This window comes from Borostomias antarcticus, assembly GCF_949987555.1.
Source record: "Borostomias antarcticus genome assembly, chromosome: 4".
Taxonomy (NCBI): domain Eukaryota; kingdom Metazoa; phylum Chordata; class Actinopteri; order Stomiiformes; family Stomiidae; genus Borostomias; species Borostomias antarcticus.
Genome location: NC_140237.1, coordinates 26247235 through 26319323, shown reverse-complemented (window position 1 = coordinate 26319323; position 72089 = coordinate 26247235). Strand labels below are relative to the sequence as shown.

At 45.0% G+C, this 72089-nt stretch overlaps 2 protein-coding genes across 2 annotated transcripts in view; one reads left to right on the top strand and one right to left on the bottom strand.

The window, feature by feature from the left end:
- Positions 1 to 420, top strand: part of LOC311307934 (ferritin, heavy subunit) — a 3355-nt gene extending 2935 nt beyond the window's left edge. The window contains exon 5 of the mRNA XM_084436827.1: positions 1 to 420. This exon is cut by the window's left edge and continues 95 nt beyond it. Coding sequence (XP_084292953.1) covers positions 1 to 64 — 64 coding nt within the window. The 3' untranslated portion in view covers positions 65 to 420.
- Positions 421 to 12524: 12104 nt separating this feature from the next.
- On the bottom strand, positions 12525 to 53807 carry LOC311307672 (monoacylglycerol lipase ABHD2). The gene is made up of 11 exons (XM_084436521.1): positions 53667 to 53807; positions 51846 to 51939; positions 30530 to 30753; positions 23759 to 23934; positions 22568 to 22735; positions 22287 to 22470; positions 19232 to 19324; positions 18820 to 18921; positions 14017 to 14086; positions 13795 to 13879; positions 12525 to 12772 (listed from the first exon to the last, which is right to left on the bottom strand). The coding sequence occupies exons 3-11, from the start codon at positions 30736 to 30738 to the stop codon at positions 12564 to 12566; spliced, it is 1296 nt and encodes a 431-aa protein (XP_084292647.1). The 5' UTR covers positions 30739 to 30753; positions 51846 to 51939; positions 53667 to 53807; the 3' UTR covers positions 12525 to 12563.
- Between the last annotated feature and the right edge of the window lie 18282 nt (positions 53808 to 72089).

Below are 72089 nucleotides of genomic sequence, written 5' to 3'. Positions count from 1 at the left end.
CCCCCAGAACGGCTTGGCCGAATACCTGTTTGACAAACACACATTGGGCAAGGAGAGCAGCTAGACCCTCCATCTACCAATCCATGTTCATGCTTAATGATATATCTATATGAAGTACTGCTTCTTCTTATAATCCTTAAAAGAGGCTGTTTTCTCTCTGTGTGGTTAGTGAATCTCCTTGAATTACTGTGTGCACCTCTCTCTGTGAACTGCTGTTCATACAACAGATCACATAAGCCATTGCAGCCCAAACCTAAAATAAGCCATTGCTCTGTGCCCTATTAGTTATTTCTGCCCATGCTCCACTGCTGTCCCTCTGTCCCAGCCAACCATCCAGTCCTGCCACCGCCCTGCGTTTGCCGAGTTTTATGACAACACCGTTGTACTCAAACGAAATAAATGGAACCCTCTGGATTCTGACTGGTCTCTGTGTGCCTGATGTGCATAAGTTAAACAGTTGAATGAAAATGTAGCAGTCAAGCTGTCATTTGGCACTTAAAAACAAAAACTCCATTGCTTCACCCCCTATTAAGCTAATATTCAACACGATGTCACCATCTGGTTAGTCACAATGGCTGGAGTCAAAACCACACACACTCTGCTCTTGGACTTGGTCCCTGGGCACCGCTGACGGGGCTGCCCACTGCTCCTGGCTGCCCCTGGAGGAGGACACTGACAAGGCTGCCCACTGCTCCTGGCTGCCCCTGGAGGAGGACACTAACAAGGCTGCCCACTGCTCCTGGCTGCCCCTGGAGGAGGACACTGACCAGGCTGCCCACTGCTCCTGGCTGCCCCTGGAGGAGGACAGCTTGAATGGGATGAATGCAGAGGACAAATTCCACCGGCAACCGCTGATGAGTGTGCTGTGCTGATGTGTGCAAATGTGTGTGCTGTGCTGATGTGTGTGTGTGCTGATGTGTGTGCTTATGTGTGTGTGAGCTGTGTGTGTGCTGATGTGTGTGCTGCGCTGATGTGTGTGCTGATGTGTGTGCTGTGTGTGCTGATGTGTGTGTGTGCTGTGCTGATGTGTGTGTGTGGGCTGTTGTGTGTGTGTGCTGTGCTGATGTGTGTGCTGTGCTGATGTTTGTGCTGTGCTGATGTGTGCTGTGTGTGTGCTGTGTTACGAGTAGCCGATAAAGGTCCTCGAGGTTCAGAAATTGTGACCTACAGAGGTACATATAAATAGGCCTACATTATTCACCCAACAGAGTACATATAGATAAATAAATAGGCCTACATCATTCACCCAACAGAGTACATATTGATAATAAATAGGCCTACATTATTCACCTGATCAAGTGAACCTCCATTGTCTTGATAAATTCTACTTGCATTAGCAGAGAAAGAAATTCACTCCAGTGATACTAAGCAACCGTCTTGCAATGTTAACAGAGGAGATGACAAAGTCTTAACCCTAACAAAACTAACATTTATAGAAATTCCAGAATGTATTGCATAAGGGGCTAAAGGAAAGTCATCACTTATGTGACTGTCAGTGTCTTCTCCTGTTCTTACTACTGGTGACAATAAAATATTAAAATCACATGAACAAAAATAAATAAATGGTGTTTAGAAAGAAAAAGGTACAAGTGGCAAGCAGTGGTGAATGGATGGATGTGCTGTTAGAAAACTCACTATTGGCAGTCAGTAGGCTACTCACTTCCTGTAATTGGTCTGTGTTCACAACACAAAATTAGTCCCCACAACACACCGACTGTCATCAATGGGAGTGAGTTATATTCTAGACTCTGACCATCATCCTAATAGACAATTCTTTGGCTCCTTTGAAGTATGGGACCTCAACCATGTCCTCTTGGTGGCTCATTCAAATTTGACAAATGAAAGGCCTCTCAAAATATAAACTAGGTCCAGTAGTGGTGCATTTGACCTTCAGTAGCCTATGTGAGTTTCCAAAATGTTTGTTTTGTTCTGTGAGCAGTAGTATTTTGTAACCTGCGGATTTTCCTGCACAGCTAACAGTAAAAAGTTTGATTGACTTTCTCTTCCTGGATCTCTGAGCTTCTGTTCCGGTGTCAGTGCACGATCTTCTCGGGTGGAGGATTGGCACAGAGCATTGAGCAGCGTCCACTCAGCGCCGAAGACCAGGAGCCTGGCTGTTCACACCAGAAGACCAGGAGCCTGGCTGTTCACACCAGAAGACCAGGAGCCTGGCTGTTCACACCAGAAGACCAGGAGCCTGGCTGTTCACACCAGAAGAGCAGGAGCCAGAGACCAGGAGCCTGGCTGTTCACACCAGAAGACCAGGAGCCTGGCTGTTCACACCAGAAGACCAGGAGCCTGGCTGTTCACACCAGAAGACCAGGAGCCTCGCTGTTCACACCAGAAGACCAGGAGCCTCGCTGTTCACACAAGAAGACCAGGAGCCTGGCTGTTCACACCAGAAGAGCAGGAGCCTGGCTGTTCACACCAGAAGACCAGGAGCCTCGCTGTTCACACAAGAAGACCAGGAGCCTGGCTGTTCACACCAGAAGAGCAGTGGCCTGGCTGACCAAGCGATTCTGCTCCTCTGCACTTGATACACATCCGGTGGCACATTCGGCTCACAGATTAAATAGACCAAACAAGTCAATATCACCATGAAGTGCCTTTGAGACATGCCACACATGGCGTCATAGAGCATACTGAGAGACACCTTCCCTGGTTGTTAAAACATTTTCTCAATAGTGAATATCTCAGGTTGATCTATAAGAGTTGTGTTCTTAGTAATGTTGGGCCTTATTTGTAAAAAAATAAATAAAATAAAGCCTTGTTTTGGGAGCTGGGACGGTAATTCTGTTTCATTTGTTCAAAAGACATTAGACTAGTATTTTAAATTAAGTCTCCCAATTAGATTTTATTTTTGTTAATCCATTGCCCAAAACCAGTTAGTAACATTCCAGGCATGAATTCAGAGTTGTTAATTATTGGGGTAAACATGGAAGTTAATTTGGACCTCCCCTCTAGTCGGTGGACTGTTCTCCATGCCATCAGAGTAGTGATTGTTATCGGATTGGCACAATTCTCTCAGGTCAGTGACTTAATGTGAGGATCAAAGTGCATTGCCTGATCAAAAACAACACCAAAATTTCTGATCTTAGAATAGTTGTTGACAGAGGTCCCATACATTGAGCAACTTTATTGACATTCTCTGAACCAATAATAAGAACCTCGGCCCAAGTGGTGGGACACACTCACGAACGCATGCACACAGTCACTAACTTGAGGCTCATTTATGCTCGCCATTAAAGGACAATGCTCGTTTTTGACAACCTGGACCTTATTTACGACATATTATAAGACGTTTGACTCACCGAGATCACTTTGGTGTAGTTCGGAGGCATGTAGAATAAATTTAAAATCCTAGCGCGAGCCAGTAACGGAAGCTAGAGGTCAAAGGCCATGTTAAAGAGGTGAGTTTCTTGAAGCAGTCCAGAGTTGGGGAGTTGCGGAGTTCTACAGGGAGGGAGTTCCAGAGGGTGGGAGCTGCTATGCTGAAAGCTCTGTCCCCAAAGGTCCGCAGTATGGTTGGGGGGATGGAGAGCTGACCGGTGTCTGAGGATCGCAGGGACCGTGACTGAGTGTAGGGGTGGAGGAGGTCGGTGAGGTACTGAGGTGCGAGAGCATGGAGGGACTTGTAAGTGATGAGGGTTTTGTAGGTGATGCGGGATTTGATGGGGAGCCAGTGAAGGTGGATGAGGGTGGGTGATGTGCTGGTGTCCTATTATGCTAATTTTCTACAATTAAATATAAGTCAATGGGGTCCCCAAAACTTGTCTTTGAGTATTTATGCTGAAAATAACACTCAGAATAAGCATGCCTCTACACCCCTCCGTTGACCACGAGATCAGATTGAGCGCTTTTTCATATGCAAAGGCTAACTAGAACTGTTGATGGCGCTATGCTTCCTCAAATATAGCTGGCTAGCCTGGACCATCCACACTCAATGCCACTGTGACAAATGCTATTGTCCTCTCTCCCTGATTAAACATGATAGTGGCCATGTTATTATCTCTACGGTTGCATGTGTTACAGGTCCCAGGTCAGGGGGGGGGGGGTCGTGGGGCCCTGTAACATGTATGTGGTCTGTTTTATACAGAAGGAAGAATAAGACAGGAGACGTTAGATGTTCGTTTTAACAGACTGTCAGTCGTCTTTAATAAATAAAACTGGAAATGAATCCTTTCTGTATTCATCGTTCTTTTCATTTGTTCTTTCTCTTTTATGTCAACAAATATCTTTCACAGATACACAAGTTACAACAAACATTCCACTTGCACTAATGCAATAACAATTGACTCGATAGACAAATTAATAGCTACAGTAGCTACCTTAAAGTTATCCTGGTAACACTAAATGCTACAGTACTGTCTTATACAGTTCACACTACTAGTCGTTAATACTAGTCATTAAAAGTATCATTACTGCTAAAATTCAATCTATATTATATATGTATATTCAGAATAAACCAGCCTACTGTATGCCAAAGAAACAAACCTTTATATACTAAACAGTTAACACAAGCAAAACCTGACACATGTAACTGGGTAGACTAGAAGCCACCGTCGTAACTAACAGAAACGTTCAATAAAACCGTATCCAACTTTAACCTTATAGACATTCATACCTTCTTACTGGAGCCACAAAATAAACCCAATGAGTCCAGGAGCCAAAATGAAACAAAAGAAATACTTAATAATGGTGTGAGTAACCATTCCCCCTCAACTGGGATACAGTACAATGGCCAGTAGCTGCCGTTACGCGAGGGAAGCCAGCTAGGCTATCTGGCTAGTTAGCTACGAAGCTAAAGAAGCTAGCGATCTTTTCCGTTGAACAAACGAATGATTATGCTAGACTTAATGACACAGAACTCTGTAGTTCACAAGCTAAATACATACATTCATGGTTCCTACTTAGTTCTGACATGCTTGGTGACTTTACATACCTGTTTTATACAGAAGGAAGAATAAGACAGGAGACGTTAGATGTTCGTTTTAACCATGGATGTATTATATAAACTGGATACAGCCACTCCATTCACTGGCCGCTATCAACAATGAAGCCCTATTGAACCGCGCCATCTTGGCAAAATTTGTAGTCATTTGACTATTTCCGGTTACTTTTGACTTGCGCAGTTGTGCTTTTCTGGCCTTCCGGTTACTTTTGACTTGCGCAGTTGAGCTTCTCTGGCCGACGCGCGTCCACGAAAAAGTTCACATTTTTTAATGAAAATGACCACAAGACAACCTCCTGTGCATAGTTGAAATGGTAGTGGGATACGGTGATAAACTGGAGTGATCATTTGACAGCAATTATTAGCCTTTTCCAGGAATGGACAGAAATGGGATATTTTTAGAATAACAGGAATTTATTCACATACAATGTAAAGGAGTTGATGTGTAGCATGAAGATGAAACGATACACTGAGTTTGGGTGTTTTCAGTCAACGTTGGCGTTGACCGCTTCCAGCTATCGAATGGCCGACTGGTGTAAGATGGATAGCCTAACGTTAGAGAGATAAATGTAGGCTATGGTTATGTTAATAAAGCTAACAATGATGTTGTAACATGCATGCAGCACTGCCGATCTGATCTGAACGATTGATTCATTATTACCATGGATCGGTATTGGGATTGATCAAGGGCGAGTGTGAAATAGCAGCCACGAACTCAGCGGGTTTTCCGAGATGCGGTAGCCGCGGCCAGAGCTCCTGCTGGCGGGGAGTGAAGCTCTTCAACTCGCCTGTCACTGGCTCCCTGGAGGAATTTAGCCTGGCTGCAATAACGTTATCGCGAACGGAATGAATACCATCTACTAGCAAACAAAACATGTTAAATTATATTTAACTTGTTAAAACTAAGATGCCAGGATCAAAAAATAATTTCTCCAATTGATATATTTGACAAAAACAGGTTAATATGCAAGCCGGTTTTCATTGCTAAATCAAAGCGGGGAGAGCCGGGAACGCGCGTCTACATTTCAGAGAAATGTGAACTTTTTCGTGGACGCGCGTCGGCCAGAGAAGCTCAACTGCGCAAGTCAAAAGTAACCGGAAATAGCCAAGTGACTACAAATCAAGCCCCCAGGAATCGAAATCTAAAGTGAAGGCCTATTGAACCGCGCCATCTTGGCTAGATTTGTAGTCACTTGGCTATTTCCGGTTACTTTTGACTTGCGCAGTTGAGCTTCTCTGGCCGACGCGCGTCCACGAAAAAGTTCACATTTCTCTGAAATGTAGACGCGCGTTCCCGGCTCTCCCCGCTTTGATTTAGCAATGAAAACCGGCTTGCATATTAACCTGTTTTTGTCAAATATATCAATTGGAGAAATTATTTTTTGATCCTGGCATCTTAGTTTTAACAGGTTAAATATAATTGAACATGTTTTGTTTGCTAGTAGATGGTATTCATTCCGTTCGCGATAACGTTATTGCAGCCAGGCTAAATTCCTCCAGGGAGCCAGTGACCGGCGAGTTGAAGAGCTTCACTCCCCGCCAGCAGGAGCTCTGGCCGCGGCTACCGCATCTCGGAAAACCCGCTGAGTTCGTGGCTGCTATTTCACATTCGCCCTTGATCAATCCCAATACCGATCCATGGTAATAATGAATCAATCGTTCAGATCAGATCGGCAGTGCTGCATGCATGTTACAACATCATTGTTAGCTTTATTAACATAACCATAGCCTACATTTATCTCTCTAACGTTAGGCTATCCATCTTACACCAGTCGGCCATTCGATAGCTGGAAGCGGTCAACGCCAACGTTGACTGAAAACACCCAAACTCAGTGTATCGTTTCATCTTCATGCTACACATCAACTCCTTTACATTGTATGTGAATAAATTCCTGTTATTCTAAAAATATCCCATTTCTGTCCATTCCTGGAAAAGGCTAATAATTGCTGTCAAATGATCACTCCAGTTTATCACCGTATCCCACTACCATTTCAACTATGCACAGGAGGTTGTCTTGTGGTCATTTTCATTAAAAAATGTGAACTTTTTCGTGGACGCGCGTCGGCCAGAGAAGCTCAACTGCGCAAGTCAAAAGTAACCGGAAATAGTCAAATGACTACAAATTTTGCCAAGATGGCGCGGTTCAATAGGGCTTCATTGTTGATAGCGGCCAGTGAATGGAGTGGCTGTATCCAGTTTATATAATACATCCATGCTACAAATCTAGCCAAGATGGCGCGGTTCAATAGGCCTTCACTTTAGATTTCGATTCCTGGGGGCTTGGTTTTAACAGGCTGTCAGTCGTCTGAGGAAACAGCCTCGCGCCTCTCTAATAGGGAACCATAGCGCTCTCTGGTGGCGCAGGGTACAAACTACAGCATTCATTAAAAACAACCCCAAATAAATATGGCTCTTCAAAACAACTAATCAAACACATTAAACCCTAAATTGTGACCACACAATTGTGAGTGTCACACATGCTGTACCTATAGCTACAGTACATTCACTAGCTAGACACCACCAGGCTATATGACACCATTCGACTACAAACAATAAAAACTAGATTCTGTAGAGGGGAATCCAATGATGTCCACTTCTTAACATTTGATCATTTTTAATGACCGCTTGACGAACTAGAAGTCTACCAATTTCATTCCACTAACGTACTCTAACATGAGACGAGCATCCGGGTTGAGGCAAAAGGGGAGTTTTAACAAAGTATAATTTATGTACCTAAACTTTACCAACAAACTCTTAGAAGATCCTATGCTCTCTCAATCAAAAATATATTTAAAAAGTATAGTATGTTATATGGTAAGATGAAAGTACATCTTTAATGTCATTTATTTTAAACAGTTTTCCTTAGAATTCGTCTCAGCCATTTCATAACACTCATCAGTGCCCTTCTGTGGTGCCTTATTACGTGTTCTAGAAACCACAAACATAGCTTGCTTAGTGATACCAGCTGCACACATCCAGGTAAAAGTCATAACCAAACAACAACACAACACTTTTCTTACAATAAAATAATTTATTTTTGGAACACAGCCATATTTTTTTTTATCAATACATCACACATACCATTGGTTTCTTTAACAAAAGCACACGTGATCTGAATTCATGTCATACAGTATGATTGCACTAAAATTGCATCCACACCAACACAGTTACCATCTTCATACCATACACTGAAATGGATTGTAAACAAAAGAAGACTCTAGAATGTTAAAGTGAGTGCCGTGTTGATGATGCCATTGACCTCTGTTCTGGCTTCTGTCTCGGTTGTGGAATGAGTGTGAAAAGAATGGAGATTACTTCATCTGGTGGAATATGACAGATGTTACCTCTGCTTTCCACACTCATTTCAACCCAACAAGGAAGCCTATGATCTCAGTGTGGCATACCTTCCAGACTTGCATAATGTTCAACTCAAGACCTTATCAGTGAGGATATAGTTTCATGGTAAGGCTGTTAAATTAATACACTTTCATATGACTGTGGATTAAGATGGGAACATTTTAGACCCCATACTCAGCGTGTAAATATACACTGGAGGTTTTGACATAAAAAGTTATGTCTCTTACATTTGCATTGAAGAAGCATTCAGAGAAAGAACCCCCCATAAATGATTGCTTGTATTCATTATAAATTCCCATACATTATTGCTGGTATCCATTATAAATTGCCCCTTGTCCCCATCATACAAATGTAATATATCGCTTTCTAGACATGTCACTTGTGTTTATTAATGTCATGTTTTGGTTTTGTGATATGACTCAGCATACATGTTCATTCATAAACACTTACCCTCTGATGCATTTGCACATTCAGTACAATAAAATAACACTAATCAACAGTAAAAGTCACCATTATATAAAATACAAAAAAGAAACTTACAAAAAATTCTATATGAACTAAATGTTGTACTCTAATGATAAGATGCATTTAAAACTGCATTTCAGCACAGTTCTGTAAAGAAAGAGCCATCTGTTGGTGTGGATGTTTGTGCTGGTGTATTAAGGTGCAGCAAAGCATACTCTGGGAAACTAGAAAATCAAATGTACTGTGTGTGCAGTGTTCTGATGACTGGAACACCGACGGGGCCTACAGGCCTGGCTGAGAACCACACGGTTACAGCAGCTCACCTAGCGGGAAGATGGCACCACTACTTTGTATTGAGGAAACGCTGGACGCCAGCATCCAGTCCAAGAGGTCAGTCCTCTGAAGCAAGGGAATGGAGCGATGGTTTTACCTACACAACCCCCGTTTAACACCAGCCACAAACACATAGGCTGAAACACAGCCTCACCCATAAGACAGGTCCATTAGTCAGAGTACTAGCTGGGACAAATTCGTTCAAAACTAAATGTCTCTTTACAACAGTCCCCCACCCCTCCACCCCTCAAGAATAATGTTTTGTTATTACAAGTGTTCTTTCAGAGAGAAGAAAAGTCCTCACATAATCTCACTGCACCTGGCATACTGTAACTAGGGGAGGTGGCAGCGCTTAACATAACATAACATCAGCCATCCAGATAACCTACTGTACATGTGAGTGACGACTGAAAACACTACCACACAGTAGGCCTGTATGGGCTGTGCTGGGTTGGGATTGCAACGCCTGATGCAGGGCGAGTGTCCATAATTATTTCTCTCTACCATTCACTCGTTGACTGGCCATGTCACCAAACACCAACCGCTTGTTCCTTTGTAGATTTCTTAGTGGGTTCACCTACATATATACTCCCTCTGACAGAACAATGCCACTAGTCCATTGGCGGACCATTACCCTAACTCAGGCATTCCCAAACTGTGAGGCGGGCCTCCCCTGGGGGGCCCCAAAGAAATTCAGGGAAGGCACGGAGGGATGGTTAGAAAAAAAAAGAAAGAAAAAAAAGGATAAACATGCTTTTTGTTTATGAATGAATTTAAAGGTCAGAAGATCGAAATAAATAATGGGATAGATGTATACTACTGTAAATGTGTGGATAGTGCAGAGAGAGCTTCCCCCCGCAGGCATGAATGTATTATGCGAAAACTTCATAACGTTAACTAGCAACAGGTGCCACCGAGTTAACTTAGCTGTGTAACGTTATGGGCTAGCTAACACTGCCTTGCAAAATGGACAAATTAGGGGGTTTGGGGAGGCGCGGGTGTGTCACTGTTTTCAGAGGGGAGGCCCACATTGATGGAGTTTGGGAACCCATGCCCTAACTGGTCAACTACACAACCTTATCTGGGACTAGTAATGGGTCAGCACCATGGTATATTGAACATCACAAACATAATCACAGCCATCCACTCAGCACACCTCACACCACTTCTACCCATGTTTCCTGCACCTCTGCAAAGTGCCCTTGCCAATGATGTCAAAGTCTGACATTACAGGAATGCCAGGAGTAAACTGGTTACTACCAAAAGCAATGTGACCATGACTTTATTTGGTTATATTTGGGTACAATAGGTGGCAAAAAACACACTACAAAATGGTCCTTGTTTGACACACTGGTGTATCTGTCTGTGTCTTGGCAGTGGGGATATCATCATCTCAGTCATGTGTGAGAGCTGGAGACCACAACCAGGGACGAGCCACAGATAGACACCAGGTGGCACTAGAGCACCTGCACTTTGCCCTCTGGACAAGGCAAGTGCCCTTTTGAATGTTGGTGACATCGATCAATTCTGGATAAAAAGTGTAATAATAATAATAATAATAATGCCCCAAAATGGGTTGTAATTTTGCCAGACATCCCCCTCTAGACGCTAGTCAATCAATTAATGGATTTAACGTAATGATGACCACAACACGACCAATGTTGGTAGAATTTGTTGTTGGTACAGCATGTGAAGCTATCAGTATACTTTAGCTGAATATTTAGTATTTTGTAGTAGCCTTAGGTTTACATTAGGCTACATAATTAACACTTGCAGTAATCTGCCAAATGACAAATAGGCAATTTCAAATTGCCTGCAGAAAAAGTAGCCGCCTGGCTTGTTGCAATGTCAACTACGTACAACATGTGCCTGTAATGTTCAAAAAATAATAATCTCACTCTAATGAAGCAGCCGGTGGTTCCGTGCACCACACAAGGTGCCCTTATTTTTCACTGAGCACCTGCCCCCCAAATGTCTGTGCACGCCACTGACCACAAGTCCCAACCCTAACCCTAACCCTAACCACTGACCACAAGGCCTAACCCTAACCCACAGGCAGAACCTGAGGGGTCAGGGACTTCTCTCCTCCCAGCTCATCTTCTAGTCTCCAATGCTAAGCTAATGCTAAGCTATTGCTAAGCTAATGCTAAGCTATTGCTGATGCAAATAAGGTTCACAAAGGAAACCTGTGGCATACAATGTATAAAGTGCCTTAAAATAAAATAACAGCGCCAACAAGACAGTGGGAATGTGCATGGTCCACTGGTATGCTCTGGTAGGCAAATATCTACCACCACTAGGGTCACTAGGGATTGACACCTTGACTACTATGGTAACTACCAAAGGGATACTTTTATCAAAGGGGTTCATGAACAAGAAATGATTCTGTTGTAATTCCTCCATAAAAAATCCCATCACAAATAAAGGGTAGATATTCAAAAAAAGAAAAACATTTTGGGATCAACAGAACATGAGTACGGGTCGGCTGTAGCTCAGTTGGTAGAGCGGGTCGTTCAATGATCTAAGGGCCAGTGGTTCGAATCCCAGCTCCGACTGTCCACATGTCGAAGTGTCCTTGAGCAAGACACCTAACCCCAAATTGTTCCCAATGAGCAGGTTAGCACCTTGCATGGCAGCTACCGTGAATGTGTGGGTGAATGAGAGGCCATTGTAAAGCGCTTTGAGTGCCGCTAAGGTGGAAAAGCGCTATATAAGTGTAGTCCATTTACCATCTACCATGAGTAGAATCAGATTAACCAAACAGAAACATCACGTTTCTCACTCACTCACTCACACACACACACACACACACACACACACACACACACACACACACACACACACACACACACACACACACACACACACACACACACACACACACACACACACACACACACACACACACACACAGTCTGTCAACTGAACTGACTTATTGTAGAGGATCTGTGGGTTACATCTATTGTAGGATTAGGTTACTGGTTCAGACAGCAGACGACTCAAGTCTTGGCGGTGGTAAACTGCAACATAGTCTTGGCATATTAGGAGGCCTTTTCACTGCTCTTGGGTTTTTTAGGACTTAACACCTGCATTAGCTTTATGTCTGTTTGAGCCTATGTGGAACTTTCATCCCTTCTTGTATTTGGTCAGTGAGTCCATGTCTCTTTGCCAGGGACGTCTCTTGGTCATGTAAACGGCAGGAAATAAACAGCGGCTCCTCTCCACAACAGGAAGAAGCACAAAGGCAGTTAGTTGTTTTAGTTCCCTCACAGATACGGTGGTGGTATGGGGACGGTGTGTGGGTGTGTGTGTGTGTGTGTGTGTGGGGGGGGGGGGGTGTTACAGGAGGGGTGTGACAGTATCTTAGTGCAGCAGAGAAGTGAGAGGACAGACTGAGTAGTTAAGGTTTGGCTCAGGTCTTTCCTCTGTGTTGAATAGGTTGGCAGGGGTCAGAGGTCAAGCTGTCTCCTCTAGGCAGGGTCTCTCATTCATGTGTCTGCTTTGGCATGGCGGCTTCTGTTTCTCCCACTGGCATATGGCGTTGGCATAGTCCACAATGACCTTGTCCATCCAGGTGAGGGGCTGGGGGAACAGCACTGCGCCCTCGAAGAAGCCCAGGTGGCCCCCGTGCAGCGTCAGGGTGAAGATCACATTCTGCTTCTTCTCTGTAGGACAGAGGGACAAAGGGTCAGTTGAGCCGTTGGGGGTAGTAATCTCATCCACGGGATCTCAATGCACTAACTGCATCATTCCGCAGTACCGCTCGCATGCCCATAGAGGGAGTAATAATACGGGCACATTAGATGGGTAGGCTTACCTTGTTCTCAAACTCCTTTTTCTCTCTCTAATTGTAATTTCATTATTACGAACATATCCTATCTATCTACAGTATCCATCTCTGTAAATGACGTTGGGTCTATGTCTGTTAACTCATATGGAACAAGGTATCGGGATGAGTAGAGGTTTAGCACAGTAGGCTAGCTAACGGAGCTCACTAGCTAGCTAGCAGAGCTACCAGATAGCTAGACTAGCTATGCACTGTACACAGACACCATCCACATGACACAGGGGTCAGAAGTCAGGGGTCAGCTAGCTAGCTACCAGTTAGCTAGCTACCTGCTACATGGACACAGGCTGATCTACTGTACGAAATTGGACCCAGGACTGCAGAGTAAGACTTGCTGTATCAGTAATGTCTATTTCTCATCTTTGACAGTCATCTACCTCAGTCTTTGCCAGTGGGTGAACGCCAACCCCACATTCACTCTTGTTTTTGAATGAGCTTTGGCAGCTTAGTGTTTTGCCTTACTATATTTTGGTATTTGAGGTTCTGCCTGCGCAATTATCTTAAGAGTCTCACTTTGTTTCAGTCGAATTGTGCTCTCCACGGATATAGCAACTTGTGTATTGGTTGAGGGGTAACCCCCCCCCACCCCCACAGCCCAAAGGTTCACACCCAGAAACGTCCCGAAGAATGAAGAACAAAATACAGCCAGACGGAGGGGCCTCTGCAGATAAACACACCATCACACATTCTAGTGAGACCTAAGTGATCATTGAGAGGGATTATTTTTGTATGATTGTATACTTAAATTTTTTGATCTAAGTATACCTTTAAGTAATAAGCTAGGCTGCTTAAAGTGACTGTTGATGAATGTTGGGGTTATTATGGGATGCCGGTAGCTACCTGCTAGTGTGCGAGGAATTGTGAGCAGCGAGTCGTGCACCAGCGGGTCGTCTGCAGAATTCACCAACAACAGTGGCACGTTCACCTACAAAATTAAGCCCACATTAGACCCATTTGCCTTCAAAATAAAAGTCCCATCATACAGTAGATTGCACAGTTTAGATTCCAGTCAGACAATCATAAGATGTGCATAACGGTTAGAGGAGGTTGATATTCACTTACATTGTGAATATAATGTACACAGCTCTCCTTCTCGTAGTATTCTTTTAAAGAGCTGTGCCCGTGGAACTTCCTGCAGCAACAAGAGTGACAGTTCATCAAACAGAGGAATCTAGTGGGGCACATAAGGAGCAGGAGGGGGTCATTCCTCACAGCATCTGAACCTGTTCAACTACATGGACACTGAGGATTATATTGTTTCATAGCCAGCATTGACAGGAGGGGATGTAGTCGTAGTGGCATCAGGTGCTTGGTGATTGTGGGGTAGCACTGAGGAGAAAAGCAGAGGCTGCAACCATAGATTAGATCTCAGTGCCTACTCTAAAACACTGATGCTAACTCATGAGCTGGCTCTTTGTGAGGAGAATCCAGGGTGGAATAACATTATGACTAGGGATGCACCGATACTGGTATCGGGGCTGATACTGCGCTCATGTACTCGTACTCATAAAAATGTCCCGATAATCCAAACTGACCAAAGTTACACTGCGTGACTCAAGAAAGTGCAACTAAACAGAAGCGGATTTCAGCAATAGAATCAGCCTGATTGAAAACATCGCTTGTGTTTCATCCCTCACATGAAAAAATGTTCATTCTCTCCACTCTGAGCAGGTCTCCTTGTGGCGCGTGCATGTGGCTGTGTTGTGCAACATTGGCTCCGAATTGGAGTGAGAGACAGAGATGTCTCTTCTGATAATTAGGAATAGCGAAAATGCTTCTTAGACGAATATCTTCTTGCAAGTTAGAAACGTGGTTGGAGAGATAAAAGGTGCAAGATAACGTTTATGGGCCATTCTACCGAATTAGTTCAAACTGCGGTCCCACAACAAAATAAACTACTATACTTCAAAGCTGCAATTGATTTTTTTCACATTTTGTCAGAACTAATTAAAACCCCCTGATATCAGATTGTTTCATTGAGCCATCGCAACAATGTAACCCTCAGTGTCCATGGAGTTGAACAGGTTCAGACAAAGCTGAGAGGGTGATTGGCTGTAGACTGCCATTCCTACAGAGCCTGCACTCCTCCAGGATCCAAAAACGGGCGAGAAAGATCGTGGCCGACCCCTCCCATCCCAGTCACGGTCTCTTTGACCCACTCTCCTTTGGCAGGAGACTGCAGTCAACTGGGACGGGGTCCACACTCCACAAAAACAGCTTCTTTCCCACAGCCATTAGACTCATTAACAAGGCTTGTGCCCCCCTACGACACCCCCCACCCCCTCACTGACTCTATACCCTTTGCACCACATGCACATGACGTCTGATTAATGACTCACCCCGACCAGTCGCCACTGTAATAGAGAAATTCAAATAACATACAAGGCCCTGTTTCAACACCAGAACAGTTGCTCCTATCTTTTATCTCCCATTTGCTTTGATCTCAAGAGAACATCCTCTGTGGCCCTCTCCCACCTAGATGAGATCAGGTCTCCGGCAGGAGAACCCACATGGGGTAGAAGAGATTAATCCCCCACCTCAGCTCTGTCGTCTGCTTGTTTATTCAACTGTTGTTGCTTTTGTTCACTGAATTGTTAGATGTCTCCATTTGTTCGAATCACATGATTTGTTGGAACTCATTAGTCTAACGCACATTCCATGATGTTGAACAGTGTTTTAGCCCATCAGCTTCAATGACTGGTTTCTGGTCCGAGTGTCTAAATAAAATGGTGTGTACACGATATCCATGCTGTCCTTTTGCTAGAAACCTGCATGTTTCTCTCGAAAGAGAAATCACATTGGAAATATAGTAGCCAGCTTTGGACTTGCAAAGGTGAACCTCAGCATTTTGACTACAAATTTTTAATGATTAGATACATTTTGGTAACAGTGTACAACTCTTCAAATACTACATGTTTGCTAGCCATGTGCTTGCTAGCATTCATTACATTACATTAGTCATTTAGCTGACACTTTTATCCAAAGCGACTTACAATAACTGCATTTAACGTAGGAAAAGCCGATGTAATACTACTTGCCAGAACTCACAAGTGCATCTCCTTTCTAAAACAAGTGACTAAGAGCATAATCTAGTGCTGAAGACAAAGTGCAAGAATAGCAATCTAAAATACAATAGGTGCTTAAGAGGGAGAATCGTGGTAGTACTTCTTGAAGAGATGAGTTTTGAGCCTGCCGCGAAAGATGGGCAGCGACTCTGCTGTCCTAACGTCAGTGAGCAGTTCATTCCATCATTGCGGGGCCAGGACAGAGAAGAGCCGTGACCGTGTCGATCGACCACAGGGGCCTCAGAGTGACGGGGCAACCAGCCCAGAGGTGGCACAGCGTAGCTGTCAGGGGGGTATAGGGTTTGACCATTGCCTAGAGGTAGGAGGGGGCTGTTCCTTTCATTGCCCTGTAGGCTAGTACCAGGGTTTTAAACTGGATGCGAGCTGTTACAGGGAGCCAGTGTAGGGAACGGAGAAGGGAAGGTGTGTGGGAGAACTTGGGGTGGTTGAACACCAGGCGAGCAGCAGCTTTCTGGACAAGTTCCAGGGGTTTAATGGCTGACGCTGGGGCCCCAGCAAGGAGGGAGTTGCAGTAGTCCAGGTGGGAGATGACAAGGGCCTGGATGAGCACCTGTGCCATTTCATCAAATCCTCCTCATGTTGATGAGCAAAGGGCAAAGGGCCGGCGCGACTGGTCTGTGTGGCGATGGCATGGTCTACTTCAGCCTGCGCCTTCCATTTGCGGCCGGTGCGGACGACGACTTTCACACTATGAGCGGGTGCGCTGAGTCCTTCAGCTCCAGTACAAGCCGGGCCTTTTCTTGTTTGCACTGTTGTTGGCAAGAATGTCCATCCTGCTGACGTCTGTGATGGCAATCTCGCAGATCTTTAGAGGCCACATCACCCGTTGGTACAGAATGTGCTGGTAGCACCACACTTTGTGCTTCCCAGGCAGCTGGCTCTGCTCCATCTTCGCCAGTCCCTCCGCAAGTTGTTGCTTGGCTAGCCTCCCCATCTGCCTGTCAGACAAGTCCACTGTGTACTGCCTTCCCAGGCTTCTCAAAGGCTTCTCGTCCAGCCGTGGAATGGGCTCCCCTCCAGCGACAAATGTGGTCCCCGATTGTGGCCAGCCTTTCCTCATCGAGAGACTTCTTGATTTTTCAGCCTTGATCTCCATTCATGCCCATGTGAGCAGCTCATCAAGGCGCTTGAGGAGCCTGGTCGTGCATGGAGCGGTCTGAAGGATGCTCATCACGTCGTCCATGTAGCTCCTCAGCGGTGGAAGCCTCTCACCTGAAGGTAGCTTGATACCCCTGACTACCTGCCTGGTTCCTCTGAGGATTATTTCGAAGGCTACCACAAATAGGATGGGGGAGATGGCACATCCCATTGCAATTCCACATTCCAGCTGTTGCCATCCTGTAGTGTATCCCTCCAGAGTGAAGCACATGTGCAGGCTGCTGAAGTATCTGGTGATGATGTTCTGCACACAACTCGGGACATGGAAGAATTCCAGCGCAAAGTCTACCAACTTGTGCGGCACTGAGCCGTATGCATTGGCAAGTTCCAACCACACCACATACACGTCGCTCTTCTCTCTCTCCACATGCTGGATCTGATCCCAGATCATAGAAGAGTGCTCAATGCATCGGGGGAAGGCTGGAATTCCAGCCTTCTGTCAGCTTGTGTCAATGTATCCATTGATCGTGAGGAAGTTGGTCATTCTCCTTGCCAGAATAGAGAAGAAAATCTTGCCCTCCATGTTCAACAAGGCAATGCCTCTGAACTGGCTGATGGTATGGGAGTTCTGCTCTTTGGGAATGAACACACCAACGGCTTGCTGCCACTCTGCTCGGACTTGCTGTTTCTTCCAGGCTGTTTTCATGAGCTTCCACAGCACCTTGGTAATCAGGGGGCAGTTCTTGTACAGCTTGTAGGGAAGCCCATTCGGCCCGGGGGCTGAAACAGACCTTGCTTTCTTGATGACCTCCTCCACTTCTTGCAGCTTGGGTGGGAAGGTATCAAAAGGCAGCGTCGGTGGGGATGGCCGTGGTACATACCCTGGGGAGCCGAGTGAAGCAGCTCGTCTGCTGTCACTGTACTGGCTCTTGAGGTGTTGATATAGCTTCTCCTTACTGATCTCCAGCCTCCCACTCCTCTTCTCATCCAGCAACTGTCAGGCGTACTTGTAGGGGTCTCTGAAGAAGTTTGTTCTTTCCTTCTCTCTTTTCTTCCTCCTCCTTCTGATCCTCTCCACTCTCCGCAGCTTGGCAAGGCTTTGTTTGGTTTCGTCCCACAGCTCCTTCAAGCCGACTTTCTCTTCAGGTGCAGCTTTCCTCCAGTTCCGGCAGAGCTGGCGCCTGGCTCTGACTAGCTGCTCAATCTCTCTCTCTCTCCTTCCTTTTCTTGGGGCTGTAGGCTCTTTCCTACTGGCCTTGCCAAACTTCTCTCTGCATTCCTCAAAGATGATCTCCCCAAAGATGTTAAGCTTGTTTTCAACACTTCCTCGCAACGTCAGCTCCAGCAGTTGGCTCAGGTCGGAGTCGAGATTCTGCCACACCACCCCATCATTTGCTTTAGGCCACTTGATCTTCTTGCGCCTACCTGGCTGCTTCACCATTGGCTTCGTGGCTATTAGCATGCAGTTAGAATCCGATATTACACTTGGCTGGTTTGTAGCTACTTAGCTATTGATATTCCAGGCCTGACTGAGGTCATTGAAAATTGCAGCATTATTAAAGGTACTTGTATCAGTACTTGGTATCGGCAAGTATTCAAAAGTGAGTACTCGTACTCAGGCTGAAAAAAATGGTATCGTCCCAACCCTACTTATGACCTTAGATGCTGTTGTGTCCCTTACCTCATGATGTTGTCGTCGATCTGCATGAGGGAGGTGGCCGTGTACAATCGGCTCAGATCTGCATCCTTCATTTTAGTCGAACTTCCCCCAAACAGACTGCCCCTGGCAAAGACACATGTGGACGTGCACACACACACACACACACACACAAATATGAGATTTTGAGGCACTGTGTTAAAATGCATGTGATATCCCCCATGGGCACTCAATCACAGTACAGCTGCAGCACTATGCTCTTTACACCAGAACCAGGAATGTCAATGCCTCTGTTCGTTCTCATGTCATTACATGTTAAGCAGTGTGCATCTGCATGGTGACGTGAAGGTAAGACAACCAGCATGGCTTGCTTGGGAGAAGACCTATGATCAGATGTGACTAGTTAGTGGGGTAGGATGTAGTTTGAGGCCGGTACCTGTGTGAGAGGATGATCTTCTTCATGTTGTCGGCCATGAGGAAGTTATAGAAGCGTCTGCATTGGTCCCACTGTAGGAACGTCTCTTGGGCCCTGAGTGAAAAAGAGGGCACGCATGCACACGCACACACACACAGGAAGTCAGCTGTGTGCAGTCGCTGCATAATCCACTGGACAAAGACACATGCTGGTATGTAGCTCACAGAGGGGCACAGGGCCACTCTGCATTCAAATAGACCAGAAACCTTTATAAACACAGCTGAGCATTCATTCACTTAATACACCACATTCAAATAGACATACACCACATTCAAATAGACCAGACACCTTTATAAACACAGTTGAGCATTTATTCACGTAATTCTCCACATTCAAATAGACTAGATACCTTTATAAGCACACTCCATATAAGACCAATCCAGATAACACTGGCAAACTTTCAGAACACCTTGGTAATGGTGGTTAAAGGCGACCTGTGCATAAATAACACGCGAGAAATTCTTTTTACATTTTCTTAAGTAGGATGGGGATGAGTGAAGTTAGAATAACTTCAGTCATGAGGTAAACTGTGAGTCATGCAGAACAGCAGCCCCATTTAATAAAGAACATTTATACCATAGATGGGAAAGGAAAATAGACTGAGGGAATAAAATCTATAATCCCTTTCCACAAAAGGCCAGTCTGTCTTTCCCTGTCCCTAAAGCAAGTACGCATACAGATATTGCATGCGTGCATACATACGCACACCTAGTTTAGTCTACCCATTGAATGGGTTGGGTCAAGAGACGCTGGCCTTTCAAACTCTAAAGGCGTGGTTCAGTTCACACTTACTACAAACACATCCCATCTAGCCCTACCAGGACTTCTAATATCAAACATACACTCACATTTTGTGTTGTCCCTCAACACTGAGGTGTGGAATAATAATAATACACTTTATTTTTCATTGTGAGACAATCTCAAATCCATAACACTTCCTGTGTTCTCAGATATCAAAAAACGGATTTTAAACATTTTAGTGTCCAGAACAGTCAGAGCTCTGTATTCTCTCTGCAGGTCCAACTCCTGGGGTGCGTTCAAATTCAGCGAACATAGCGAACGTTAGCGAACTATTTTCCGTTAGCTTTGTGTTCGCCGCAAACGTTTGCTAACAGAAGCTAACAGTCTGGAGAGGTAGTTCGCCAGTAACGGAACGAGGATCACAATGGACCCAGGCTTACTGGAGATGTGCTAAGAAGAAAAATTAACCAGCACTCACGGTGAAGAATCTAGGGAGAAATGTCTGTCTATCAATCAATCAATCAATCAAAGCTTTATTTGTATAGCGCATTTCATACCCAGAGGCAACACAATGCGCTTTACAGAGAACAAGGGAGGTGGGCATACGACCCACCTCTACATATTCCAGAGGGAAGCAAAAAAACTGTAATCACCCGGGGGCCAGATAAGTGAGCTGTAAAAATTCTTCCCTGACCCCTCTCAACAAGGCGATCGAGCAAGCTCCTGGAATATCCATCTAAGAATTTATAAAGCAATACATTACATTAAATAACATTTCAGAGTAAGAGAGGCTAAAAAAAGCATCGTAGGAGAGACATGGCAAATACTGGTGTGTGTTTGCTATGGCCCAGGCCTAAAGCCGGAAGTGGGCTGGTGTATGTATGCATGTTAACTAAATGCTACGACATCCACAGCAGACACAGGGATATCTATCGGACTCCGGGAGGTCTGCTGGTGACAGTGGGGCATCCACTGGACCTGGTTAGAAGATAGGAGGGAGTCTTACTGCTATGTATTTGATTTAATGTGTTTGTTTGTTTTCACGTGGACACTGTGTAGTCGATAGAGTGAGGGAGACAGCTGATGCTGCTGCTGCTGTGGCCGTTCGGGGTAGTGGGTGTCAAGAGGTCACACTTAGGCCACAGGGGGGGCCTCTCCTCTGGGGTATCAATGGCACATCTCTATGGGACACCATAAACAGACACAACCCAGACTGACAACCAATGGTGATTAAGATATCATGTTAGGGTGACAGGCGACAGATCTGTATGGTCACTCCTCCACCAATCTAGCTTCAATAGGCCCTAAACGGGCAGGCCTAGGCGTGGGGGGTGGGCCGAGAGAGCACTATTTAACGTCTCAACCAAACCTTGAGACTTTGATTTGGAAACGGTAGGCAACTCGGCAGGACAGATTCGCTGCTCCCAGCAGGCAGACATGCTGATAACACCATGCGGGGAGGGAAGTCTAAGTTCTTGACTTCGCGCCACAGCCGCAGCCAGCAGAGAAACAGGGAGAGAGAGAGACTAGGGAAACATCCAAGTGTTCCATGTGATTGTATCCTTGGCAATAAATCTGTCATCTGTCGCCGCTTCCAATCCCGTGTTGGGTGATTTCATCAATGACTATCACAACAAGAAGGCTATTAACATCGTGGTTCATAATTAGACGGTGCTGCAACTCTTATCAAGGCTTACAAAAAAAAATACACAACGCAGAGCAACAGAAGAAGAAGAACGCCAAAAGCCAACAAACTAAAGTGGCCTACGGGCAGAGCACAACAGACGTTTTAGCCAGAGGCTTTCTTCAGTGTGGGTTAGTGTGGGTCAGAGTGACGCTGAAGAAAGCCTCTGGCTGAAACGTCTGTTGTGCTCGTAGGCCACTTTAGTGAAATAAACGTTTATCCATTTTTTTGGAATACCGTGAATGCCGGTTCATTTTTCTTCTTTGCTTCTAGTCCACAACTGGGACTGTGCACCTGTGACCTGCTAGCCTACATTTTTTTTAGTTGTGCTCGCATTTTCCCTTGAATTGTTACTGGAGATGTGCTCCCAGATGGGGATTGTTGCGTTTATGTGAACTATTTGGAACGTTCATTAAAAGCCGTTCAAATGTGACCGTTTGGAGAATACATGTTTGCGATGACATGCCTCTGTTAGCTGACTTTGAACGCAGCCCTGGTCTAATCAAACAGAGCGGCAGTATCATGGAAGAGACAGAGCAGACGCTGACCACAGTCACAGGGCAGTGATGAAGACGGAGGACAGTCACCCACCTCAGAGCGCTGTATCCCTGGCAGAAGCTGATGCAGCACAACACTCTGTCCTGGTTGGCCCGGTTCTCACCCAGGAACTTGCACACGATATTACCCCCCAGGCTGAAGCCTACCACTATCAGCTGGGTCCCAGGGTACATCTTCTTGATGTAGCCCACCATAGCAGCAAACTCCCACGTACACCCTTCAAAGACAAGGATCACAGAAATGATTGAATGAAGCCTACTCCCCTTCAAATGTGTGTGTGTGTGTGTGTGTGTGTGTGTGTGTGTGGTCCTCACCATAGGTGAACATGCGTGGGGAGGTGAGCTCGATGTTGGGCAGGGCCCCCAGGTGGTTGAGCACAGAGCACCTGTAGCCCTCCTTCTGTGAGTGGTCTACAAAGGTCCGGATGTAATGCTTCTCACTATGGTTACCGATACCTGGGCATATCACCATGGTGACATCATCTGTTGGAATAGCAAGTGGACAAACAAAACAGAGAGACGTTTGCAAATGAAAATATGTCGGCAAAAGATAAGAGTTCTGATAGGGCGTGTCGCCATGGATGGATCACTGCACTGTATGGTACGCAAATAACAAGAGATAAGCATGTGTCGTACTGCCACCCAAAATATGGTCCTTGTAAGGTTGTGCAAGGTAATGCTTATTACGAGTATTGACTTGTAATGGTGCGTTCGTTTGTGGTCGGAGGTGGCAAGTCGCAAGTGGCAAAATACCTACCTCCGACCTGTGTGCATTCAAGCTATAGCGAATGATACGATGATGATATGATATGATATTGATGTCAGCCGGCAACTGGGGGCTGAGAAACATATCCGAATTTGCGACGAGGAAGTGCGAGTTCATGCAGCGTTTTATTCAATCATTCCTAGTAGCAAGTCGCAATTTGCCACCTCCCAGATATAAATGAACGCACCATAAGAACAAGACAGAAATACAAAGCAGCTCTGGAACTTTCCAAGCCCCACTTTTTAGAGTAACAAATTAAGTGATCTTGTAAGCAGATTGACAAGATTTAGAGAGTTCAGCTGAAGTCACACTCCAGGTAAAGGATCCCTCTTAAAAACAGTATTCCCACAACACTGTTACAACCATGACACAATCTCCTGTCTAAACAACACTCCATTACAACCATGACATAATCTCCTGTCTAAACAAGGAACCACTGACCAGCAAGTCAGGAGGGAGTTTACTAACAGTTACTAACAATCCATGCAAACCAGGAGAGATGCATCTGATAAAATGCTGCTCACGGCACCAAAAATTTCATAGTGTTGTCTCAGTCGTCTCATGCTTCTTATCCGTCGATTTGTGTTAAGTTGGCTGCTGTTGTATGATCTCCCTAAACGTATTGTACTGTAAAAATTGCAACATTGAAGTGCTGCTCACTGAGTCATTCATAGCATTTCCTTCCTTATCTTATTATTGTCAACCACCTGTAGCTATGGGCTATAAAAGGACCGTCTCACCTCCTGTCCGATGGTCTCCCAGCGGCTCAAAGAGGTCAAAGGTGGCAGTGGCCCCATCCTGCATGGGTAAGTACTTCCTGAGTCCACAGGGGTGAGGAGAACTCACACGCCCCATTTTCCCATACAGGGCTGTCTGCAGGTGGCCACTCTTACCCCACAGTAAGGGAGGAATGTACCTGAAACAAACAAACAAACAAACAAACACACACACACACACATACATACAACATTAATTAGCCTACTGAATATATGTCATTCGTATTACATAGTATACCCTGATGAGTGCTAATGCAGCTGAAATGCATTGGTTACTACGATAAAGCGTGTCCGCCCTGAAGAGTGCTATTTTGATTAGCACACTGCTGCGTTGTAGCGCAGAACCGTGAACGTGAATAGCCCCTTTGTGCACATATCCCACAGCACGCGTCTCTCTGCACACATTTCCCTCAGCGCATATCCCTCAGCGGCAGCCCGCATCTCTCTGCACACACATCCCTCGGCACATATCCCTCAGTGTGCGTCTCTCTCCACACATATCCCTCAGCGCGCGTCTCTCTGCGCACATCCCTCAGCGCGCATCTCTCTCAGCACACACATCCATCAGCACATATCCCTCAGCGCTTATCTCTCTGCACACACATCCATCAGCACATATCCCTCAGTGCGCATCTCTCTCTGCACACACATCCATCAGCACATATCCCTCAGTGCGCATCTCTCTCTGCACACACATCCATCAGCACATATCCCTCAGCGTATATCTCTCTGCACACACATCCATCAGCATACAACCCTCAGCGTGTAATTTGTAAGATGAAGATACCACTTCAAAAAGCCCGAACATGGGCATCGGCCAGAGTGCACTTCGTTGACTGCCATCGGCCCATCAGCAAATAAAATGACATTCACTGATGGCAGTGAACGATATTTATGTCACACCAATTATAGCTATTTTTAGGGCAGATTTCAAAGTTTGTAGTAGGCTACAATTCAACAAGTTCAAATAGACTATTGTTGTTTTGATCTTTTTTAATCTTATGTTGTTTTTGTTGCTGTTCATTTAACATCAAGACCATAAAGGCATTAGGCTCCATTTTGCAATTGGGAGAGAACTGAATGCACAGCCCATTTGACATCACCCATTATCATGTTATTTTTATTTTGATTATTACCTTGACCTATAGTGCTAACGGCAGTGCATTCAATTTAATGTATTTAAATAATTTGGATGGATGTAGGCGGTAAAAAATCAGATTAAAAATAATTTATGCCAAATAAGTAGTTACTACTTAGTTACTAGTGAATATTAAAGAGTAATCTAGGAATGTAGGCACGGCCTGAGAAAAAAAGAGGCCAAAATCGAGCTGTAGATTGGGAGGAGATGCGTGATGTCAGAGGGCCAGCCAGGCTACGTGCCACTCGCGTTATTTTTGTGTATTTTCTTTATCTAGCCTACACTGTGAGCTGTAAGCACTATTGTGTAATGTTATAGATGTATTCTATTAATTAAGAAAAGAGTAGTTGAGAATGCCAAGGTTCATCTTTGCAAGTCCAAGCTGGTTACTTTTATTCCAAATGGTTTACGAGTTTGCAAAGTCGGGCTATCAGAGAAAAGAAAATCCACCAAGGGCAAAGATTATCCTTTAACGAAGCATTATAAACACTGTGGGTACAACCCATAATGCATATGCAAAACTTCACTAACCAATTATCAGTGAGTAGGCTGTGTCTGAGGGTCAACAGCTGAACTGTGCATTAACAGAGATCACATATTAACTGGGAGGAGGGGTCTCCTGTCATAAAACGTATTTAAGCCTGGGGAAGCAGGGTCAGGGCAATAGGACACAGCTGCATCATGAACAGAGTATACACTTATTTGAATTAATCTATTACAGTAATTTGTGTTAATTTGTAAATTTGTCATTTCTGTTATTTGTAAATTCTAAATTTGTAATTTGGAAATTGAGCATTAGAGATTATCTGTAGCATAATCTTGGAGCCGGCAGCAACATTTCACTGAGACTGTACACCGTACATAGGGTAACCCTAACCCTAACCCTTACATCTGACAAATAAAATGATGAGATGCAGTGCGCGCTTGCCACCGAACCTGCTGCCGTAACCTTTACCAAACTGTTCTCTGGACAACCCTAACCCTAACCCAACACAGACTGCCAATCCTGATGGCAATATTCTAAGCATTCTTCTTATTCTAACATTATTGTGTCATTATAACATAACTTGCTGAATACAAGCCAACAGGGCCTGTTCACCCCTAAACAAGCTGTGAGTATGGTGTGTTCAATAAAAAAAAACAGTGATATTAAAAAAACTACTTTTTATTGGTAACAAACAAACATGGAATAAAACTTGAAAACAATACACCCCGCCATTAGCTACTGGATCAAATCACTAAGGAGATTCACATCATGTTACCGCTAGTAAAATCCTTTTTGTACAATGCTCTCCACAAACCTGCAAGTCTGACCTACGGAGCACTTGGGTTGGAGTGTTTAAATGTTGATCCCCAGAACAAGATCAAGTCAAAGTTTCAATCGGTCTGGGTCTGACAATGGAAGCCTATGAACAGAGATGTGTATCGATGTTGCATTCACTTTGTTCCCACAACATGGGACTGCACATTCGTGCACCATTGCTGTTATTTCTAAATGATATATCCCGTTACCAATAGTTTTCTGTTGTAGGCTTGTAAACTCTTTTTCATCTTGTTCTGTGTTTGTACTACAGGCTCGACTCTCATCTTATTATTTTTCTCCAGCTCTCCCCTCTCTACAACACAACAAAGTGGAAGTTTACAGTGCAACACCCAGTGATGTAGTGCGTAGTCTGAAAACTAGTTCCACTTCAAATGTAGCTGTTGTTTCAACATTAGCCTACATTTATCAGGACAGCATCCTGAGACCAAGTAATATTACATGTAAGTAATGTGAGCATAAGCTTCGCAGGTCAGAAAAAGCTACACATTAAAGTTCCCTGGCCACTTCCATTGTAAAGAAATTTGAGTCGGACGAAAATCTCGATCTTGCTCAATACTTGAGCGATCAGTCAAATTATGGTCTCTATATTTCATACATAGTAGAGATGGACTGAGAAATGTGTGTGTGTGTCTGTTTTTTCTGTTACCAAGCAACAAGACAGCTGAAAACATCCTTTTATTGCACATTATAAAGTCATTTTCTATTTTAGAGAGGAAGTCCGTTCAATGGAATCAGACTGTCTTTCCTGAAGCACTGTGCAGATCAGCCGTCTCTGGTGTTCACAGACAATTATAACACGTCACTGTAGACATGCCAGACTTGCTTCAAGACCTCAACCATCATCCCCATCCCCAAAAAAACAAGGGTCACCAGATTAATGACTACAGACCTTAACCTCTACCTCTAACACTGACCTCTGTATTAATGAAATTATTTGAGCACCTTGTACTGTCCCACCTCAAAACCATCACGGACCCACTCCTGGACCCCTGCAGTTTGCCTACAGAGCCAACAGGTCAGTGGACGATGTAAACATGGCCCTCAACTTCATCCTTCAGCACCTTAACTCTGCAGGAACCTATGCCAGGATCCAGTTTGTGGATTTCAGCTCCGCTTTCAACACCATCCTCCCGGCCCGGCTGGAGGACGAGCTCTCCAGGTGCACGTGCCTGCAAGTGGATCACCGACTTCCGGTCTGACAGGACACAACATGTGAAGCTGTGGAGACACGTCTCTGACCCCCGAACCATCAGCGCCGGTTTCCCTCAAGGCTGCACCCTTTCTCCTCTACTCTCCTCCCTGTATTAAGAGCTGCACCTCCGGTCAATCAAGCTCCCGAAGTTTGCTGAAGATACCACCTAATCGGGCTCACCTTTGAGGGGGATGAGTCTGCCTACAGGTGGGAGATTGACCACCTGGTGAGGCCAAAACACTAACGCTATGAAGACAGTGGAGATGGTTGCGGACTTCAGAAAGAACCCAGCCCCACCCCCTCCCCATCACCCTGGGTGACTCCCCAATCAACTCTGTGGAGTCCTTCCACTTCCTGGGCACCATCATCTCCCAGGACTTTACTCACCAAGAAGACACAATAGAGTATGTACTTCCTGGGGCAGATGAAGAAGTTCAACCTACCAAAGCCAATGATGATACATCCATTGAGTATCATCTCCATCAACATCTGGTACCTCCATCAACATCTGGTACGCCGCCACCACCGCCAAAGACAAGGCTAGACTGCAGCGTGTCATCCGCTCTGCTGAGAGGGTGATTGGCTGCAACCTGCCATCCATCTAGGATCTACACGCCTCCAGGGCTGTGAAATGGTCAAGAAGGTTTGTGGCCGAGCCCTCCCACCTTGGTCACAAACTCTTTGAACCACCCCGATCCGGCAGGACTGCCACTAGCCTCATCAACAAGGCACGAGACCCCCACTGATACTGCCTAGCTTATACAATTTTGTAGATTGTACTGTATATTGTATTGCATCACTTCATTATTGTATTTTGCACTTTTCTGTCTTGTTCTTGCACTGTTTATTATTATAACCTCCGCCCCAGCGACTTGGATTTAGGCTCAGCAAAAAATTCCCCCTATTCACTGTCAATTGGGGGGATTGAAACAGCCATAGCTCAATGTGGGAAGGTCACAGAGACACAGGGTTTGGACTGGCATAAAGCTCTCGACCTAACGAACGCAGCAATATCAAACATGTCCTGCTCACACGCACAGAGCCACGTGGACGGAGGTCTGTGCTCTCTGATCACCATTTCTAGTTATTATTATTATTATTATTATTCAATCAATCAACCAATCACCTTTATTAATCGGACACTGGTCCATATAGAAAACACATACAACAATATAAATACAAGACAGGGATACAAAAACGGGTTTAAAACTCAGTGTAGCCCACCTCCCTTGTTCTCTGTAAAGCGCATTGTGTTGCCTCTGGGTATGAAATGCGCTATACAAATAAAGCTTTGATTGATTGAGTGTAGAAGGCACTTGTACCAATATGAACAATATTATTGTCATGCACCAACACACCAAGGAAAATTCCTCATAGGTGCAAGCCTACTTCACTAAATAAAAAATAAAAGGATGAATCTGCAATGCTATCTCCATTTCAACATTAGCCTACCTGGATTTCTATTGTGAAAAGCAGTGTTGTTACATCATTGTCCTCCCCTGTGCCAACCTCTACATGACTGATCTCTCTGTGGTCATTGGGGTGACTTGTGTTACAAAACACTAGAGTATCACTTCTCAGAAAAGGTCTAGTCACTAAGAGATACATTGGTCCACTGCGGCTTAGCTCCATTGCAGCCGTCAGCGTCCGTCAAAAATCATGAAATGAACCTTGGCAATTCTCTATGTTGCACGCAGACATCAAACGTGATTCAACGGCTGCAGTGAATTCATTTTCTTAGTGTCTGATTGTTGATGCTGATGTATGGACTGGAGCCAAGGAGCATCAGAAACAATGCATAAAGTAAGAGGCAGTCCAACCAACGCAACAGTACACAGTTAGGCTTAGGGGTGGTGAAAAAAAAAAAGAATCATTGTGATTCTATTCTTGGTGATTATAGATTAATTCACAAATTCAGAAAAATATTTTTTTATTTTATTAAAATTTGGGGGTGGGGGGGGTTATCCTGTTTTAACAATAATTTTGTTCTTGGGATGTATTTCTGTTTCCCCTACCATTACGGGACCCCTGTATTTAATTAATTTAATGGGTTACTGCAGTCAAATGGTGGAAATTTCATTGAAAATTATATCATAATCGAATAGAAAATCAAATCAGTGATAATCGATTTGAAATCGAATCACGACCTCAATAATCAAAATCTAATCAAATCGTGAGATCACTACCGATTCCCACCCCTAGTTAGGCTAATGGCTTGCACAGTAGACCTTCGTAAGAAATAGGTCGAATCAATACAGTGAATCTGCAGTCCAATGCAGTGTGCTTATCAATAGATGTAGCCTAAACATACTGTAGCAAATACTTTATCAGAAGGATGTCCTTCTCTAAACTTGGACATATCAAGGTCCCTAATCACAAAACATACAGACATGAGTGCCCAGCAAAGCCAAACATATCACACAAAGTTAACACATACACTAAAATGGTCAATATTCAAAGACATGAAACCACCCAGCCCTATGAAAATAAATCTTCTTTGGGAACCTTTCTCATAACAATGGTGAGAAGCCTGCGATTGAGTAACAATGGCTTACATAAGCCCACAGTTCTGGAAAAGGCCTTCAGAGTATCTCCCCCCGCTGGCCTAGACGCTCCTCAGGCCAAGGCCAGAAGAATCTGAACCATGACACACATTCAGAGAATACAGGCATGCTCATTTCTGTTGCTCTGCTTTTTAAAGCCAATTGCCATTTCACACAACAAACGGGAATGGGCAAGTCCAGTTTTCTCAATATTGTACAGTGACAACATTGCCCGGTTTTCTCAACATTGTACGCAGTGACAACATAGACATCGCTACTGCTGTCACTGCTTTAGAAGGCCCAGGTGCAGGGTTTGAATTTCATCCTAACCCTAACCCTGGAGTTGTGCACTCTAGTGCTGCCATCTCTATACAGATGTGAACACTGGGAACAGATGGAAGCTACGTAGACTGGCCAAGCATTAATACGGGGACATAGCACGCCCAGATGGTCACGCACTAGTGTTACCATGGTAACCCCAGAGTGACAGACAGAAACAGGCAAACAGGCTGGACAGGGACAGTCGGTGGGCACTCACTCTTTGGTCAGCAGGGGGCAGGACTTAAGGATGAAGCGGTTGAGGGGCGTGTCCTGATAGATGGCATCAGGGGACGCGGTGGGGCTCTTCAGGTTCAGACAGCGTACGATTATGTAGAGCACCGTGGCAACTGCCGCCAGCTTCATGCCATCAAACACTGCGGGCATCTCCGGGGCGATGGCATACACGTCTATGTTGTGCGTGGTCATGGTTGCTCTGAAACACTTGGAAATACATCAAAAACGAAGGTAGCGTTATACATCTCAGCAGCTGGATCCATTGACCAATGCATACAGACACACAGTTTGAATACACTCAGAAACACTCCCGTAAGGTTATCTTCAGCAATGCCGATTTTAATGGTTAGATTAGCTACACTGTAAAGCGGAACTGAACTGTGGAAGATAGTCATCTAGGGTTAGGGTTAGACCCAAAAAGCCCAAAATAATTTTAGATCGTTAAATTTTTTTGTATAAGTCAATGGAGTTTAACATAGCAAAAATTTGCATCACGGCTAGCGGACATTTTCTGACTAGTAGTGAGAGACGATTAAATCAAAATATTCTATTGCTGTAGCTAGCTACATAAGTAATGTAACCACAGTTTAGTGAATGTCTTCTGATGTTAGTAACTATGTAAGCTAACATGTGTGACTATGTGTTGTAGACTTAATGGCATTGCATTCAAGTTAGTTCACATTTTTAATATGTATGCATCAGGGTTTCCGTTAGAGAAAATCGGTACCGGTCAATGTGTCCGGGAAGATTAGACTTTTCCGGACAAACTGGAGAAATTCCGGTCATTATATTCTAATATAATATTAGGCCTATTATAGGTGTTTGTAGCGGTGATTGGCCGTTGTGTAGCTTATATATGGCATTTATTGTCTTATTTCGCATCCGTATGATTAAATGTGAGATAGGCTGTCATGATTCCATGCGCTAGGCCTATATGTAGGCTAATTGCACAGCCACAGAAATAGTCACCTTTGAATTGCGACTGTAGCCTAGAACATTAATGTTTATTACAATTGCATGAATCGGATTTGATGATGCAGGCTAATTGGTTTGGGATTCGCGACAGTAGGCTAATATGTGTTTACTAATTTCTCTTTCCAGTTTTAGCTTACCCTTTTTATCAATAAAACAGAGTCATTATAACCACGGACATCGCAGTAGGCTATGATGATGAGGAGGACATAACTGTTGAGAAACAACTGATAGGCGGGCTGGACTAAATACAGAAATGACACAATACATGTCTAGATATATAACATTTTATTTAAAAGTGCAAGAGGTTAGGCAACTAGGCTTCTCGTAACATTTTAATTTAAGGCCTGCAGCTGCGCTGATTGGAATTCATAGGCTAGGCCTATAGTCTAATTTCGGCCTTTTATCAGATAGGCTAAAATAGAACAAAACTAAAATATAAAACAAAAAATAAATATACTGTAGCCTACTTAAATAAAGTGTAAGAACTTACAACGTGCATAGGCTAATTTCCATTCGATATTAATAGGCATTTCCATTTTCGCCTCAAGTTCCGTACCTCGATCAGGCTTCCTCTCGCTTCGTGGCCCGCTAGCCTATAGGCAGGTTTATCTTACGGCTGTTTTTTCATTGCATAGGCCTACTAGTCAATAGCCTACACATTAACGGAACAAAATGAATTGGCCTATTCATTTTTTTTTTTATTCAAAAGGAATCATAATATATGGAAATATAATTTTAGCCTATTGTAGGCCTAATACAATTATGGGGAATTATTTCTCCGGACATTATGACCGGAGAGATTTTAATATATCGGACTTCAACGGATTTTTCCGGACAAAAACCGGTTATTACCGGCTAACGGAAACCCAGGTATGCATTTTCAGCAATTCTTTGCAATTTCTTTTCAGCTGTTCAACATTCACACACATTTTCTGCAGGAAATGTATTTTTTTTCTAGTAATATGTGTTTTTATGCGTTGTAAATAATTATAGCTAATATTTAATATGTAATATTTGCCGCCACGCCTGGCAACCGCCAGGGCGGAGGGTATATTTTCACTTGGGTGTGTTATTTTTTTCGTTCATCACAAAGGCATACAGAAACTACCAAGACCGACTTTCACGAAACTCGGTGGAAGGGTGTAGCATGGAACAACTTAGAACCCATTACATTCTGGAGCAGATCATAATCACTGGGCAGATACACAAATTAAAAGAAAAAAAATCTGTTGGTGGGTGAGCGATTAAGACGTGAGTCTAATGATTTTTCGTCCCGGGTTCACGTCACAATGAAGATGTTGTTTTTCTTTATAGAACGTTGGCTCTTCGTTACAATGAGTCAAGTCAGCTTTAGGCCACTTTCATACCTGAATTTGTTCCAATTTAGAGAATTATATGTTAAAATGTTGCACTTCGACCTTAGCTTGATTCGTGTTCACACAGCAATATGGACAGAGCAAACGATCTCCAGGTCTGCTCTGGTTCTGAATACGCCTTCAACACCACGCGCTTGTAAACAGTTTTGTGATAGGTCCAAATTTTAAATGGAAGTTTGGATTTCTGGAAATCCTTTCATCGCCGACACTGATGATCGACCCGTAATCGAAAATGGAGCATCAGCGGCGTGCGTGTATAATTGCGTTGATTGGTCTTCTCTGGTTCATATGTTCGGTACAGTACATAGACAACATATCCAGTTTGAGGAGGCATCACGACTGCGGCTAGAGAACAATGTGCTATTGTATTGCATATGATCAGGAGAAGACGCACTGCTCAACAGAACATTGAAAGCCCATTTCCTTCATGCGCTCGCTAAACAGTTTGTAGACTTTGTAGACAGTGCAGGGTACAACATTGAGTTGTATCGGTTTGTGGGTGCAACGTGCATTCTCACTGCAAATGAATCGTCCCACGGGGTGATTGCAAGCAGGCTGAGACCACCCTCTCTATGTGGTCTCAGCCTAGCCTGTTATGACCATCCCGATCTAGCGAGCTCACTGCTTCGCTACGCAATATCGGTCTGGCCTTTGCCCCATAGAGAGCGATTAAGTGGGCGGGGGTACTGGCCTTGACAGACAAACACCTTCAGCCAATCAGCATTCAGCAAACTTTTGCCAAATCCAGTCGGAAGAACGGCAAAAACGTATTTTCCACCGAGAAACTCCGCTAGTGCATACTCTTGTTCTTGTTTAAGTGTTGTGATTAAGTCTATTTCTGCAATAACTGCACTTATAGCTGTGTTTATTCTTCTAACGTTAACGTTACCACTCGTTGCTTCGGGAGCCGCCATGTTTGTTTAGTGAGTGGCAGGGACACGAACCAATCAGGGGCTGATTTCCACTGTGGGGCGGGACAGCAGTTAAAACGCAGTCCCTGATTGGCCCAGTATGGTCTGGATTTTGGAATAATCGCTCTGGAGGAGGCGAAGGCCAGACCGTTCTGCGTTAGTGAAACAGAATGTGAGCTTGCGAGAACGGGATGGTCGTACCAGGCTAGTCTCAGCCTGGTTGATTTGTTCCGGAACCACAAGATTGCTGTGTTCACATATGCCCAAACAACCCGATCTACGGGGGAAATGCTCCAGGTATCGGAACAAGCTAGGTCTGAATTCACCCTTAGATATCATCCTAGATATCATCTTTATTTATTTGCTGTTTAAGCAGCCAATAGTATCTTATGTTTCTATGTATGTAAAACAAACGCATATCTGATTCATGAGAAACAAATCAGATAAACACTGTATGCACTGTATGTATATCAAGTAGTGTACAGAAGCTGGTTACCCTGAAACAGGCTTGTTTTGTTCTGACATCTGTGTTTTAATGGCTCAGCGTGCTACTAACCATTTTCTGCCTCCCCTAGTGCCTCTCTCTCTCTCCCTCCTATCTTCTAACCAGGTCCAGTGGATGCCCCACTGTTGCCTGCAAACCACCCTGAGTTTGATTGATACTCCCGTGTCAGCTGTGGATGTTGTAGTGATGATGTATTTAGTTAACACGCACACACACACACACACACACACACACACACACACACACACGTACACACAGACACACATCAGTCCACATCCGGCTTAGGCCTGGACCTGTTGCTCTTAGCCTTTCTTGCCCTGAAAATGTAATTTAATGTAATTTATTGCTCTATAAATGTTCTTAGCCGTTAGACAAATATATTCCAGGAGCTTGCTCCAGGTTGCCTGTTTTAATATCCGTGTTGCTTTTATGGCTCTGTGTGCTACTAACCCTGTTCTGCCTTCCCTCTCCCTAGTGCCTCTCTCTCTCCCTCCTATCTTCTAACCAGGTCCAGTGGATGCCCCACTGTCACCAGCAGACCTCCCTGAGTCCGATAGATACCCCTGTGTCTGCTGTAGATGTCGTAGCATTTAGTTAACACACACACACACACACACACACAGACATACACCAGCCCACTTCCGGCTTTAGGCCTGGGCCATAGCAAACACAGTATATGCCATGTCTCTCCTATGTTGTTTTTAGCTTCTCTTACTCTGAAAATGTAATTTAATGTAATTTATTGCTTTATAAATGTTCTTAGCTGGTAGACAAACATACTCCAGGAGCTTGCTCGATCGCCTTGTTGAGAGGGGTCAGGGAAGAATTTTTACAGCTCACTTATCTGGCCCCCGGGTGATTACTGTTTTTTTGCTTCCCTCTGGAATATGTACAGTAGGGGTGGGTCGTATGCCCACCTCCCTTGTTCTCTGTAAAGCGCATTGTGTTGCCTCTGGGTATGAAATGCGCTATACAAATAAAGCTTTGATTGATTGATTGTATTAGGAAAAGTTACAATTTCTTAGCCTGGATATGCTACCTGCACATCTGGGCTGGGGTTTTGCTCCTTGAGTCTTTTTTAATTTTAGAGTTCAAGCAAATGGAAAAAAAGTAGTATCCTTTGCAGGGTTTAAAAACTAAATTATTTTTCAATCGGTTCGCTCCGAGCAGAACCAGCATATTTAACGTTTCTGTTCTCGTGTTCCGCCACCAACACAGCGTTCCTGAACCGGTTAAGAACGAAAAATAACGTTCCATTCACCGTTACGGGGGTACGTGTTAGCCTATTAAGACTCTTTAGGCCTACAGTATTTCTTGTAAAGTATAATCAACAAGTCTAGGGTTGTGGTGGCCTTATTGCCAACAATATTAGCCTTGGTGATGTGTGCTGTAGTGTAGCCTTGTTGATTATCTTACAAGAAATACGCAACATTAGTCCTATTCCCGTATGCCCTTAATCCACACCGTAAACTATGCGCAGGTCTATCATAAGTCATCATCATAGCTCATCATCCTTTGAAAAAATATTTTCTTGTACTCTTGCTGCAAGCTATTTTATTCTGCGCCTGTAGGCCTATTGTTTGTTTTTATTTCGTTTTATAATGTTTTATGTTATTTATTTATTATGTATTAACGTATGTCTTGCCACCTACCTGTACAGCACTTTGGCTCGACCACAGTCGTTTTTAAATGTGCTCTATAAATAAAATTTGAGTTGAGTTGAGCAAACAAAAATATTCTCTTGTGGCGATGCACATTTCAGAGACATCCACTAGACTGCTGCTACTTGTATGCCTATACGACAGCAAATATAATTTAGTGCAAAACATTTAATAGGCCCATCTCTTGATCACTAGGCCGATAAAAAGCCCTTACCTGACTGGAAGTTATAGCCATTCAACGGAGTGCTTCGTTAGGCCTACTCGTGGCCTATTCAGACGGCACTAGGCCTATATGGTATAGGCTACGACTGTATCCACACGCTAATAATCTCTAACCATACCATAATAGCTGAACTAGGCTATGGTGTGTTGTTGTCATATCTAAATCTCTTCATTTCGCTAAGCAAGCATTTAAGATCCCGACTGAAATAACAGATTTAGGGGCCTAGGCTACATTACAAAAACAGGACAAGAAAATACAAGTTTGGTCACATCAAAAATATATGCTTTTCTCTTGTTTTTTGTGTTTTGGATAAAAGTGTCATGTATATATTCACTGTAGGATTATTAATACATTACTGATTATTGAACATTATATTAGTGATGTGTAAACACATTTCTGGCAACGATGGGACTGGAACGAGAACCTTGCATTCAACTTTACTCTCATATGTAACAGGTAAGGCACTAGCCTCTCCTAACCAGTGCGCCCTATACAAACAGAAGTATAAGGTTTTTAAAACAGACCCACTGTTTTTTTCCTCTTCATTACAATGAGGAGTCACATTTGGATCTATCAACATAATTTGCTGTTTAAGCAAACATCTTTCTGTGCATGTCAAACAAAATAATCTGATTCTCATTCACTATTAGGAAAAATTACATTTTCTTAGCCTGGATCCTGTGGTAAGCTATTACATATAAACTGAGGTGTGATTTTAACCATCATAACTGAGTTGCACCAACAAAATGAAATAATATGCGAAGGCCTGTGCTTTCTGAGCACCCTTTCTAGTTAAATAAATATTATTATGTAATAGGGATGTGCGCGACTAGTCGTTTAAACGACTAAACGGCGCAGCTTTTGCTAGTGGTTTAAGAAATAATAAATATAATAGAATTAGATCAAAATAAAAATATTTATAAAAAGACTAGTCACCTCATTCATTCATCTGCGCAATCCCTATTGTTTATGCTGCGTTCCTTTTGTATGGGAGCTCCGGATTTGGATTTGGCGCCTATACGCCTAATACGTAGCCTATCGTCTGACATCCGCAGTCTTTAATATTATAGTAATTAGGTGGGCTAGCTTGCAGAAGCTAGCCCAACTTGTGATATTCCCACTATTTCTTTCTTTCTTTATTAGGTGGGCTAGCTTGCAGAAGCTAGCCCAACTTGTGATATTCCCACTATTTCTTTCTTTCTTTATTATTATTATTCTCCCCGCTTTTTTGAACCTCTACTAGTTCTTCATACTTTGTGCTAGAAACCTCATTCAAACTTTAAAATGTTCATGACGTTCAGCTCTTGAACGGATCCATTCAGATTTTTGATATTTGTTATAGTTTTTTAGAAATTTAACTTTTAAAACTATTTTTTGTCCCATTGAAACTGCTTGAAACTGCTTTTGGAATGTTCAGAAACTTAATGTTTTTAGAGTGGTCGCAGCAGTTGCTTTGAAAATATTCACACATTTTGTAAACTGCTGGCACTCCTACAGTTTTGAAAGCTCACACACATATTATACATCAAAACATTCACACAACTGTGCTGATTCGTACAATGTAAGTATCTAAGCAGTGTGACTTATAGTTTTCGCTGTATGACGATTTGTTCGGCAACTGCGCTCCTCATTGAAACGTATGGCAACTAGAGGTCTTCACGGGTCGGGTAAATCCGAGAGGACCCGAACCGGACCCGAGACCCGTACGGGTCCGGGTCCACATTTCCACGCTTTTATTATGGTCAATTGGGTTCGGGTGGATCCGATTCTATTACCTCGGGTCTCGGGTCTGTGTCATTATGCGTAATACCCGAGAGAAACACGACGCGAATTCAGTGAGACCGCGGCCGCGACGCGAGCAGAGGCACGTCAGCCACCACCAGTAGCCTACCTTGTGAATAATAAGCTGAAAGAAAATGAATATAAAGAGGTCAAACCTAGCGGCAGCTTTGTGTAGCCTTATTTATTTACGGCCGTTTCATTTCCATGCTGCCATCACAGCCTTACAAAACAGCGATTGATCCTATCGAGATTGAGAGAATAAATCGCAATTCCATCAAACTGTGATGCAACAGCATGCAAGCCAACAGCCGTGACAGCCTAAGAGATTAATGCTACTGCTACTTGCTACTACTGCCTGTCGGATCCGTCAAATACCCGATCCGACTCGGGTCTCGGGTCTCTGTCCTACTCCTGCTCTCGGACAAAATCGGGTCCGGTATACATATTTAAAAAAATTATCGGATTTAGTCGGATCTCGGAACGAATGTCTCGGGTCCATCTCGGTTTCGGGTCCACATTTTAGACCTGAGAAGACCTCTAATGGCAACGCACTCTAGCTTTTGAGCTGCAAATTTTGCATTTTTACTCTTTTTCTAACTTGTCGCTATGCCTACAGTTTTAACAGCTCATACACATATTATATATCGAAACGTTCCCATAACTGTGCTGATTCGTACAATGTTAGTATCTAAGCCGTGTGACTTATAGTTTTCGCTGTATGACGATTTGTTCGGCAACTGCGCTCCATTGAAACGTATGGGCCCACACACTACCTTTTGAGCTGCTAATTTTGCATTTTTACCCTTTTTCTAACTCGTCGCCATGCCTACAGTTTTTAAGCTACACGGACATATCATATCCTCAAATGTTCAGCATTTTCTCAGGATTCCTACGGTGTCAATATCTAGGCTGTGACATTTATACTTTTTGAGAGAGAGCTGTCTGAAGCCAACATGCCTTTCCATTGAAGTGAATGAGAGGATGCTCACAGTGTCAGTTGGGATTTGAATTTGGGGACACGTGCAGGCTCTCTGTACAGGCACCCTTTTATGACTATTGTGGTAGCATTCATATTCATTCATTCACTTCCTTCCTTCCATCCTTCTTTCCTTCCTTCCTTCCATCCATCCTTCCTTTCTTCCCTTCCTTCCTTCCTTCCTTCCATCCTTCCATCCTTCCTTCTTTCTTTCCTTCCTTCTTTACTTCCTTCTTTCCTTCCTTCCTTCCTTCCTTCCTTCCTTCCTTCCTTCCTTCCTTCCATCCATCTTTCCTTCCTTCTTTCCTTCCTTCCATCCTTCCTTCCATCCATCCATCCTTCCTTCCTTCCTTTCCTTCCTTCCTTCCTTCCATCCTTCCTTTCTTTCCTTCCTTCCATCCTTCCTTCCATCCTTCCTTCTTTCCTTCCTTCCTTCTTTTTCTTTCTTTCTTTCATCCATCCATCCATCCTTCTTTCTTTCTTTCTTTCTTTCTCTTTCTTTCTATCTTTCTTTCTTTCTTTCTTTCATCCATCCATCCATCCTTCTTTCTTTCTTTCTTTCTTTCTTTCTTCCATCCTTCTTTCTTTCATCCATCCATCCATCTTTCTTTCTTTCATCCATCCATCCTTGTTTCTTACTTTGTATCTTTCTTTCATCCATCCATCCTTCCTTCCCTCCTTCCTTCCTTCCTTGCATCCTTCCTTCCATCCTTCCATCCTTCCTTCCATCCTTCCTTCCATCCTTCCTTCCATCCTTCCTTCCTTCCATCCTTCCTTCCATCCTTCCTTCCTTCCTTCTTTCCTTCCTTCCTTCCTTCCTTCCTTCCTTCCTTTCCTTCCATCCATCCTTCCATCCTTCCTTCCATCCATCTTTCCTTCCTTCTTTCCTTCCTTCCTTCCTTCCATCCTTCCTTCCATCCATCCTTCCTTCCTTCTTTCCTTCCTTTCCTTCATTCCTTCCTTCCATCCTTCCTTCCTTTCCTTCCTTCCTTCCTTCCTTCCATCCTTCCTTCCATCCTTCCTTCTTTCCTTCCTTCCTTCCTTCCTTCCTTCCTTCCTTCTTTTTCTTTCTTTCTTTCTTTCATCCATCCATCCATCCATCCTTCTTTCTATCTTTCTTTCTTTCTTTCTTTCTTTCTTCCATCCATCCTTCTTTCTTTCATCCATCCATCCATCCATCCATCCATCCATCCATCCATCCATCCATCCATCTTTCTTTCATCCATCCATCCATCTTTCTTACTTTGTATCTTTCTTTCATCCATCCATCCTTCCTTCCCTCCTTCCTTCCATCCTTCCTTCCATCCTTCCTTCCATCCTTCCTTCCATCCTTGCTTCCTTCCATCCTTCCTTCCATCCTTCCTTCCATCCTTCCATCCATCCTTCCATCCATCCATCCTTCCTTCTATCCTTCCTTCCTTCCATCCTTCCTTCCTTCCTTCCATCCTTCCTTGTTTCTTTCTTTCTTTCTTTCTTTCTTTCTTTCTTTCTTTCTCTTCGTGGTGGCGTGGTGGTCTCGCCACCACGCCACAGTCCCCACAACTCAGCCCCTGATTGAGCTAGAGACACACAGTCTTCACCAGTGGGTGCAAGGAGACTGCCCGGAGGTCTTCATGGTGGAGTCAGGTAGGTGGCCCGGAGAGGGGTACACTGTCCCCAACTGGCTCTGACCTGAGGGGGTGGAGTCTCATCACCACGCCACTATCCACGCCACGGGCCCCACAACTCAACTCTTGAGTGGGCTAGAAACACAGTCTTCATTGGTGGATGCATTGAAATTGCCCAGAGGTCACTGTACTGTCCGCGACTAGCTGTGACCCAAGGGGGCGGGGCCTAACCAGCACGCCACTATCCACGCCACGGGCCCCACAACTCAGCCTCTGAGTGGGCTAGAGACACACGGTCTGCACCGGTTGAGTCAGGTAGGTGGCCCGGAGAGGGCTACACTGTCCCTGACTGGCTCTGACCTGAGGGGGCGGAGTCTCACCCCCACGCCACTATCCACGCCACGGCCCCACAACTCAGCCCGAGTGGGCTAGAGACACATGGTCTTCACCGGTGCGGGCGGATAGGTGGCCCGGAGAGGGGTACACTGTCCTCGACCAGCTCTGACCTGAGGGGGCGGAGTCTCACCACCACGCCACGGGCCCCACAACTCAGCCCCTGATTGGGCTAGAGACACATGGTCTTCACCGGTGCGGGCGGGTATGTGGCCCGGAGAGGGGTACACTGTCCTCGACCAGATCTGACCTGAGGGGGCGGAGTCTCACCACCATGCCACTGTCCACGCCACAGACCCCACAATTCAGCCCCTGAGTGGGCTAGAGACGCACGGTCTTCGCCGGTGGGTGCATGGAGATTGCCTGGTCCGTAGTATTTCTAGCAGTAGCTGTTACATACAGCTGCAGCAGCTAGCCCACCTCACATTTTCTCCAGGAAATGTACTTTCTAGTTAGGTGGGCTAGCTTGCAGAAGCTAGCCCAACTTGTGATATTCCCACTATTTCTTTCTTTCTTTCTTTCTTTATTAGGTGGGCTAGCTTGCAGAAGCTAGCCCAACTTGTGATATTCCCACTATTTCTTTCTTTCTTTCTTTCTTTCTTTCTTTCTTTATTATTATTATTCTCCCCGCTTTTTTGAACCTCTACTAGTTCTTCATACTTTGTGCTAGAAACCTCATTCAAACTTTAAAATGTTCATGACGTTCAGCTCTTGAACGGATCCATTCAGATTTTTGATATTTGTTATAGTTTTTTAGAAATTTAACTTTTAAAACTATTTTTTGTCCTATTGAAACTGCTTGAAATGCTTTTGGAATGTTCAGAAATTTTATGTTTTTAGAGTGGTGGCAGCAGTTGCTTTGAAAATATTCACACATTTTGTAAACTGCTGGCACTCCTACAGTTTTGAAAGCTCACACACATATTATACATCAAAACATTCACACAACTGTGCTGATTCGTACAATGTAAGTATCTAAGCCGTATGACTTATAGTTTTCGCTGTATGACGATTTGTTCGGCAACTGCGCTCCTCATTGAAACGTATGGCAACGCACTCTAGCTTTTGAGCTGCTAATTTTGCATTTTTACTCTTTTTCTAACTTGTCGCTATGCCTACAGTTTTAACAGCTCATACACATATTATATATCGAAACGTTCCCATAACTGTGCTGATTCGTACAATGTAAGTATCTAAGCCGTGTGACTTATAGTTTTCGCTGTATGACGATTTGTTCGGCAACTGCGCTCTCCATTGAAACGTATGGGCCCACACTACCTTTTGAGCTGCTAATTTTGCATTTTTACCCTTTTTCTAACTCGTCGCCATGCCTACAGTTTTTAAGCTACACGGACATATCTAAAATGTTCAGCATTTTCTCAGGATTCCTACGGTGTCAATATCTAGGCTGTGACATTTATACTTTTTGAGAGAGAGCTGTCTGAATCGGACATGCCTTTCCATTGAAGTTAATGAGAGGATGCTCACAGTGTCAGTTGGGATTTGAATTTGGGGACACGTGCAGGCTCTCTGTACAGGCACCCTTTTATGACTATTGTGGTAGCATTCATATTCATTCCTTCCTTCCTTCCTTCCTTCCTTCCTTTCCTTCCATCCATCTTTCCTTCCTTCCTTTCCTTCCTTCCTTCTTTCCTTCCTTCCATCCATCCTTCCTTTCTTCCCTTCCTTCCTTCCTTCCTTCCATCCATCCTTCCTTCCTTCCTTCCTTCCTTCCTTCCTTCCTTCTTTCCATCCTTCCTTCCTTCCATCCTTCCTTCTTTCCTTCCTTTCTTCCTTTCCTTCCTTCCATCCATCCTTCCTTCCTTCCTTCCTTCCATCCATCTTTCCTTCCTTCCTTCCTTCCTTCCTTCCTTCCTTCCTTCCTTCCTTCCTTCCTTCCTTCCTTCCTTCCTTCCTTCCATCCTTCCTTCCTTCCTTCCTTTCCTTCCATCCATCCTTCCATCCTTCCATCCTTCCATCTTTCCTTCCTTCCTTCCTTCCTTCCTTCCATCCTTCCTTCCTTCCTTCCTTCCTTCCTTCCTTCCTTCCTTCCTTCCTTCCATCCTTCCTTCCATCCTTCCTTCCTTCTTTCCTTCCTTCATCCATCCATCCATCCATCTTTCTTTCTTTCTTTCTTTCTTTCTTTCTTTCTTTCTTTCATCCATCCATCCTTCTTTATTTCTTTCTTCCATCCATCCATCCATCCATCCTTCTCTTTCTTTCTTTCTTTCTTTCTTTCTTTCTTTCTTTCTTTCTCTTTCTTTCTTTCTTTCTTTCTTTCTTTCTTTCTTTCTTTCATCCATCCATCCATCCATCCATCCATCCTTCTTTCTTTCTTTCTTTCTTTCTTTCTTTCTTTCTTTCTTTCTTTCTTCCATCCATCCATCCATCCATCCATCCATCCATCCATCCATCCATCCATCCATCTTTCTTTCATCCATCCATCCATCCTTCCTTCCTTCCTTCCTTCCATCCATCCTTCCATCCTTCCTTCCTTCCATCCTTGCTTCCTTCCTTCCATCCTTCCTTCCTTCCATCCTTCCATCCATCTTTCTTTCTTTCTTTCTTTCTTTCTTTCTTTCTCTTCGTGGTGGCGTGGTGGTCTCGCCACCACGCCACAGTCCCCACAACTCAGCCCCTGATTGAGCTAGAGACACACAGTCTTCACCAGTGGGTGCAAGGAGACTGCCCGGAGGTCTTCATGGTGGAGTCAGGTAGGTGGCCCGGAGAGGGGTACACTGTCCCCGACTGGCTCTGACCTGAGGGGGTGGAGTCTCATCACCATGCCACTATCCACGCCACGGGCCCCACAACTCAACTCTTGAGTGGGCTAGAGACACAGTCTTCATTGGTGGATGCATTGAAATTGCCCAGAGGTCACTGTACTGTCCGCGACTAGCTGTGACCCAAGGGGGCGGGGCCTAACCAGCACGCCACTATCCACGCCACGGGCCCCACAACTCAGCCCCTGAGTGGGCTAGAGACACACGGTCTGCACCGGTTGAGTCACGTAGGTGGCCCGGAGAGGGCTACACTGTCCCTGACTGGCTCTGACCTGAGGGGGCGGAGTCTCACCCCCACGCCACTATCCACGCCACGGCCCCACAACTCAGCCCGAGTGGGCTAGAGACACATGGTCTTCACCGGTGCGGGCAGATAGGTGGCCCGGAGAGGGGTACACTGTCCTCGACCAGCTCTGACCTGAGGGGGCGGAGTCTCACCACCACGCCACGGGCCCCACAACTCAGCCCCTGATTGGGCTAGAGACACATGGTCTTCACCGGTGCGGGCGGGTATGTGGCCCGGAGAGGGGTACACTGTCCTCGACCAGATCTGACCTGAGGGGGCGGAGTCTCACCACCATGCCACTGTCCACGCCACAGACCCCACAACTCAGCCCCTGAGTGGGCTAGAGACGCACGGTCTTTGCCGTTGGGTGCATGGAGATTGCCTGGTCCGTAGTATTTCTAGCAGTAGCTGTTACATACAGCTGCAGCAGCTAGCCCACCTCACATTTTCTCCAGGAAATGTACTTTCTAGTTATTATTATTATTATAATTCTCCCCGCTTTTTTGAACCTCTACTAGTTCTTCATACTTTGTGCTAGAAACCTCATTCAAACTTTAAAATGTTCATGACGTTCAGCTCTTGAACGGATCCATTCAGATTTTTGATATTTGTTATAGTTTTTTAAAAATTTAACTTTTAAAACTATTTTTTGTCCTATTGAAACTGCTTGAAATGCTTTTGGAATGTTCAGAAATTTTATGTTTTTAGAGTGGTGGCAGCAGTTGCTTTGAAAATATTCACACATTTTGTAAACTGCTGGCACTCCTACAGTTTTGAAAGCTCACACACATATTATACATCAAAACATTCACACAACTGTGCTGATTCGTACAATGTAAGTATCTAAGCAGTGTGACTTATAGTTTTCGCTGTATGACGATTTGTTTGGCAACTGCGCTCCTCATTGAAACGTATGGCAACACACTCTAGCTTTTGAGCTGCTAATTTTGCATTTTTACTCTTTTTCTAACTTGTCGCTATGCCTACAGTTTTAACAGCTCACACACATATTATACATCAAAACTTTCACACAACTGTGCTGATTCGTACAATGTAAGTCTCTAAGCCGTGTGACTTATAGTTTTCGCTCTATGACGATTCGTTCGGCAACTGCGCTCTTCATTGAAACGTATTGGCCCACACTCTGACTTTTGAGCTGCTCATTTTGCATTTTTACACGTTTTCTAACTCGTCGCCATGCCTACAGTTTTTAAGCTACACGGACAGTTATACATACAAATGTTCAGCAAGTTCTCAGGATTCCTACGATGTCAATAGCTAAGCTGTAGCCTTTATACTTTTTGAGAGAGAGCTGTCTGAATCCGGCATGCCTTTCCATTGAAGTGAATGAGAGGATGCTCAGTGTCAGTTGAGATTTGAATTTGGGGACACGCGCAGGCTCTCTGTACAGGCACCCTTTTATGACTATTGTGGTAGCATTCATATTCCTTCCTTCCATCCATCCTTCCTTCCTTCCTTCCTTCCTTCCTTCCTTCCTTCCTTCCTTCCTTCCTTTCTTTCTTTCTTTCTTTCTTTCTTTCTTCCTTCCTTCCGTCCATCCTTCCTTCCTTCCATCCTTCCTTCCTTCCTTCCTTCCTTCCTTCCTTCCTTCCTTCCTTCCTTCCTTCCTTTCCATCCATCCTTCCTTCCATCCTTCCTTCTTTCCTTCCTTCCATCCTTCCTTCCATCCATCCATCCATCCATCCATCCATCCTTCCTTCCTTCCTTCCTTCCTTCCTTTCCTTCCTTCCATCCTTCCATCCTTCCTTTCCTTCCTTCCTTCCTTCCATCCTTCCATCCTTCCTTCTTTCCTTCCTAACTTCCTTCTTTTTCTTTCTTTCTTTCTTTCTTTCTTTCTTTCTTTCTTTCTTTCTTTCTTTCTTTCTTTCATCCATCCATCCATCCTTCTTTCTATCTTTCTTTCTTTCTCTTTCTTTCTATCTTTCTTTCTTTCTTTCTTTCTTTCTTTCTTTCTTTCTTTCTTTCTTTCTTTCTTCCATCCATCCATCCTTCTTTCTTTCTTTCTTTCTTTCTTTCTTTCTTTCTTTCTTTCTTTCTTTCTTTCTTCCATCCATCCTTCTTTCTTTCATCCATCCATCCATCCATCCATCCATCCATCTTTCTTTCTTTCATCCATCCATCCATCCATCTTTCTTACTTTGTATCTTTCTTTCATCCAACCATCCTTCCTTCCCTCCTTCCTTCCTTCCTTGCATCCTTCCTTCCATCCTTCCTTCCATCCTTCCATCCTTGCTTCCTTCCATCCTTGCTTCCTTCCATCCTTCCTTCCATCCTTCCTTCCATCCTTCCATCCATCCTTCCATCCATCCATCCTTCCTTCCTTCCATCCTTCCTTCCTTCCTTCCTTCCATCCTTTCTTCCTTCCATCCTTCCTTGTTTCTTTCTTTCTTTCTTTCTTTCTTTCTTTCTTTCTCTTCGTGGTGGCGTGGTGGTCTCGCCACCACGCCACAGTCCCCACAACTCAGCCCCTGATTGAGCTAGAGACACACAGTCTTCACCAGTGGGTGCAAGGAGACTGCCCGGAGGTCTTCATGGTGGAGTCAGGTAGGTGGCCCGGAGAGGGGTACACTGTCCCCGACTGGCTCTGACCTGAGGGGGTGGAGTCTCATCACCACGCCACTATCCACGCCACGGGCCCCACAACTCAACTCTTGAGTGGGCTAGAGACAGTCTTCATTGGTGGATGCATTGAAATTGCCCAGAGGTCACTATACTGTCCGCGACTAGCTGTGACCCAAGGGGGCGGGGCCTAACCAGCACGCCACTATCCACGCCACGGGCCCCACAACTCAGCCCCTGAGTGGGCTAGAGACACACGGTCTGCACCGGTTGAGTCAGGTAGGTGGCCCGGAGAGGGCTACACTGTCCCTGACTGGCTCTGACCTGAGGGGGCGGAGTCTCACCCCCACGCCACTATCCACGCCACGGCCCCACAACTCAGCCCGAGTGGGCTAGAGACACATGGTCTTCACCAGTGCGGGCGGATAGGTGGCCCGGAGAGGGGTACACTGTCCTCGACCAGCTCTGACCTGAGGGGGCGGAGTCTCACCACCACGCCACGGGCCCCACAACTCAGCCCCTGATTGGGCTAGAGACACATGGTCTTCACCGGTGCGGGCGGGTATGTGGCCCGGAGAGGGGTACACTGTCCTCGACCAGATCTGACCTGAGGGGGCGGAGTCTCACCACCATGCCACTGTCCACGCCACAGACCCCACAACTCAGCCCCTGAGTGGGCTAGAGACGCACGGTCTTCGCCGGTGGGTGCATGGAGATTGCCTGGTCCGTAGTATTTCTAGCAGTAGCTGTTACATACAGCTGCAGCAGCTAGCCCACCTCACATTTTCTCCAGGAAATGTACTTTCTAGTTATTATTATTCTCCCCGCTTTTTTGAACCTCTACTAGTTCTTCATACTTTGTGCTAGAAACCTCATTCAAACTTTAAAATGTTCATGACGTTCAGCTCTTGAACGGATCCATTCAGATTTTTGATATTTGTTATAGTTTTTTAGAAATTTAACTTTTAAAACTATTTTTTGTCCCATTGAAACTGCTTGAAACTGCTTTTGGAATGTTCAGAAACTTAATGTTTTTAGAGTGGTCGCAGCAGTTGCTTTGAAAATATTCACACATTTTGTAAACTGCTGGCACTCCTACAGTTTTGAAAGCTCACACACATATTATACATCAAAACATTCACACAACTGTGCTGATTCGTACAATGTAAGTATCTAAGCAGTGTGACTTATAGTTTTCGCTGTATGACGATTTGTTCGGCAACTGCGCTCCTCATTGAAACGTATGGCAACGCACTCTAGCTTTTGAGCTGCAAATTTTGCATTTTTACTCTTTTTCTAACTTGTCGCTATGCCTACAGTTTTAACAGCTCATACACATATTATATATCGAAACGTTCTCATAACTGTGCTGATTCGTACAATGTTAGTATCTAAGCCGTGTGACTTATAGTTTTCGCTGTATGACGATTTGTTCGGCAACTGCGCTCCATTGAAACGTATGGGCCCACACACTACCTTTTGAGCTGCTAATTTTGCATTTTTACCCTTTTTCTAACTCGTCGCCATGCCTACAGTTTTTAAGCTACACGGACATATCATATCCTCAAATGTTCAGCATTTTCTCAGGATTCCTACGGTGTCAATATCTAGGCTGTGACATTTATACTTTTTGAGAGAGAGCTGTCTGAAGCCAACATGCCTTTCCATTGAAGTGAATGAGAGGATGCTCACAGTGTCAGTTGGGATTTGAATTTGGGGACACGTGCAGGCTCTCTGTACAGGCACCCTTTTATGACTATTGTGGTAGCATTCATATTCATTCATTCACTTCCTTCCTTCCATCCTTCTTTCCTTCCTTCCTTCCATCCATCCTTCCTTTCTTCCCTTCCTTCCTTCCTTCCATCCTTCCTTCTTTCTTTCCTTCCTTCTTTACTTCCTTCTTTCCTTCCTTCCTTCCTTCCTTCCATCCATCTTTCCTTCCTTCTTTCCTTCCTTCCATCCTTCCTTCCATCCATCCTTCCTTCCTTCCTTTCCTTCCTTCCTTCCTTCCATCCTTCCTTTCTTTCCTTCCTTCCATCCTTCCTTCCATCCTTCCTTCTTTCCTTCCTTCCTTCCTTCTTTTTCTTTCTTTCTTTCATCCATCCATCCATCCTTCTTTCTTTCTTTCTTTCTCTTTCTTTCTATCTTTCTTTCTTTCTTTCTTTCATCCATCCATCCATCCTTCTTTCTTTCTTTCTTTCTTTCTTCCATCCTTCTTTCTTTCATCCATCCATCCATCTTTCTTTCTTTCATCCATCCATCCTTGTTTCTTACTTTGTATCTTTCTTTCATCCATCCATCCTTCCTTCCCTCCTTCCTTCCTTCCTTGCATCCTTCCTTCCATCCTTCCATCCTTCCTTCCATCCTTCCTTCCATCCTTCCTTCCATCCTTCCTTCCTTCCATCCTTCCTTCCATCCTTCCTTCCTTCTTTCCTTCCTTCTTTCCTTCCTTCCTTCCTTCCTTCCTTCCTTCCTTTCCTTCCATCCATCCTTCCATCCATCTTTCCTTCCTTCTTTCCTTCCTTCCTTCCATCCTTCCTTCCATCCATCCTTCCTTCCTTCCTTCCTTCCTTTCCTTCATTCCTTCCTTCCATCCTTCCTTCCTTTCCTTCCTTCCTTCCTTCCTTCCTTCCATCCTTCCTTCCATCCTTCTTTCCTTCCTTCCTTCCTTCCTTCCTTCTTTTTCTTTCTTTCTTTCTTTCATCCATCCATCCATCCATCCTTCTTTCTATCTTTCTTTCTTTCTTTCTTCCATCCATCCTTCTTTCTTTCATCCATCCATCCATCCATCCATCCATCCATCCATCCATCCATCTTTCTTTCATCCATCCATCCATCCATCTTTCTTACTTTGTATCTTTCTTTCATCCATCCATCCTTCCTTCCCTCCTTCCTTCCATCCTTCCTTCCATCCTTCCTTCCATCCTTCCTTCCATCCTTGCTTCCTTCCATCCTTCCTTCCATCCTTCCTTCCATCCTTCCATCCATCCTTCCATCCATCCATCCATCCATCCTTCCTTCTATCCTTCCTTCCTTCCATCCTTCCTTCCTTCCTTCCATCCTTCCTTCCATCCTTCCTTGTTTCTTTCTTTCTTTCTTTCTTTCTCTTCGTGGTGGCGTGGTGGTCTCGCCACCACGCCACAGTCCCCACAACTCAGCCCCTGATTGAGCTAGAGACACACAGTCTTCACCAGTGGGTGCAAGGAGACTGCCCGGAGGTCTTCATGGTGGAGTCAGGTAGGTGGCCCGGAGAGGGGTACACTGTCCCCAACTGGCTCTGACCTGAGGGGGTGGAGTCTCATCACCACGCCACTATCCACGCCACGGGCCCCACAACTCAACTCTTGAGTGGGCTAGAAACACAGTCTTCATTGGTGGATGCATTGAAATTGCCCAGAGGTCACTGTACTGTCCGCGACTAGCTGTGACCCAAGGGGGCGGGGCCTAACCAGCACGCCACTATCCACGCCACGGGCCCCACAACTCAGCCTCTGAGTGGGCTAGAGACACACGGTCTGCACCGGTTGAGTCAGGTAGGTGGCCCGGAGAGGGCTACACTGTCCCTGACTGGCTCTGACCTGAGGGGGCGGAGTCTCACCCCCACGCCACTATCCACGCCACGGCCCCACAACTCAGCCCGAGTGGGCTAGAGACACATGGTCTTCACCGGTGCGGGCGGATAGGTGGCCCGGAGAGGGGTACACTGTCCTCGACCAGCTCTGACCTGAGGGGGCGGAGTCTCACCACCACGCCACGGGCCCCACAACTCAGCCCCTGATTGGGCTAGAGACACATGGTCTTCACCGGTGCGGGCGGGTATGTGGCCCGGAGAGGGGTACACTGTCCTCGACCAGATCTGACCTGAGGGGGCGGAGTCTCACCACCATGCCACTGTCCACGCCACAGACCCCACAATTCAGCCCCTGAGTGGGCTAGAGACGCACGGTCTTCGCCGGTGGGTGCATGGAGATTGCCTGGTCCGTAGTATTTCTAGCAGTAGCTGTTACATACAGCTGCAGCAGCTAGCCCACCTCACATTTTCTCCAGGAAATGTACTTTCTAGTTTAACTTATGCTATTCAATGATCAGGCGTTCACGGCACATTGCCACTAAAGTGTGCTCATATTAATTAATGTAGCCTAATCATTTGGTTTGTGAAAGTCAAGACGTGACGGAAATCTGCAACAATGGGCTATGACTAAATTCCAAGAGGCGCACGCGCTTTCACAGCCTAATTTCCGAGTTGAACTCTGAAGGAGGCAGAACATTAAATTTGCAAAACATAGGTTTATGCATACTAGTATACATCCAAGCAACTGTCAGAAAGTACCCCGTGTTTTAAATAGCCAAACCAGACTTGGAGCGAGATGCGCAACGAGTGAAAACTGGCTTCCGCTGGATGTTGGTTATAAAGATAGAGGAACTTTATTGCAGAGATGCAGTTCCATATAAAACATTATATATAACACTTTCATAAATGTACAATTCATCTAGGCTATTTTTTGCACGGTAGGCTATTATTTCTTTCTCTTTATTATTTGCATCATTCTTTGTGGACCAATGTTTGAATAAATTTGCCTTCGAACATTATTGCCCTCTCTGACATCCGCGGTCTTTATGTGAAATCTAGTTTTAGCCTACTGAAACATTACAGGCTATAGGCTAGCCTACTCTTCTTCAATTAAACAAAACAAATCACATTGATATCTTTGCTAAGTAATAAGCTGTAAGAACAGGCTGAACTACTGTTTTGCACTGGCAAACTGTGTGTGACAGCCCTGCGCAACGCATGCAAATTGGCTGCCGCTGAGTGGTGGGAAACATCAAGAACAGTCATGCATCTTAGCTTGCAGAGTTTGAGAAACATCCTCAATTTTTCTAACTAGCACTTGTTGTAGAAACTTGGGAATCCTGTTTTTAGACTAGTCGTGTAATCGGTTACAAAACCGTCTAGTCGTCAGTGAAAATAGTCACTGCGCACATCCCTATTATGTAAATAAATATTCTTAATATTTATTTACCCAAGTTATGCGTGCATTCATTTCATTGCAGCTCAATGTAGGGAAATGCACCGATACTAACAAATACTGTGTGCGTCTATGACGACACGGTCAACACCATGTATCCGTGACATGCCCGCCCAGTGACAACAGGGACCTACCACCCCCCTTGAAAAAAATCCAAGGGGAAACACTAATTGAGCTTAACAATGAAAAATTTGCTACCTAAATCAAAACTTACAGTTTAAATTTAGGTTCCAAGAAATGAATAGCCTATCCTCTCTGCCCAAGGGACTGCATTTGCGTAGAGGTGGGTCACAGTGATGAGGTCAAATCTGGAATGCAACAGAAAACAAACAAACATTAAAACGATTATTATAAATGTGCTTTTCTGAGACAGGAAGTACAGGGTACAGTATGTTACTGGTCTCAATATGCTCTCCTGTGAAATGTATCGCAATCTAAATATTTGTACATGTTTGGCATGGCTTGGACATGGTAAATGGACTGCACTTATATAGCGCTTTTATCCAAAGCGCTTTGCAATGGCCTCTCATTCACCCATTCACACACCAATGGCGGCAGCTGCCATGCAAGGTGCTAACCTGCTCATTGGGAGCAATTTGGGGTTCAGTGTCTTGCCCAAGGACACTTCGACATGTGGACAGGAGGAGGCGGGATTCGAACCGCCGACCCTTCGATCATTGGACGACCCGCTCTACCACTGAGCCACAGCCGCCCCGACATAAGCATTCCTCTGGCGCTTTCACTGCTCCCATGGAGGACTGTGCAAGTAATGCCAAAGAACTAATACTATTTGGATTGCAATACATTTCACAGGAGAGCATACTGGTAAGATTACACCCTGTGGTTCTGTAACCCATACGTTTCGGCATGCCCTGGGTGGAAATCGAACCCTGGTCTCCCACGTGACAGACACCGTTTTACCAGCTGCGCCAATGAAAAATACAATATTTAGACAATATTTATACTGGGATGAGTGAGTTCAACCAACAACTCACTACCTACTCGAGGACTCACGAGAACCCAGTTTCACTCAGTTCCACTTCCCGTCTCGGAAAAACACATTTATCATATTGTTTGAACGCATTTACATATGCCCCATTGACTTCCATTATATCCCAGTGAGAACCTGCAGAAAGAATGCAGCTAGCTCAATACTGGAACAATCAGTGAAATTATGGTCTCTATCTTTCAGGTTCATGGTACACAGACCACATGTAGGGCTACATGTCCAAAATAGCACACTACCCCTTTAATATGCATATATATTGGTCTAGTCAAGGCAACAGCATAATGCCTTCATTTATGGAATTCCCCAGAGAGGCATCAATGACATCAGTGGCCACTGAGGTCAACAGGCAGATTAATCTAGGAGTACAGCTATTCCGTAAGGATAAATACATAGACTCTAGTCTAAAATAGCAGATACAATCTTTCTCACTGAGGATTTCTTAAAATAAGTTGTCTAGTCCCTTTAAGCATAGATCTGCGTCTTTTAGGGTAGAACCCCGAATATGGATTCGTTTCGTCAGGACGTTAGTGCTAGGCTAGATGAAAAAGAACTAGCACTAGCTACGAAAGCCACGGACTTCAAGCCACTCGCAAAAATCTCTGAGAAGAGAGTAGGCTATATTCGACACAGGCTCAGACTGGTAGCACTAGCACTAACGTTACGCCCCCCGAACGACCACGATATAACGTTAGTTAGCTAGTTAACGTTACTCATATCTAGGCTAGCTAGTTTACCTTCTCACCATCCTGTCAGGCTCGCTAGCTACCACCGTGTCAATGATGACATGCGGCGTATGTATGTGGACAACGTCAAAACCAGCACACGATGCATTAGCTATATTAAATTAGGTAAAACAATGTGCAAACATCACTGTCACTTTGACGAGATGCTACTGTGCTACTGCTAGCTCGGTGCCAGTAGTGCTAGCTCCAAGCCCCGCTTGCTGGGCTAACAGCCTATCGCGAGTAACGTTAGTGCTATAAAGGAGCAGAGGTGTAACGTTAGCATCGCATCGCGGTTCGTTACCGTTTTCCAAACCGTGTCCAGGCGTTAGTGCTACCTTTTCCTCTTGTGTATCCGTTTATGTGTTTTCCATAGGGATGTTTCTTAACATAGTTTACTGACCCCTTTCTAGAGTTCTCCCATTGTATGACTCTCACCAGCTACACCCAACTGACATCTCGGAATCCACTTCCTACAAATGAGTGTTATTTACATGACGCCCCTCATTGGCTTTCGGGGGCAGTGACGTTGCTTCTGTGACAGGCAGGTTTCCCCGTCCCCCACACCGTGCTTGGTTGAAGAAAGCAAAAATACAATTTATCCTACGATGCATCGAGCTGAACCCGATGAAAGGGGACTTTCATAGTGAATAGCACACGTTGGAACTTTAGATAATAGTGTCATTCGCTGCATGGGATTCAATCCTGATCAGATTAGAGGCTGTTATTAATATTCTTAAAACATGAGTGAAACGTGATAATAATTCAAACAATAAATAATAACTAGAAAGTACATTTCCTGGAGAAAATGTGAGGTGGGCTAGCTGCTGCAGCTGTATGTAACAGCTACTGCTAGAACTACTATGGACCAGGCAATCTCCATGCACCCACCAGCGAAGACCGTGCGTCTCTACCCCACTCAGCGGCTGAGTTGTGGGGTCTGTGGCGTGGATAGTGGCATGGTGGTGAGACTCTGCCCCCTCAGGTCAGAGCTGGTTGAGGACAGTGTACCCCTCTCCAGGCCACCTACCCGCCCTGAAGACCATGTGTCTCTAGCACAATCAGGGGCTGAGTTGTGGGGCCCGTGGCGTAGATAGTGGCGTGGTGATGAGACTCCGCCCCCTCAGGTCAGAGCCGGTCTAGGACAGCGTACTGCTCCCCGGACCATTCATGTGCACCCAACCGTGAAAACTGCGTCTTTAGCCAACTCAGGGTCTGAGATGTGGGGACGGTGGCGTGGATAGTGGCGTGGTGGCGAGACTCCGCCCCCTCAGGTCAGAGGTTGTGGGGAGCAGGTCAGTGATTGCCAGGCCATCCCCATGCACCCCTCATTGGAGACCATGTGTCTATAGCCCACCCCGGGCGGAGCAGTAGCTGTGGAGGTGTTGCAGTAGGTGTTTGTTATAAGTACTGCTAGTACTACACTCAAAAATAGATAAGACCACTCATCATAACTCATAGTTTTATTGAGTTCAATAGCTGAAAGAGGAGATCATATATTAATATGAGTTTGCAGCCTGAAAAAGAGTGTCATTCTGAATATTTCTTTGAATAAAAGGAAGGAAGGAAGAAAGAAAGAAAGAAGAAGGGAAGGATGGAAGGAAGGAATGGAAGGAAGGATGGAAGGAAGGAAGGAAGGAAGGATGGAAGGAAGGAAGGAAGGAAGGAAGGAAAGAAGGAAGGAAGGAAAGAAGGAAGGAAGGAAGGAAAGGAAGGATGGAAAGAAGGAAGGAAGGGAAGGATGGAAGGAAGGAAGGAAGGATGGAAGGAAGGAAAGGAAGCAAAGGAAGGAAGGAAGGATGGAAGGAAAGAAAGAAGGAAGGAAGGATGGAAGTAAGGGAAGGAAGGAAGGATGGAAGGAAGGATGGATGGAAGGAAAGATGGAAGGAAGGAAGGAAAGGAAGGAAGGATGGAAGGAAAGAAAGAAGGAAGGATGGAAGGACGGGAGGGAAGGAAGGATGGAAGGGAGGATGGAAGGAAGGAAGGAAGGATGGAAGGAAGGAAAGGAAGGAAGGATGAAAGGAAGGAAAGAAAGAAGGAAGGAAGGATGGAAGTAAGGGAAGGAAGGAAGGAAGAAAAGGAAGTGAATGAAGGATCGAAGGAAAGAAAGAAAGAAGGAAGGGAAGGATGGAAGGAAGGATGGAAGGAAGTGGTGGCGTGGTGACGAGACTCCGCCCCCTCGGGTCAGAGCCGGTTGAGGACAGCGTACTGCTCCCCGGACCACCCACATGCACCCAACTGTGAAAACTGCATCTTTAGCCAACTCAGGGTCTGAGATGTGGGGACGGTGGCGTGGATAGTGGCGTGGTGGCGAGACTCCGCCCCCTCAGGTCAGAGGTTGTGGGGGGCAGGTCAGTGATTGCCAGGCCATCCCCATGCACCCCTCATTGGAGACCATGTGTCTATAGCCCACGCCGGTCGGACCAGTAGCTGTGGAGGTGTTGCAGTAGTTGTTTGTTATAAGTACTGCTAGTATTACACTCAAAAATAGATTAGACCACTCATCATAACTCATAGTTTTATTGAGTTCAATAGCTAAAAGAGGAGAAAATATATTAATATGAGTTTGCAGCCTGAAAAAGAGTGTCATTCTGAATATTTCTTTGAGGAAGAAAGAAAGAAAGAAAGAAAGAAAGGATGGAAGGAAGGAAAGAGAAAGAAAGAAGGAAGGAAAGGAAGGAAGGATGGAAGGATGGAAGGAAGGAAGGAAGGAAGGAAGGATGGAAGGAAGGAAGGATGGAAGGAAGGATGGAAGGAAGGATGGAAGGAAGGAAGGAAGGAAGGAAGGAAGGAAGGAAGGAAGGAAGGAAGGAAGGAAGGAAGGAAGGAAGGAAGGAAGAAAGGAAGGAAGGAAAGGAAAGAAGGAAGGAAGGATGGAAGTAAGGGAAGGAAGGATGGAAGAAAGGATGGAAGGAAGGATGGAAGGAAAGGAAGGAAGGAAGGATGGAAGGAAGGAAGGAAAGGAAAGGAAAGGAAAGGAAAGGAAAGGAAAGGAAAGGAAAGGAAAGGAAAGGAAGGAAGGAAGGAAAGGAAGGAAGTATGGAAGGAAGGAAAGGAATGAAGGATGGAAGGAAAGAAAGAAAGAAAGAAAGAAAGAAGGAAGGGAAGGATGGAAGGAAGGATGGAAGGAAGGAAAGAAAGCAGGAAGGAAGGAAGGAAGGAAGGAAATAAGGAAGGATGGAAGTAAGGGAAGGAAGGAAGGATGGAAGGAAGGAAGGAAGGAAGGATGGAAGGACGGATGGAAGGAAGGAAGGAAAGGAAGGAAGGAAGGAAGGAAGGATGGAAGGAAGGAAAGAAGGAAGGAAGGATGGAAGGAAAGGAATGAAGGATGGAAGGAAAGAAAGAAAGAAGGAAGGGAAGGAAGGATGGAAGGATGGAAGGAAGGAAAGAAAGGAGGAAGGAAGGATGGAAGGAAGGATGGAAGGAAGGGAGGAAGGAAAGAAGGAAGGAAGGGAAGGGAAGGGAAGGGAAGGGAAGGGAAGGGAAGGGAAGGGAAGGGAAGGGAAGGAAGGAAGGAAGGAAGGAAGGAAGGAAGGAAAGAAAGAAAGAAGGAAGGAAGGATGGAAGGAAGGATGGAAGGAAGAAAGGAAGGAAGGTAAGGAAGGATGGAAGGAAGGAAGGAAAGAAAGAAGGAAGGAAGGAAGTAAGGGCAGGAAGGATGGAAGGAAGGATGGAAGGAAGGATGGAAGGAAAGGAAGGAAGGATGGAAGGAAGGAAAGGAATGAAGGATGGAAGGAAGAAAGAAAGGAAGGAAGGAAAGGAAAGGAAGGAAGGATGGAAGGAAGGAAAGAAAGAAAGAAGGAAGGAAGGATGGAAGTAAGGGAAGGAAGGATGGAAGGAAGGATGAAAGGAAAGGAAGGAAGGATGGAAGGAAGGAAGGAAAGGAAGGATGGAAGGAAAGGAATGAAGGATGGAAGGAAAGAAAGAAAGAAAGAAGGGAAGGATGGAAGGAAGGATGGAGAAAATGCTGAACATTTTAGGCTATGATATGTCTGTGTAGCTTAAAAACTGTAGGCATGGCGACGAGTTAGAAAAAGGGTAAAAATGCAAAATTAGCAGCTCAAAAGGTAGAGTGTGGGCCCATATGTTTCAATGGAGAGCGCAGTTGCCAAACAAATCGTCATACAGCGAAAATTATAAGTCACACGGCTAAGATACTTACATTGTACGAATCAGCACAGTTGTGTGAAAGTTTTGATGTATAATAAGTGTGTGAGCTTTAAAAACTGTAGGAGTGCCAGCAGTTTACAAAATGTGTAAATATTTTAAAAGCAACAGCTGCCACCACTCGAAAAACATAATGATACTGAACATTCCACCAGCAGTTTCAATGGCACAAAAATTACTATTAAAAGTTAAATTACTAAAAAACTATAAAAAATATCAAAAATCTGAATACATCCGTTAAAGAGCTAAACATCGTGAACATTTTAAAGTTTGAATGAAGTTTCTAGCACAAAGTATGTAGAAGTTATAAAGGAGACAAAGAACGGGGAGAATAAGAAAGAAAGAAAGAAATAGTGGGAATATCACAAGTTGGGCTAGCTTTTGCAAGCTAGCCCACCTAATAATAAAGAAAGAAAGAAATAGTGGGAATATCACAAGTTGGGCTAGCTTTTGCAAGCTAGCCCACCTAATAATAATCGGAGTGGAGCTCACAGCCATCGAGGATCTCTACAACTAACGTTGCCGCAGGAAGGATCTCCATCACAAAAGACCCCAACCACCCCAGCTGTCACCTGTTCATATCTCGCTGGAGAGACGGAAGATGGCTGAGCATCATGACCGTGAAAGCCGCGAGACCGGACGATATCGCAGGGCGGGTCTCAAGGTAGGCCTATGTGCCGACCAATTGGCTCTGGTGTTTAAAGTGATAGTGTGGAGTCACGCATAGCTGGGTGCTTGGCTGACATCTCGGAGTGGATGACGACACATCACCTCAAGCTCAATCTGGACAAGACTGAGCTGCTGTTCCTCCCGGGGAAGGGCTGCCCGCATCGGGACCTGGCCATCACCATTGAAGACACAGTGGTGACCCCGACTCGCACTGCGAGGAATCTGGGTGTGACCCTGGATGACCAACTGTCATTTTCCACACATGTCACATCCGTCACACGCTCCTGCAGATTCATGCTCTACAACATCAGGAGGATTCGCCGTTTCCTCACTAATGAAACGGCGCAGGTACTCATCCAGGCCCTGGTCATCTCCCGCCTGGACTACTGCAACTCCCTCCTCGCTGGGGCCCCGGTGTCAGCCATTAAACCTCTGGAACTTGTCCAGAAAGCTGCTGCTCGCCTGGTGTTCAACCACCCCAAATTCTCCCACACAACTTCCCTCCTCCGTTCCCTACACTGGCTCCCTGTAGCGGCTCGCATCCAGTTTAAAACTCTGGCGCTAACCTACAGGGCAATGAATGGAACAGCCCCCTCCTACCTCCAGGCCATGGTCAAACCCTACACCCCCTCCCGACCACTACGCTCTGCTACCTCAGGGCGACTGGTTGCCTCGTCACTCCGAGGCTCCTGCGGTCGATCGACACGGTCCCGGCTCTTCTCTGTCCTGGCCCCGCAGTGGTGGAATGAACTGCCCACTGATGTCAGGACAGCAGAGTCGCTGCCCATCTTTCGTCGCAGGCTCAAAACTCATCTCTTCAAGAAGTACTACAACAATCCTCCCGCCTAAGCACTTATTGTATTATATTATATTGCACTGTACTTTAGATTGTGATTCTTGCACTTTGCCTTCAGCACTAGATTATGCTCTTAGTCACTTGTTTTAGAGAGAAGATGCACTTGTGAGTTCTGGCAAGTAGTAGTACATTGGCTCTTCCTACGTTAAATGCAATTATTGTTAGTCGCTTTGGATAAAAGCGTCTGCTAAATGACTGTAATGTAATGTAATGTGATATTCAACCTGTCCCTGGCGCAGTCCATTGTCCCCACATGCTTCAAGAAGTCCCTGTCCATCCTAACCTCTTGCATGAAGTGGAAGGGTCAGCTGGCAACTTCAACCACCACATCAGACCAGTCTGCCTGGCAGCAGCGGGCACCACCTACCACCGACCTACCAGGCCAACACAGGTAAACCTACCACCTACCTACCAGGCTAGCACAGGTAAACCTAGCACCTACCTACCAGGCTAGCACAGGTAAACTTACCACCTACCTACTAGGCTAGCACTGGTAAACCTAGCACCTACCTACCAGGCTAGCACAGGTAAACCTAGCACCTACCTACCAGGCTAGCACAGGTAAACCTAGCACCTACTGTACCTATCAGGCTGGAACAGGAACTAGGATGGTCCTTATGCTGATATGGATCAATTATCAACACAATCATAGCCTTTTATACCCAGTAACCCCAGATGACTTGAGTATTGGAGTGGGTTTGCAGGGAATCATAAATCCAGGAAAAAGCAGCAGAGTCACAAGAAACAAAAAAGCCCTCTACCTCCCTCTTGTGGCTATAGCTGTAAATAACCTTCTGTTTCATAATTATATTTCCACCAAGTCACTATGTTCTCTTCCTACTGTAACCTCTATTCATCTCTGTTGAATATATTTTACCATAACACACCTCTACTTGCTCATGAGTCTGCCCATCACACCAGTTATCCCAAATATCTACTTAGTCTGGCTCAGCTTCTGGGATGTGACTATTTTACCAAGCTGGAAGTACATTCTCATTAAAATATGACTTATATCTGTAGTTTAACAAATTACAAATAATTTCTTCCTTCTCTGATTCCAAGGTTGATCAAAGGAACAACTGCTGATCACATGGAATAGTGGATGGCATGTTAGAGATCATTGCTGGTCAGTGGTCGAGGAGCCTCTCCTGGCAGAGGTACTTCCTGGAACCCATAGACATCACCAGATGCCTGGTTTTGTCCCTGGTGATGCTCTGGCAGGCCTGTACTGCAACTGTCATCAGGTACTGCTTGTTATTTGGGCATTTTCCCTTCAGTTTTGTGTTGAGCAAGTGCAATGCATGCTCAATAGTATTCAGGTCAAGTGATTGACTTGGCCATTGCAGAACATTCCATGTCTTTGCCTTGAAAAACTATTTGGTTGCTTTCACAGTATGCTTCAGGTCATTGTCCATCTGCACTGTGAAGCGCTGTCCAATGAGCTCAAGCTTTTGGATGAATATGAGCAGATAATCTTGCCCACAACACTTCATGCTGTAACCAGGTAACTGGAAATTGTATTGACTTCACCTTTTGAAGTGTGTCTGTGTATTAGAGAGACTCACAGAGGACATCCCTGCTGACATCCATGTTCTCTCCACAGTGGAGGAGTGATGATGTTATTTGACAGGATAGAGGTGGTCAACAAGCTGGTCCCTACAGCAGGTAAGACCCTCTGAACTACACTACTCAAGACCTCTCTCTCCCGGAAGTAATGGACAATATGTTCTATGCAGCAGGTGATGATATTCCAACCTTTACTTCTGTCTCTCTTCTCAATTGTGGACATAGTGAAGAACTACTTAGCAGATTATGATGCAGTGTGCACACTCTACGGGAGGTCTACATGAGCTGTTGGGTTAGAATACACACTGATGCTGAGGCATTGCTAGGCAAGGCAAGGCACGTTTATTTGTGTAGCACATTTCAGCAACAAAGCAATTCAAAGTGCTTTACATGAGACATTAAAAGCATCAAGACAGAGTGCAACACATAAAAGGTCATATAAAACGAAATGCAAAAAAGGACACTCTTTTCTTTATCACATACTGAAACCTCTCTGTCCGCAGGGTGCCACTCAACAAAGACGTAAGGGTGACACTCTTTCTTTCTTTCTTTCTTTCTTTCTTTCTTTCTTTCTTTCTTTCTTTCTTTCTTTCTTTCTTTCTTTCTTTCTTTCTTTCTTTCTTTCTTTCTTTCTCATTCTAACTTTGTGAGTGTGTCTGTCTGCCTGCCTGCCTGCACAGGCGGTCTGACTGTTTGGATGATGAAGCAAGGACAGTGATGCAGTTACAGTACGCAGCGAGCTCCGTGAGAAGGAGATGAAGCTGACAGACATCCTGATAGGCGCTCATCTTTGCCCACCAGCCGGACCAGCATCACACACACCCCCACCCCCAGTCCCGGACTGTCCCAGCCCACCCCTGGCTCCGGACTGTCCCAGCCCAGCCCCGCCCCGCCCCTGGCCCCGGACTTTCCCAGAACACCCCTGGCCCTGGCCCCGGACTGTCCCAGCACAGCCTCAATGCCAGAGGTCTATTTCTGACACACTGCATGGACAGGATAGAGCACACATACACACACTTTGACATCCTGTCTGCAATAATGATCTTCTGCCACCCTACTCTCTCTCCCCCCTGCTCCCAGGCTATAGGTCCTGCTGTGGAGCCTGCCCCTCCAGCAGCTTACCAAGACCGCAGGAATGGTCAGCAACAGACAGAACCAATCTGAAACACTTCACTTTAGCCTCAAACTGCGTATGCATAGGCTGTGTTCTGAGATTTCACAGTCCATTCTCTGTGTGTACTTTGCACCGTAGGCTGCGACCCTAACCCCTGCTATGGATGGGAACAGCACCCACTGCCAGGATATAGATCAGGTACCAGTTATGGTCCCTCTTCCCCGGATAATAGTTATTGGATATAGTCTATCTATCCATCATTCCTTCTTCCTCATTTTGCTTTGCTGTATGCTGTGATATCTATCACATTTTTCTCTTTATTTTTGTATGTGATCTCACCTCATTTCAAGTGAATGTTGACGGTAGATTCTTATAAAGGGGAAAATTATACAAAAAGGTTGAATTAACTCTCCCTTTGTTTCTTTCCCTCTTTCAATCTCTCTGCCTCTGTCAGTGTGCTCTGGTCTGGATGTGTTTCCAGCTTGCAGGGTCTGTGAACACAGCCGTGAGTCATATCCAACTGAATACTGCGTCATTTATTTGAATGTCAATGTCATTTTCTTTATATAGCACCATTCATACAAATTCAAGTAGCACATAGTGTTTTCCATAAAAAAATACTCACAATACTCACAACTTTCCCTCAGTGGTGTGGGAGTGGACCAGACTCCAGAACCTGACTTCTAACTGGCTCCAACGCTCTGTTTCAGGACAACTATAGCACATGAGACCAGTGGGCTATGGGGAACACTGTTATGAACACACGCCAAATTCTCCCATACATAGGAGTTGTATTTCACTGGCAATGTGGCTGTATGTAAATGAAATGCAGGGTCTCCTTTATGTTCCCTCATTATGTCAGAAACTAGTTTATTTTGAAGACATTGTGATTCTTTATCACATATGTGGTGTCTTCAAGCAATTTGTTGGACATGTCTTCAAACGGGTACTTTTGAAAGTTTCACCTTCAGTAATCGCACACACACATTATACCTTGGAAGTGCTGTTTATCTCAAGGAGGAGCTGCCTGAACCTGCCATCACAAAGACACCTCCAGCTCTACCTTATGTGATGAGAGATGGCCTTGTCTGAGCAAAGTGTATAGGAGTTGTGGGGGATTTGTTTTTGAGTGGAGAAAGGGGGTGGGGGTTATGAATTAAAGTAAAGGGTAATGATTGTGAAAAATGATATTTGGTGCCTTGTTTTATATCAATGGCTGTAGTGCATGTTTGACTATGATGGTAAATTATTAGTAATTGGATTAGATTAACTATTTCTATTATTTATTTGTCAGTATTGCAAAGTGAATGAAATGTGTTCTGGTCTGGAGCACAAGAAAAGCTAAAATAATGGGGGGAAAAAAATTCCACGATGTAAAAAAAAAAAGCACATTTCATGTAGCCTTACATTAAATTATATATGGATGTCTCCACAACTATTAACTAAGGAAAATAAGCCAAATCCATGCTTGACAAACATGAGAATTCTTTATGACAACTATTTTCCACCGCTAATGCTGTCCGTCGCTGATGAAGACGGACATGAGCACTTTATCGGTCCCCATGGTGCGTCCCCTGCATGCTGCCTACTGTCTGCTCTTGGCTGCCCTTAGAGGAAGGATGACAGAATGGGTGAAGAGCAGAGAACTTCATCAGTGGACACTCCTGTCTCTCTGTGTGTGTTTCAACATTGACGCGCCATCACTGTGTGCAACAACTGTCTCGACAATAAAAGTTTAGTTTTTTTGGTGTTTTATTTTATTCCCTTTTATCAGTGTGAAGAATATAAAGGCATGACAACTTTTTGAATAACATTGTGCAGTCCACAGTGCATCTGGGCAAGGTAGCTTGACATTACATATTTTAGCTGTTTAGCTAAAACAATATCAAAAGCAAGTCAGTATGTTTCCCATGTTATGCTTTTTGAGTAAAGTGATCAGAAATGCAGTGACATATTGTTTTAACAACGCTTTATCAAAATAAAAATGCTACATCTCTTGCAGGGAAGGACATGCGCCTATAGTATTTGTAATATCTTTGCAGGCATATGAACATTAAATTAGCTTTAATCAGTCTAAAAAATATCTAGTTCAGTATCTTCTGATAATAATGGTCAATAAACTGACTGAAATCAGTGATATTTTGACAAAAGAATGAAAAACACATGGCTACTTAACATACAATTTTACCTCAGAGCTTTTCCTAAAATTATTGATTTCCTCACTGTAGACTTTCAAACAATCATGTTCATGATAAATTGCACTCCAGTATGTCTCACCCTGATCACTGGAGGTGGCCCCCAGAGTCAGTCCTCCTCCTCAGGCATTCCCAGAGGTGTGAGACCACCACAAACAGCTCACTTCTGCTCAGGTCCAATGTTTTCTTGGAGCCCTTCTTGCTAAATGAATAACTGCCAGTAAGACAAGACCTCCTCAGACCAGCTACTCCACAGCTCTTTGGCCTGGGTGCAATGATAACACCAACTCTAGCAAGAGAATGAATTGAAGCACTCCTGTACTTGTACCAGGGATAGTCATCTTCTTCCCTCTCATCTCCAGTCACAGTTGCATTCCCAGAATTCCCTTTTTGGCATAAACCCTGCCCACTTAAATAGGGAGGAGTTTGAATATGAATACCGCACTGCTTTCTGGGTATTCACCATAATCAAACTTTGTACCTTTATAAAACAATGAGGAAATGAGATGGAAGGCTGAAACCAATGCCAAATGAACATTTAGTTTGGGCTACATATTTGTGGAAGATAATATAAAAAAAATTCACCATGGGTGTCTTTGCTGTTCAGTTTAATTGGGTCCCCTAGTGTTTTACAGCAGGGGCAAGGTCCGATGATGCTCGAATCCGTATTGAGTATCCTAGGGCCTTCAAGTCTGTCGGTGAGTTTCTTTGAACAGTGTAGGAGCTGAATTCAGGGGTTTATGTGGCATGCCCGCAGAACTTCTCAGGGAATACCGCACTGTCTTAGACTCTCATACGGGACTTAAAACCATTAGCCGGTAGAAGCTTGTGGGGTGGATGGTGAGACTCACCACCCCTCCGCCGGATGTGGAGGTTTAGGGCTCAGAGACTTATAGATAGAGGAACCATTCTTGAGCCTTCAGCCGGTAGAAGCTTGAGGGGTGGATGGTGAGCCTCACCACTACCCCTCCGCCGGAGTGGAGGCACAGAAAGTTACCTTTCTCAGGCCCTGGTCGCACGGCTTTGGCAATCTTACGGTGACAACAAGCAGTTTGTTTGGCCAGGGGGTAAGTATGCGGCCCTCCAGGGTTCCACTTGGAACAATGCACGGTGGATGTGGTGGTCCAGGCGAATCAGGACCTTGATCGTTGCCCAGTCTTCTTTGGGGGTTAGCCCTACCCATGCACACTACATTTGCACCACACCCTTCGATGAGGGAGCCCCCCGACTTGGGGGTGGTAAGTCCTGAAGTCTGGACCTTGGAACTTAACCTAACCCTAACCCCAGCTCTTTCAATCACCTGTCAGAAAAAATATGAAAGTGCTGCCAGTTAGCCATTAACTTAATGGCAGCTTGGAAGATGAGGGAATTTATGTAGGATTGGTAGTTGTCAAATCACCTAACCCTAATCAGCTCAGGAATAGAGTACAGGGTTAGGGTGTTTCATGAGCCTAAGTCCATTCTCCCTTTCAGAAAGGTTGTCAGTTCAATCCCTGCTACACTGGTTTTGGAAGTGGGATGGTGGCAGTGGGGCCATCTGAGAGGTGCATGAGGACGTGAGGGACTTGGTATAGTGAAGGGTGAGGGAATGCTCCTTCAGACGGAGGGGATAGTGTAATGGCCCACTATGGCCTGTTAACAATCAATGGACTATGTGTGTTCTGTTGTTTTGTTAGGCCTACCTGTTTGGTTTTGTTGTGTGGTTGTTTTTGTCTCCCTCTACTGTTCTCAATCTCAACTCTCAGGGCGCGTGCCTGGTTCAAGTCATCAGTACTCACCTGCTTCCAATTAACTGCTTCAATCAACCTGGTCCCTCCCTTCCTATAAATAGTCCTCTTTGTCAGCTGGTGGCCAACAGTTTGAAGATGGCGCAGTCGCAGTTACAGGAGCAGCTCCAGTGTTCTATGTGCATGGACCTGTACAAAGACCCGGTCACCATTCGGTGTGGCCATACCTTCTGCAAGGCCTGTCTTGAGGTCTGCCGGAACAGCTCAGCGAATCCCGTCTGCCCGCTCTGCAAAAGATGGTTCCCCCAAGCAAAACTCCAAGTTAACTATGTTCTTCGAGACATGGTGGAGAATTTGCTGCCGAGAACCGGACATGAGGTGGTCAACATGAGAGAAAATGGGGTCCTATGCTATGCTGAGGAAGTCTTGGGAACGACTTGCAGATCCTGTGACCCTGGATAACAGCACAGCCCACCCGAGCATCATCATCTTCGGGGCGGCCAGAAACAAAATCAGGGTGGACTGCAAAAAGAGGAACCGGCGGTTCAATCATCCTCAACGCTTCAACAACCTGCCCTGCATCATGGGCTCCCGGCCCCTCACCTCGACCTCCTACTTCTGGAAGGTCGAGATGGAGACCTTCACCATCACCCTGGGACAGGGCATACGGCACACTTCCTGGTTTGTAGGCCTGGCCACTCAGGCTGCGGTAGGATACCATTTGGCCAACCAGTTCCGTTGGATCCTGCAGTGCAGGGAAGGGTGCCTGACGGCAGGCGGGATGCTTGTGGATAGTGACGAGTCGAGGAACAATAGTGGCTGGGAGATAGGCATGCGCCACGACACCTGGGAGGGTTCGTTGACATTCTATGATTTGGGGCGCTCCCGACCCCTGTACAAGTTCACCCAGGTGCGGTCTGGGAGCAGGCTGTTCCCCGTGTTCTGTCCTGACCTTGGGGGAGAGCAGTGCTCTGGGGTCATGACCCTCAAATGACCCTTGAATGTTTGCTTGAATGTTTGTTTTAATGTTTTGTTTTTTAAACGTTTTGCTTTAATTTAAATAAAATTTTATTATCACTAAGTTTTAAACGTGTATTACTCATGCTTTCTCAGTTCTAATGCACAACTCCAGTAGTTCCTGAAATTAGACATGCTTCTCTATTTCCTGTCTTACACTATTGGATGAAATGATTATTCAGGTGTGCCTGATCATTGTGCTGCAGTCAGGCACAACTGATTAATCACTTCATCCAATAGTGTAGGACAGGAAATAGAGAAACATGTCCAATTTCAGGAAGTACTGGAGTTGTGCATATAGTCTATTGACCCAAACTGGTCTTTGCAAACCTTCATAGGCCCCCTAACTGTATGACCAAAGATCAATTAAGCTAGAATAAAACACAATCCTTTAGTCTCACGCACAGTCCCCCAAAGGGACTCCCCCCTACTAGTTTATTTTCGACTCCCAATACTTACAAAGCATTGACTCCAAACTCTGGTACCATCGTTCCAGCGCACCTTGACTCTCTGGGTGGTGTGCACTTGACACTGTTGTAATCAAGACACTTTTATCCAAAGCGCTTTACAATGAAGACCTCCCATTCACACACATACACACACGCAGCAATGGCGGCAGCTCATTGGGAGCAATTTGGGGTTAATTATCTTGCACAAGGACACTTTGAGATGTGGACAGGAGGAGCTGGCATTCGAACTGCCGACCCTACGATCATTGGATTACCCACTTATTATCTCTGAAGATGTTCACTGGGCACTGATGCATTTGGTCAGCTGGCAACTAAACTAATCCTAACCCCCAACCCTAAACTAGAATTCCTCCATCACAGACAGCCAAATAAATAGTTACTCAGGAGCAAACTTTCACAACTTCACCAACCTGGGGCCTCATTTATCATTGAGGTACGCCTTCTTTTACACGGTCTTTTCCGCGATTTCAGGCGTACGCCATGTACCCCCCCCCACAGCGCGATCTATCAAGCCGAAAGGGCGAAAATGAAGTCGCCTTTCTACGCGCTTTTGTAGGACACCTCTCAAGTAGCCGTACCGATTTACACGGTTTTCTACACCCTTTTTGAACACAGGGGGAACTGGCGACGCAGGTGGTGCGTCGGTGAATTACAATGTTTGATGGAGAGAATAAGAGCGACAGTTCATGAACGCACAATCATGTAGGCTAATAGCCCAATTCAGCACCAACATATATCGCAATGCAAGATTAGACGTGTCCTCTAACCGGCTCATTAATGGTCCGATATGGATTTGTTCCCCAAACTTAACCTATGCGCACACCTAATGCAGGCAATCCATCAAACGGCAATAATTGACCAATTAGATTGTCATTAATATGTGATCATGTGGACCTGTTTGTTGTTTGGTAAGCATATAAATGACAGTCCTCCTGTGCGTAATGCGAGCCTAAATAAATCCGGCGCTACTCGGCCTACTGGCCGAGATAGAACTCCAAAGAGGTGACGGCGATGGCGACTGCACCCACATAAGGGCACCATCATTGAATGAATACGTCTATGTGAATCGCAAAAATGTGCACACTATAAATACACAAATCATATGTGACGCCGACATGCTCATTACAAGTGTAGTGGCACGGTGGCCTGGCTCCACGCATGACTCATCCATCCTGGCGCACAGCAGGGTAGGGGCTAGACTGGAGGCAGGCGCTCCGCGTGACGGCTGGCTTGTTGGTGTGTGCATAGCAAGGGCGTAGGTTTGGTTTCAACATTGGTAGGGACCATATAACAGTGTAGCCTGCATACACAATTTTTGCTGGGGACGAGAGGTTAAACCTCTTAAATATGCATATATTTATGAAATTTAATAATACCAATACAATGTTCTTAGTGTATCACATCCTGCCTGTTGCTCCACTCTCTCTCGACTGCTGCTGTGTCCCTCCACTCTCTCTCTCTCTCTCTTGGTTGCTGCTGTGTCCCTCCACTCTCTCTCTCTCTTGGTTGCTGCAGCGTCCCTCCACTCTCTCTCTTTCATATATAAAAATGATTTGATAAAAATTTAGATTTTCATTGGATTTTTAGACTGACATTCAACTCATAAATTGATATATCTGTCCATTAGGGGAGTCACAAAATACCAGACATTTAGTAGGCAATACTAATTGAGAAATTCCACAATCCTGGATACCCAATTCGATACCATAGTTGGAAAAAATAAATCCCATGTACTTCAACATACACTACTTTATTTAAAACACCCTCCGGCCAATATAGTGAGAGGAAAATTATGAGATTCCAGTTAGCAATTATACGTTAGCTAATAACTGTAAGAAAACAGGCTACACAGGGACAGGCTTATATAAAGAAAACCAGACCTGAGCCCTCATAAAAGTAACGTTAACGGCTCTCACGGGCTGGCTAACCTCTAGATAACGTTACCTTATGAATATTCAGTTTCCCCTATAATTTTAACAAGAACCCCTGTCAGGCTAAAACAATGTATTTATTTTTTAAATCAAAATGTACAACTTTAATATCACTGACGTTTTTTAGCATAAGTTAATGGGAATTTAATATGGCAAAAATTAGCATCACGTCTAGCACATACTGGGTTTGACAAAGCTATAGCTAGCTAATAGCCCGGCTAGTATGCTGACACTAACGGTCGTTAGTTGTGAGGATGCCGTGAGGTCCCATTCAATTAAATCTCTGGTGGGCAGCTAATGTATAATAATGTAATGGCTGCTGCTATCCTAATGTTACAGGATGATAGAAGTCATTTAAATGTTGTGATGTTAGTTTATGTTACAATGAAAAATTGTGATGTTAGTTTAGGTAACGTTAGCTAGCACCAACCTAGCTGGTTTTCATGTGGCTAATGCCTAACGTTAGCTACTTAGTTTACCAGTAACTAGCTAACCTAGCTAATGCTAACGTTACTTACAGTTGCAGAGAAAAAGCTTCTCTTCAGGGGGGAAGGCGACATTGTGGTGGATGTCCCTAAACGGCTGTCAGAATCACAACTGTATGGCTTGCTGTCAGCGTCTGTCTATAAGGCTGTTGGTCTTCAGATCCAGCGAAAATGCAACAATCTATCTCAGCCAAATGAGCCAATCAAATGTGAGTCTAAAAATATATATTTTAAAAAATACTGGGATGGAACATTCACGGTGGAGGAAAGGGTAGGCTAACAGTCTAATGTAACTCCGAACATAATGCAAACTAACTCACTCAAAATGGTACGGCCAATTCTGTCCTTCCATACTATGGGAAGGCCATCTAAATTATCTAATATAACTGCACTCCAAAGATAATGCAAACAAGGTTGCTTAAAAGTTGATAGGGACAATTTGGGCCTCCCAAAATGTTGGTAGGGACATGTCCCGACCGTCCATACGCAAACCTACGCCCTTGGTGCATAGCCAAGATACATATTCTTTTTCTTTTTTACTTTAATCTTTATTAGCATTTTCCATCCATACAACGACAATACAATAAAGCATAAAAACTTACAATAACAGCTTATGGGTACTTCCATCCATGCAGCTTTTTTCTCTTACTCAAATATTACAATTTCAATATTAGTGGTATCATCACACTTCCTTCTATAATCCATCCATTTTTCCCATCTCCCTTCAAACTTTCCTTCCTGCATCCTCAATGCATGCGTGAACTCCATAACATAAATCTCCTCCACAACACCCAGCCACTGCTCCTTGGTTGGGGGTTCCACCTTATTATTCATTATTGTCTTTTTACTAGCAACCAATAGTACTTTCACTAGGTATCTGTCCCCTCCTTGTACATCATCCTGTGTTATGTTTGCCAAGATATATATTCAAAGCTGATAAGAATGAGAACCAGTCAAGACCCCACCACAAAATGAGGACCCAAGCCCTCAGCCCCCTCCCCGTCATGAGGGTTACCAGCGGGGCCAAAGGGCCCGCACTGAGGTCATGCGCCAGCTATGAAGACACAAACAAGTAAGGTTCACATTGTTACCATTTTATTGTCTGTTGGTGGGTGACTGTGTGAGGTGTGTGAGTGCGTTTGTGAGTGAATGTGTGAGGTCCGTGAGTGTGGTAGTGAGTGACTGTGTGAGGTCCGTGACAGCATGTGTGGGAATGAAGTGCAGTGAGGATGTCCTGTTGGCTCTGGTGGTGTAGTGTGGTGACCTCCACCAACTGCTGCACAACTGCGCCAATCCCTTCTGCCATGTCCCTCTGGGCCTCTAGGGTCATGAGCCTCCAGCACAGCATCTGAGAGTAAGCCCAGCCCTCAGGGACCCTTGAGGCAGGGACGCTGGCAGCCTGAGGTGGAGGCGTGGGCGGTGGAGACGGAGGCGCTGGAGATGGCACTGGAGGTGGAGGCTGGCGCGCTGGAGGTGGAGGCACTGGAGGTCGTGGCGCTGGAGGTGGAGGCTACAACCGGCGGGGGCACGACCGTCAGGTCAAGGACCACTGCAGACTCCCCCTCCTCTTGAGTCCCACCCCACGTCAACATTTCATTGGGTAGCCATATTCATTTGATATGTTTTTCTGTTGGCAGCCAAATAAATGCTTAAGTGTGATTTACCGGGCGATTTATGTAATATCCTGGTTACTTTACATACTGGTATTACTAATATAAATGATCAGTCGGAGAGATAGGTTTCAGTCATACGTTTTTTTATGTCGTTCTCTACTTTGCATTCTCGCATGACAACTGAACTTGGTGGTACGACCACCCATAACATCACTCAGCCAATCAGAACGCATCTCTACAATTCAGCAACTAGCAGGCACTAGTTTTAGACTATTACACTCCTTCCCCCTAAGATTGTTTGCTCCCAAACAAATCTAACATAGCCCATACTAACCATCTTTCAAACTTTAAGACTATGCAATGCCCCTCGTAACCCACTTTTCAATAACTCTTTTTTTTTTCAAAACACAAAACATCTGTCTCGGAACTCAACAGTGTCTTACTCTGTTACAGATTCAGTCTCTTTGGAGCCATTCTAGTACGCTCAGGATTCCTGCGCACTGCAGGCTGTGCTGACACACTCTTGGGGACTAAAGGCGATGAAGATGGAACTGCAGTGGGGCTACCTTGCACCTGTTGTTGTGGTGTTATTCTGGGTGTTTGCTCCTGGATGGGGATCAGGTGCCTTGGCAATTCCACCTCGACAGGCGGCTGTTCGTCCTCCGGCACTGTCTCCTGAGAGTTGCCCCTCCATGGCAACATGTGGTCAACGTGCACAGTGCGTTTTCTCGGTCCGTCCTGAATGAGATAGGTGACTGGGCCCTTTCGCTGGATGACAGTGGCCAGAGTCCATTTCTCCTTACCTCCTCTGAGGTTCTTCACTCGGACGCGTTCGCCCTCTGTGAACTCACGTAGTCGTAGTTTGCCATGATCATGGTTTCTGTTTTGCCTGTTTTTCTTCCACGGTTTCAGCCAGA

What these genes read in the sequence shown, in the direction of transcription:
- LOC311307672 (XM_084436521.1), bottom strand. Translation starts at nt 30,738, where the DNA reads ATGACCACGCACAACATAGACGTGTATGCCATCGCCCCGGAGATGCCC. An exon ending in TGCCCCCTGCTGACCAAAGA is followed by an intron (nt 23,935 to 30,529) that starts GTGAGTGCCCAC and finishes TGTTTGTTTCAG; the next exon opens with GTACATTCCTCCCTTACTGT. An exon ending in CCCACGCATGTTCACCTATG is followed by an intron (nt 22,471 to 22,567) that starts GTGAGGACCACA and finishes TTGTCTTTGAAG; the next exon opens with GGTGTACGTGGGAGTTTGCT.